Here is a 72,089-nt window from a genome sequence, read left to right on the forward strand (position 1 = left end):
GCAATGATATGCATGTAAACGGTCTGATTTCACAGGCGCTCATCGTTCAATAGGATAACAACAAAGCTTGATTCCTATATCCATATGCACTAACAGCCCAACAACACAGTTATGATTGGCAGCGATGTGCATTTACACACAGCGTTATGGCATCCCTTCCCCACCTTATTCCATCCTGATTCAATCTGAAATGAAAGTTTGATTCATACATCATGTTGCGTCGGCATATCTCCCCCAAACTATCCTTCAGAGAACAGCAGCTGCCATCATTGGAGATACGGTGACTTAATATGACATACGACTTCAGAGACAACAGCCTGTTGTCATGACACTCCTACAAGCACTCAGAGGAAGAGTGAGGAACCTGACAGACCTACAGTATGAACACTAGGGATGGGACGATATGAAAATGTCATACCACGATTATTGTGACAAAAGAAATCGCGATTTACGATATTATCACGATAATCAAAATCCATTATCCTGGGGCGGAACATTTGCCAAAAAAATAGCAGATCTACATGCTCACAACGCATCACAACGAGACGCGCTGTGAGCTTGTAGATCGAATATGTTTTGGCAAAGACATTTGATAGAATGAAAAAAAGACTGTATCAAGTACGTAATACGTATATTATAAGTACCCTTTACCAATTATAGACTGTAAGTGGTACCGGATATGCAGCTCGGCAAATAAAAGGTGAATTGATCCCAGTGCATGATGGAGGACGATATCACGATAAATGTAATTTCCACGATACGATTATCGTGAGTGGTTTTTATCACGATAAACGATAATCGTATAAGCGTGTCGTCCCATCCCTAATGTACACAACCTGCAATGGTGCCATTTTTTTATGTTTCTATTTTCGATGAGGAAAAGTTAAGGAAAAGTGTAATTATTTCTGACTAGCTAAACGCAAGCAAGTGAAACCATAACTTGCATGATCCGATTCCATGTGCCGCAAGAAAGAGAAAAAAAAAAAACTGTCATGATAGGCATAACATCTCATCACCATTCCATCCCACTTTAAAAGCTGCACTTGATCATGTCTTTCACAAAACTGTCTTATGAAGTGCATGTGAATGATGTCCTTAAGGGATTTCTTTTTAGAATCAGGAGATTATAGTTTACATGGACATTAAACAGATTAAACCAGCCGGCTCTCTAAAGGCAGTTTATCTAATGGAGAAAATGTGGTATGCTAATTGAGAAATTCCGATGGTAAAATTATGCTTAAGCCACTTCCTCTCTCTCTCTCTCTCTCTCTCTCTCTCTCTCTCTCTCTCACTCTGTTTCTCTCTCTCTCTCTCTCTCTCTCTCTTTGCTGGAGGATTTCAGTTTGGTTTGATGAAATCAACTGGCTAATCACAGCCAAGCTGTGAGACATTGGCTGAGTGAAACAGTGTTTGCCATGCTAAAAGGTAATTGTCTCAGAAAACTTAATCGATGACAGATTCAATTCCATTTAGTAAATGTTTAATAAATGCTGTACAAACATGCTGGCCTATCTCGCTGTGCTCAGAAAACAAAGGGAAACTTTAATTGCTTTAATCATACCCAAGCTTTGACGTTGTTATTGGCCTTAAAAATAGCAGTTAACAGAAACTGTCCTGTAGAGGAAATTGAACCGCCTTTTGGAAAACGATCCGTAATTAAGATAGAGGCATCCCGAGTAGCCAGGTCCAGGCAAATTGTTGTGACTAGGAAAAACATTCCAGGCCATACAAAGCTATTCAATTAACAGAAGGACCCAAGGAAAACAACCTCCCTATTATGTATCACTTACTTTAATCAGATTGAAAGCGATTGTATCCCTTTTTGAAGATCCCTTAACACAAACACGTTAATTAACAGATAGGAGGGTGGAAAGATGTATTTTTTCATTAGTGGGTGAAATAATGTTCCCCTTTAACATCAAGGAAAATCAACTGCTTACTGCAGTTAAACCAGTCAGCGGTGTAAATTCCCTGCCAGCATTTTTATTTAAAACCTCATTAATGTGTTTCAGCCCAGCATAGCCTGTACCTTTAATCTGCACTAAAAGGAAATAATGCGTTTCCTGCTTTATTTACCAGCCTTACTTAACAAGTGTTCCTGTACAATTAGAATTGTTAATAGATCTGGAAACAAAAGGACTTTGAAGGTGGGAAAGTGCTGACATTATTTCACAAGGGAAAAACACTCTAGAGGGGGAAAAAAAAGAAAGATCTGCTGTAAATGTAGTTTCCTGGAATGGGGGCTTACTGCAATGTTGGTCGCTCTCATTAGAAATGCCATGCACAGGACGTAAATCAGAGCCCGTAAAACATTTCACTGCCACACAACACTAAATTATACACTCGCCAGTTCGCCACAGTGATTGTGTTTAAACATTGTAATTTTTACTTTATTCCCATTAACTGTATGCAGAGTTTTACAATCCATAAACATAGTATCCGTGATAAAAGTTAATAAATGTCAGAATTTGCATTTGAAAAAAAAAAAAAACATCTTGCTGCAGTTTTGCAAATATCAATCTATGAGCCTTTCAACATTTCATCAAACAAAATGCTAATTGTACCTTTAGGAATTTAGGAGACAAGTGACGAGAAATGAGATGCAATGTCCTTTGGAATCAGGCAATCGGCTCTGCTGGACTACACACTAGTGTAGGAGCATGGTTGTGGTGTTTGTGGCATTATTTCCATCCTATAAATGTGCCTGTTGTGCTGAGATGGAAGTGCAGATTCATGTAAAGCAATACATTAACCATATGAACCCTAGCATCCCTATTCTGGGCATGTCATCATAGGCCAACTTCCAGCAAAAACAGAAGAACATCTGTCTGTAAATAGCAGATCTACAAGCTCACAAACAAGCTTGTAGATCAGCTATTTTTTGGTGTAGAGGGAGAAAAAGTGAGGACCAAGTACAGACCCCTGGAGGATCCTGGTCAACAAAGTTTAAAGGATTTAAGTGGTTGAGCAGTTCTACATTATATCCATCAAAGGCACTGTGGCAGCTAGTATACACCCAATCATTTGAGCCAATTTACCTTTGAATAGTTAGCTTTTTGCAAACTGTTAATAAAGTATTCAAGCAATCTTTATTAGCTAGTCCATTCTGCAGACGGGTGTTAGAAAATATGTTTATTTGCACTTCTTCGGGGACAAATTCACAGGCAGTAGTAAAAAAAAACACTTGATGTACGGTACTACATAATGTTAGATATCACTGTTTTTCTGCCATGGGAACCTTTTTGGGGTCAGAAACTAAATTGTGTGAAGTACTAGGACACCCTGTCCGTTTATTTATATGAGTTTCACAGTCATTGTTAAAAAAAACTGCTTAACATTTTGTTCAGTTGTTTTCTTAGATTTGGCTAAACCCCATTACATTTGTACCAGGTCAGAAATGGTTGTACAATTTGCAAGGACTTTCTTATAGAGAGAACCCAAATATCCTATTACAAAGCTACGTTGTTTTTTATATTCATTTATAAATATATTGACATGACAAATAAATTATAAAGAAGATACCATTTCAACAGGCATTCATTCATTCATTCAGGCAAATATAATGCACTAATAGCATACACACAGTAAGATCCAGAGTTAAATGAACTCTCTAGACTTTACAGTGCAGTGAATGGCCATAGGCCATAGTAACTGAATCGGGGCGGCAGTGGCTCAGGGGTAGAGTGGCCGGTATAGCGGCCGGATGGCAACCGTGAGGTTCCCAGTTCGATCCCAGGCCGGGCTCCCACAGAGTTAGTGTCGATGTGTCCTTGAGCAAGACTCTGAACCACTGTGCAGGTTGGTGCCTAGGTTTCCTCCACCATCGGTGTATGAATGTGTGTGTGAATGGGTGAATGTAATGCAATATGACAAGCGCTTGGGATAAAAGCGCTATATAAATGCACCATTTACAGCAGTGAACGTGTCAGTTAGTTAGTGCACTGTACACTTTAAAATGTGTACATGATGATATTGTGATTTTTATATATACCGGTATATACTTTTAGGTTAAGTGATATTTTATGGGTCACAGGTAAATAATATGTAACTTTAAACAAATATTTCACATTGTCAGGAAAGAAATGTATTCAAAAAAAGTTCCATAAATGTACAAAACACTGTAGATAGGCTATTTCCCCTAATAAATAGGGGTTAATTGGATCATTCATATGTAGTTTTGTACGCTTGGGTCCCGGGGAGACACCAAATTTCTCCTTTGGGTATCGAGCTAAAAAGTTTGGGAACCACTGTGCTAGAGAACCTTTAGGCCAGGGTCAGTACACGGATGAAATGCACATCCAACAACAATAACAACTCATGTCATTCTTCATAAGTCCTTGAAAGGATTTGGATGCACTAGTTATTCCCACTCCCATATCAATTCAAGCTTGGTTAAGATTGTACCATCTGGGCCCTTGTACTGTACATAATTATGAGAGTTGATACATATGTGCTGCTAGAGTTCAATAAACAGGGATTTTATAGTTAAATGCCACAAACAAATGCTAGGGAGGAACTCATTTGGGATTTCTAATTTGTGTACTTGGGAATAAAGCCCACTCATAATTGCTTGCTGTAATCGCCTCCCAGATACATAAATATGAGGATTTTGTGATTAACATAATGTGCATCTTCAGGAGGGAAATTGATCTTACAACTGTAAGATGTCTTTGGACATATGTACATAATATTCTTTATTTGGAATATTAACTTGTAGCTGGTAGTGCAAGATTAACATTTGCAAATTAAAATAATTACTCTGCATCATTATATATATATATTATGGCATTTTCCTTTCAACAGGCTGTCAATGTTCGTAATAAAGTCTTTTAATGAAAAGCCTTGCAAAAGAAATATTAACTTTGTAATCCTTGTTTGGCTGACATTCAATGTCACAGCATTTTCTGGGACTAAGGCATCAAGTTGAGGGCTGCTGAAAAGGAATGCCTACTGTAGCACAGAGCTACCACACAACAGTGACCTCTGCAGGGAACAATGATAACATCAGGCTGAGACTTGGGGTTACACTTACTGTAAATACCAGAAAAAGAAGTATACACAGATGACTTGACTACACACCATTTTGGATGAAATGCAAGATGTTTTACAAGACTACAGCAGTAGTGGGTGAGATGTTCAAATACTGTAAAGAATTAATTCGGAAAACAACTATTTCTATCTCAAGCTAATTGTATTGTTGAGTCAAATATAGTTACATTAACCACATCGTTGACCGGTGTCTATACTTGGTTGCCTCCTTTTTTGCCTTGAACAGGGACGCTATGGGTCATGAGGTTAAAACTATGTAATTTGGCCAGAAACCTGCAATCCAAACTCTTTTGTAGCAGAATAGGATGCAGAAATATATCCTGGCATGTGTGAGATGCAAACACGTGAGGTGGCAAGGTATCAGGGAGCAGTGCCAGTATTCTTTCTCTCTCTCTCTCTCTCTCTACTTTTACCTCTGTCCCTCTATCTCTGTCTGTTTGCCTGTCTTTGGCTGTCTGTCACTCTCGCTCTCTTTCTCATTCTGTTCATAGCTGAGGAAGACAAAGAATGTGAACATTGGAGAGCACTGTCTTTCGTGGAGTTGAGGACGAATATGGGAGGGTGCCAAGCCATACTGGCCACAGCCAAGCATAGGATCAGGGAGGAGGAATGAATGATGCTCAGATAAGGGGCAAAGTAAAGAGGGCAGACCAAACAGGAAAACCAAGAACGGAGAATATGTGGGGCGGTGCCTGTCTTAGCATGGAAAATGTTTTGTGTTGTGTTGTGTTGTGTTGTGTTGTGTTGTGTTGTGTTGTGTTGTGTAAGTGTTGCGTAAGCGGTGCGTTGCATTGTAATAAAAAATAAATGTTTGATTTGTTGTTTAAATTTTAGTTTTGTTCATTCCAAAATTCACTTTTAAAAAGTTACATGGCTCAACACCAATGTACATGCACAATAAAAAGAAAACATTGTGGATAGACACAAACAAACTAGGACTTTTTTACATTTTGGTTGTGATTAGATGCTATGTGTGTGTGTGTGTGTGTGTGTGTGTGTGTGTGTGTGTGTGTGTGTGTGTGTGTGTGTGTGTGTGTGTGTGTGTGTGTGTGTGTGTGTGTGTGTGCAACTGTGTGCGCGCGACCGCGCGTGTATGTTTGTACATTTGCATGGCGACAATGAAGTATGACGTTTAGCAGCACATAAAAACGCCAAAAATATCAAATAAAATGAAAACATTCATTCACTTTGTGTTACGTACAGTACGCACACACAGTGCATTGCCACGCTGCCTCGCAACCATTGTAGGGATGTGAAAGGATTAGCTGTGTAAGAGATGAGGCACACATCCTTGAACCAAAGTGCTCTCTGGCACAAATATAGCCTTTATACCATCGGAAATTAGTTATTCAGAATAGGAAAAAACTGAGTAATTTCCGCTTTTTCATCCACACAGAGTGGATGAGGAGAACACAGGTTATGTTGTACCCTGTTTTCCTTTTTCTTGAGTTCTCCTTCACGTATTCAAATTCAGTTCAGCGGCATAAATTCCTCCCAAGAGGCTGTATTGTCCTCCTGTTTGTCCCCTGGGCTCCTCATCTCTCGGCAACATCTCGTCTCTACACACAATTTAGCCTAACACCCAGCAGACACACCGGAAAACCCTCAGTGTCAATTTAACTCTGAGCGCGCACAAATGGATCAATTACCACTGAGGATTTTACGGCGGGAGGCTCTCTCAAAACACAGCATTCTTTTTTAAATACTTTGATGTGATTCGAGGTGCATTAATTAAAATGCTTTTTAAAGCTTCTGCTGATTGTGTCGGTTCTTTAACGACTTTGTACAAATTATTCTACTTATCTTTTCTTCCTTTTCTCCCCCCCCCCCCCCCCCCCTTCCTCTGCAGCCGGGCAGCCTGGAAACAAATGGACTGAATAGCCTTTCACTGCTTTTACCCCCGGAATAATAATCTTCTTTGTGTTATTATTATGTGTGGGGGAAATAAAGGCATAAACACATTTCCTCCTCGCTCCCTCTGTCTCATTGCATTCAAGAGGAAACTCAGGAGGACGGCACATTTTACACCGATGGCTGAGCTGCAATTGCAGAGATACAAATGCATGAACGCCATATACTTTCATAATAACGTGGTTCCAGAATGCCTCAAAAGGCGCATAGGTTTGCTCTAGTGAACTTGAATGTGTGGTCCTTGGTGCATAAAGTAAGCATAAGGCCAACTCTATAGCAATGAGCCTTTACTGAATAAAAATGGAGGGCCTAAGGCACTGGAGCCAACACATTAACACGGGGCAGGAGCGAGTGACAAAAATAAATAAATAAGTGGAAGAGAATACTAGGCCTACATTAACAGCAATGTTTTTTTAGAACCAGAAGGTTGTTTCCTGTTGAGGTCATAATAAACAAATATTATTTAGGTTTTTATTACAAAACCAATGAATCTATAAGGTGTACCGGTATGTATGATGTGGGCTTATACTTGTACAAATATCTTGACAGGCCATCCCATAAGAACTCTGATCAATTCAGATATACACACTCTCATTACCCACTCATCCCCACACACACACACACACACGCGCACACGCACACACGCGCACACACACACACACACACACACACACACACACACACACACACACACACACACACACGCACACACACACCTTGTCATCATCACATAAAACACTTTTGTGGGAGTGATTCTGAAGTATCACAATATTATCATATCTATTCAAAGCTAGCATGATGCAAATAGCCTCAATGACATGCTTGCCTCTACAAAACTCTCCCACAGGGTTCTAATAAAACAGCACAATTTCCCACTCACCATTCTCCCTCGGAAACGTAGTGCCTCGAAAAATCCTCAGTGTCAAATCAACTCCGAAGAGAGTAGAAATGGAACCGTAGGGGTTCCATTTGGTTCCACTTCTCCTCTCTTCAGAGTTAAGTTGACACTGATGATTTTACTGCGTACCGATCTATAGCCCTGTGATCTGCGGCAGACAAAATGAGACGCAGCAGCTACAACTGAACTCAGAGGCACAGTGAGAGAATTCCCCGTTCCCCCTCCTTGAATAGATAATGCTTTTCCTTTTCTTCCCTTTATTCTTTCAAAAAGAATGCATCAGAGGCCAAATATTAATTCTTCCCGTCATACGGAGGAGCTATGCGAGTGGCATACTACGATGAGCTTTTGAATGATTAAGGGGGACAGATGAAGGGGCTTCTCGTGCCACTTTGAAACCTTCTGCGGATTTCTGAGCACTCTCAACTTATTCCCCACTCTGCAGGAGACTTGATTTTAAAAGACAACATTAATGAATGCTCTATAACAGGTAGAGACAGAGGGATTAATACACCCTAAACACAGCAAGCCTCTCAGACCCAGCTCTCACATGTCAGGTGAATAGGGGAACACTTTTCTCCCACTTTCCCTGCTTCCTCCCACCATGAATCTCCTTTAAAGAAATGCCAATAGATCTGATTGCCTGATACTCTGATGCACCCCCCCCCCCCACACACACACACACACACACACACACAATCCCCTATTGTGCCCCCACCCCCATGCCCGTGAAGATGCACGTGTGGAGGAATCACTTCAAGGAATGACATTGACAGAGGAAGTGCTGACTTGCACCACTGTTTGTCTTTTGATGTGAGAGATCAAATCAATGTGCGCAGCGTTCTCAGAGCAACGCAGGCAGATTAGCATTAGCCCGAAGGTGCCTGCTTGCCCTCGATCATTAACGTTTACAACTGACTCTCCAAATAACCAGGATTTGCCGGTTGCCACGGAACAACCCCTCACTGAGAGGCGTGAGGATGCCACGTTGTAGCGTTTGAGATGAAGGGTAATGTAAGGTTGTCATGATGAGACTAACACCTACATAAGCCTACTGCAGACACGGCCTGACACTGACATTTGTTAGTGACGGCGAGGGGCGTTATTTGTCACTAGCCCGGTGTGCAATGGTGCCTTCACATGGAAAATACCACGATGAGATCTCCTGAGTGCTTAAGGCAGATGGATTGAATCCTCTTGAACACTGATAAAGGTTGATTTCAGGTTGTGCTGACATTATTGTAGGCAGACTAATGCAGAATAATAACGCCATATTTTCTCTTGTCAGGCCAAGTCGTAAAATGTAATAGTTTATTTGCATTTTCTTGTTCTTTCTTTGAACAGGCGCCTGACCATGTAATGCATATGATAAACATGCATAGCTCACATATGCAATTTGCGGGACAATGATAGTTTAGGCTAAAGATATCAAGTGATGTGACTGTGGTTTTTAGAAGGTAAGGGGCGATCCAGGGAGGGATTTTCGGCCAGATTTGAATTCTTACTGTTTGTCTGTAACTCCATGCTAATGATCAAAGTTGAGGGGGGAAAATCTCCTGAGTGTAAGTTATGAAGATGAGAAGAGGAGAGAGAGAGAGGGGAGAGAGAAAGTGCTTTGCTACCCGGCTTTGAACACTTTTACACTTTCCAACAAGCTTTGTTTTTTAATTGGCTGAAATTAATCTTAGGGATGTAGATGCCTGATTTGCATTCATTAAAACCCAACCAAAAGAAGTCATGCTTAATTCCAATCAAATTTGCTTAATTATGCATGGCGAGAGATTCCCAAATGAGCTGTGGATTTTTGTTAGTCCCCTTTTTTTTGGTTTCCTATAGCAAATAAAATGTAATGAAGCTGTCTTTTTGTGTTTTACTGAATGTTGAAGAGCACATGAGGAGCACCTTGAGCATGGGCTGAAAACAATGTTACTGCTAAAGTAATTATAAGAATCTGCATTTTTCATTGTTAATTGTGGATGTCAGCATCATTAATTTTAATTTACGGCAGGCAATAAAATTAAGAATACTTTGTGCTGATGTTTTAAATCATGCCTGTGAAGGGGACGCATAATGCAACTTAAATCTCAAGTAGATATTGATTGGGGTGGATGGTCTTTTCTATGAATCTTAAACAGGCAGACGCTGGGAATCTGCTTGAGACTTCACTTTTACGAGTTAACTCCAGGACCAGATAGCTCAAGTGCAATACAATTAAAGAAGTGTCAGTTTATACACACACACACGCGTGCACGACAGACACACACACACACACACACACACACACACACACACACACACACACACACACACACACACACACACACACACACACACACACACACACACACACACACACACACACACACACACACACACACACACACACACACACGCGCGCACACTCATTTAATCAGCATATTGTATAACGACGCTGAGATGCTGAACCAGATAACAAGCACCATAAAGAGGACCTCTGTGCTGTTTATTCAAATGCAATGAAAGGTATATAAACACCAATACCCCATGTCTAACTTCTGTATGTTCTGCCTCATAATATTCTGAGTGGGGAGCAGTAAATGTTATGCAAGCAGTTAAAACGTCAACAGATGGAAAAATGTTTGTGAAGCCTTATCGTCACCGTCGGGTGGAAACCTTGTACGTCCGTCCTTTCAGGAAACGGGGAAAAATAACCTCATTTGATCCAAGTTATTACTTAGTCACACAAGCTCTTGTTAATCCACTGGTTCAAGGATATATAGTGGATTCAATACAACTGATTAAAGACTACACTTTCAAAATAAAAAAACACACACACATAACCACTTAAAAGGCGGTATAAGGGATTTTTGTTTGATTGTTCAAATAAGCATTAAATAGTTCTATATTCCCATAGCAATCACTGATATAGATTGTTTGTTCAGTAACGGGGGTCTGCAAGTCTCTGAATACATTTTCACGCCGGGATACGAATTGTGCCCAATCAGGAGAGAGAACTCCTACAGAATAAAGAATTTAAATTGGAATTGGAACACTGATAAAGTCTCATTGTGGAGTTCTCTCTCCTGATTGGACACAGTGATGGGGATACCCTACTATGGGGTGGGGTGCTACTCTATAGAGCAATGATTACTACTAGGCCTATATCAGAATATAGCTTTAACTTAAAATAAATACCACTTACATCTCCTCTAAGCCCTATTTCATACTTAATCATGTTGTGCCCTGAAAATTGCCGACTTTAAAGCACACAAATGCGACTTGCGAGATGATCTGCTACAGTATTTTCGAAAATGTTTGATTTGATTCAGTTGTCCGGCATTGTCAGTTCTGTTTGTACAGTGAGTGTGAGCGGAGAAGAGTTGGAGGTGCTATACTGTACTGTACTGTACTGTACGTGGTCTGTGGGGGATGACATTATGTGTTTCTGCTCCAACACTTGATTTATAGCTTCATTTGGACCGTGCTTGTACGAAACACATCCTGCTGCTGCAGGAGCCTCAGTGCATTGTAGTCTGAAAACAAAGGAAGAATAAAATTGATCTTTCTGGACACACACAAAATCAATGGATGGCTATTTCCTGTTCCATGGCATGTTAGTCCAACTGACTTGCTCAATCCTTGAACTTTCCTCGTCTCCTCATTGCTGGAATGGAAAGGTCTTCAGAGTTCACTGGAAACTTTGGATGATGTCATCTTGGATTCTTTGGCGCTGTGTGTTTTCACTCTTAGCCTCTGTGACTCCCAAAAGCAAATATTGAAAGGAACTCAAGTTCATGTCTAAGCTAATGTTTACTTACCTAAAACTGACACTGACTACATTAAACTGAGCTTATTCAAAAGTTTGTGGCGATTGTTTTGTTATGTCAGTAGAGATCAACATGCTTCTGTCTACCATTACTACACGAGGTATAACCCTAGGTAATCCATATCTGGGCTGTTAACCACTTTCAACCTGGTGTTAGGCCTAAACCAATGTAAATACACTTCAAAATGTTTCTAAAATGTTCAAACTGTGCTGAATTAGTTAAAATAGCATCACAATGCGCTGTCAACTTGTAGATATGCTACTTTCACTATTCAATCATCATACAATGAAGTATATATTCTCATTCTGTAGGGCTTGAGTTGTTAACGCAGCTTTCAACTGAATGATACTAAAATAATGCGCAGTTCCAAAAAGAGAAACCCTGCACTTAAACGCATTACCTTGTGTAATTTTTGGCCTGATTTACTGAAATCCCATGTGTTTGACAGTTACTCCAGAGGACGTGTCTGTACCTGTTGTGCAATGCATTGTACTCTCCCACAAGGTGATTGTGTTTCCAGCAGAAAAGGGCTCTACAGTGATGTTCAATTGTTCTCTTTGCGATTGGCCACGATCCAACAGTTCCTTCATGACACACAGAGCTGGTACACTATCAGCTCCGCTCTCCTCTTCCTGTCTGCTTTCCTGGCGGTGACTGAAGCAAGTCACTCTAATGCAACAATGATGGTGATTTCACTCTGCTTATCAGAGCGAGTAAGTACTTAAGCAGCTGCTTGTACTTTGATCCAATTTACTTCCTGAATGTGCGCTTCCTCACGCACAGTAAACAGGTCTGCCTATGCTGTCATTAGTTCAAAGCCAAAGCAAATAGTTCACAAGATTATGATTTGATCTATTTGTGTTTGTGTTATCTTTCTTATTTTGTTCTGAATTGTACAGTATAGCCCTGTTAACAGAAGTCAGTTAACCTGAGTGATGGGCCCTCTCGACAGAGGGCATTTTTCAGATACCAATTTGTACTTTATGGCAGTGGCTGTAATTCAATATTGCCAACGCAGCTAAGGAGGTTGAGAGAAAAAAGCCGTAAGTTGAACACCGCAACCTTTAACATCATTGTGTGCTTGACTCATCTCCAAGGACGGCACAGATAAAAGATGATCAGTAAGAAAATTGATAGCACTGATTTAATAAACATCCTCGAAATGATCCCCGTGACCTGCATGTAGCCGCGGCAGTCGCTCGCACTTCGCCTAGGTTAAAGAATCAAGTGGGATGATTCATTTGAGTGACTGTGGCGGTTGAGTTTGATGGATCATTCCTAAAAGCATCATTGCTAATCTTCAGCTCCTCTTTTTTAGGTTATTCACAGATCAGTGAGTTTTCCGGCTAATCCTGGACCTGACGCTGCTCTTGTCTGTGTACATGGTATTCATCATACGCTGACAGGCAGAGTCCTTCAGACGACAAATAACCTTCAGAGAGGGGGAAGCAGGCGAGCAGTAGGTGTGCAGTTATTTTGGATACATTTCACAGTGGAGTAGGAAAGCTGCATGGGGGAGATGTATGGTGTCCTTGTTGGGCGCGGAGAGATGGACCCTTCTCCGTTTCCTAGCATAATCATTCTGAGCCTCAGCCATGCCTTCGACAACTCAATCAGACAGCCCTCTACCTGTAAAGTGGCTGGGTTGATTTGATTGCCATTTTTATTGGATCCCGGCCACATAAATCAAACCAATGGGGACGGCTGTACAGACGTGACCACTCGTCATTCGCTAGTAGCCTTGGAAACATTGTTTCGGGGGCCGTGTGGCTGTCATAGGAGGTAAATCAGGGGTCTGAAGTTTCTCTCCTCCAACACAGGAGCATGGAGTTAAATCATCTTGAAAATTGATGTCACTGTGCCCAAGTGTTTTCACCTATCCCTCGAATAGAGTCCCATCAACTGGAGACAATGTCAGCACTTTTACCCTTCTCTTAAAAAAAAAGGATGTTGCTCGTCTTCATGCCCATAGGCTTGTTACGGCATTCATTACCGATTTTTGTTTTGTTTGTTTGTTTAATTTTTAATGGAATGTTTCCCTGCTGGTAATCTCGGGATTTAATGACTTCAAAGTGTTACAGTGCTAGATATGCAATTAACTTTCTTTCAGGAAATTACTTGTAAAAGCCTGACCTGTATTGCCTTGGACATAATTAGAACAACTGACTTTGGAAGGCTAAGCCTGTTTGTACTGCGAAAGCAAGGTATGCTGCAGAAAATTACTATATCGTCTGTGTTGGGCAGAAACCTTGTATCTCCGTATTTCGTCTTTTTGGAGCTGTGTGCAGCTCCCTATACGTGGCTGTGTGGGTCTGTCTGTGTGTGTGTCTGTGTGTGTGTGTGTATGTAGCCTGACTTCGGCGCGTAACTAGTGCCGCACCATTTACGCCACTCGCGCAATATATACATAAAAATGTGCGGCTCGGCCGGGAATGGTGTTCTATTACCTTTCGTTCCGATCCGCCTTACCATGCCGACGTAATCGGCAAAAAACGACGCTTAATTGTCCCCATTGACTTATAATGGGACAATGCAAGAAATCACTTTCAAGTATTTTTCTCTCGTAAACCATAGGAGCTACAGTTTCAAACCTCGGAGAGGAGATTCATAATGATTTTAAGAATGAATCGAAAAATAATTACATCACTCGGCCTCATGGTGGCGCTATAACGGCCCACTTTACGTTTTGCCCGGTAACTCTTGAACCGTGGATCGGAAAATTAAAATTATTTTTTCCCTGGATTCCTTGGGCCAAGACGCATCTCCCCATATAGGCCACGCCCATTTGCGCCAGGATAGATTTTCCGCCATCTTGAATTTTCTCCAAAACACACTTTTTGCTCCTTTTCCTACATATCTTCTTCAAATGTCACAAAAATCGGTACACATGATCTACACACACACACACACACACACACACACACACACACACACACACACACACACACACACACACACACACACACACACACACACACACACACACACACACACACACACACACACACACACACACACACACACACACACACAGCTCCACTTCACACGGGTGTGATTTTTTATTTGTTTTCATAAATGAGTAGCGTATTTTATACTTCATCATATGACTGTGTCGCTCAAAAGCAGCAAAGGTATTTCAAAATGTCACCTACATGCCCAAAATAGGGGCCCCAGGTTGAAAGTGGTTATCTGTCTGTAGGATGTTCGCTCATCTCCCGATTTAGGGAGTCTTACTGGTGTAACCGATAAAGTATTAACAAGCGCTTGTGACTAAATAATAACTACATTGAATCCATTTGAACACAGGTTCTTGTTTTCCATTTCCTAAATGTAACGGTATTGGACAAGCAAGGTTTCTGCCCGATAGCGATTATGTACAGAACAGTGTCACTGGCAGAGTAAACTAAAGGAGTCTGTCTGAAACTCCATGCGTTGTACACACAGCCAGGCACTGTCTGGTAAGCAATTTGATCCAATGTGAACTGATTAAGTCTATCATGTCCACCAGCGCTTACAGTGGGAACATATTAGATTAAATACAGGTAGCTAATTTCCTCCTCTGCATGGGTGAGTGGGAGTATGAATGAAAGTGATGTAAAATTAATTTAGGCCTCTAAAAATTTGATCACGCCGAGGCTATTTTGGTTCTCCCGATGACAAGTAATAGTAGGGTTGTTGCTTTTCCAACCTCACAGTATTAGCACTTTCGCCTATGGGGGTTTCAGGATCAATTTCATTCAGCATAAATATCACTTGATCTGTAAAACAAATTAGAAACAATAAAAGCCATAAAAATGCACCCCAGCTCTATTGAGATGTCCCTCCTAGCCATGTGTCAAGACGGGAGACATTAATGATACACCGAGGAGAGAAAATTACCATCTAGGCTACGTCCGAACCAGTAAACTGATAAACAAGCTGGCCGTTAGGAGTGGGGATGATTTGAATCAACAAGGGTGAACAGATATGGATACTCCACGCATTAGTGTTAATAGGAATAGATTATGGAGGGATTTCGTGGAGTGACCTTCAGTGCACTAATTGAAATAGTATTCCGAGTCAGCAGTGGAGTAATCAACTTAAACACAGAATCATAAATCATCATGAATAGCGCTGTCACAGCCAAGCCATTAGCCCCGTGTTTTTTCCACAGCAACCTCATGAAAATATCTGCCACACCGATCCGTAGGTTAATAGGAACAGAAATGGCATTTAGAGTCTATTTGGATCAAATGTACTGTGAGCTTGAAAGTAGAACTTCGCTAATTTGCAGGTAATGTGAATTGATGTAGTTAGGGGTTGAGGCTAGTTCACACTGCAACATGTAACTCTATGAAGGAATGTAAAAGGCAAGCCGCAAGTAATACATGCTGGCTCCTGTATATTAGAGCCTGATGGAGCTTTTATCATAACAGTGCTGCTTGACATGTCTATCCTTTGTGTGAGCATGGGGCCCAGAAGTGCCTCTGTGTGTTATCAGGCTAGGGTTAGGTAATAGTGTTGGCTTAGAGTGACCTTTGTCCCTTGCTATTAATTATGGTAGGCAATAAGGCAATAAATTGCAGGACCTTAAAGCTATGCTTACATGCCCCAAGACTACTGTAAGCAACAAGGGTGCCTGCAGTACTGTATTGTTCACAACAAGGCTGTATGGATGTACAGTGGCAATTTGCTCATAGTATACTTAAGATTGTACTCCACCTGTCTCCTTTCTAACCACTCTACAGTGGCAGTGGGTTGCAGTATTTAAGGACGGATAATCCACAAAATGCAGGTTTATTTTAGTCATTACCACTCCTCTTTAGTATGCCACAGTTCATTCAAGTAGTGAAACAGAGCGCTTTGTCAAAGTTTACAACATCTTTATTAATATCAACAAGTGCTCTGGCAGTAAATAGCTTTTTAATTGCAAGTAAAGTGAACGAATTAGATACTAAACAGTCGGTTAGCGTCAATGAAATGTCTTTCACACAACAATACCCAGCAAACTTGTCAGAAACGCTGATAAGAGGGCCGATCCTGAACGCTTACACGGCATTAATCAAATAGCAGGTCTAATTAAAAGCGCTTTAAACAAAGCTTTTTTTTTCTAAATGTTGCTCAGGTATGGCAATAATTTTTGATCAGCCAAGCCTGGAAGACAAATAATTAGAACTGCCACAGAGGCCTGATGAGTGATGTCAGCATCTCCGAGTGACCTTCCCCTGCTAATTAATTTTCATTCCAGGGAAAAAAGACCCCGTTGTTGCACATTATTAATTGAGTTCATGAAAAGATGCACCTGATTAATTTTTGTTGATAATACTTGTCATTCTGGCCACCGTTTGTAATCATTTTATGGGTTTTCTTCTTAGTGTTTTTCAAAGTTGATCCAAGTCATCTTTGCCGGAGATTAATTTGTCCAAAGGCTAGCTGCCCTGGCCGAACAGAAAGCACGTCTCCAGTTTATCACACTTAGATGTGTGACACACACATAGCTTCTCTTTATCAGTGGCTGGGTATCCGAGATTGGAAAGATGTTGACTCCTTTCATTTAGCTTAAAAGATATATGGCTGGCACAATTCTATATTCCAGCAAGTTAAATTGGAATATAGAAAATAATGTATTTATCTCACTCTGCTACACCAAGATGTTTCTATATGACAGGTGGGTTTTATAACTTGGGACTGAATATTTCTTTTATAATCTCCACTTAAATTAGCGGCAATTAAGTTTTGCTCGACCACATTTAAGTAAAATAAGATTTATCCCAGAGTTACCAATACTGGTAATGTATTTTGCCGTTAAGAAATATCCATATATGGTATGAAAGGGACAAATGGGAAGACAGAATACATTTCCCAGCAGATTTCTCGTGACTCGCGTCAGGGCAACCACACTTGCTAGATAATCAAATGCACTTGCACAAGCAGTACTCTTCCGAGCACAGGTCTCCGCCAGGGCAGGCGTCCTGGTGGCGCTATAATAGGCCAATGTGAAAAGCGTGGCATTTGTTCCTTGACCTAGCAGGAATATGTGTGGCAAGTTTCATGGTAAACGCAAGCTGCATTGATGATTTGAAAACAGAGCAATCCTGCAAACTTTGGAAGCCAATATTAGCCAATTAGGATGGAATATGAAATATCGGACAGATCAGTCGTGATCACACGACTATAGAGATACTGTGTACTGATTTGCATGATTGTTGGAGAAAATCTGATAGTAGCAAAGAATGTGTTTTACATAAGTCGGACTGCTGGTGGCGCTATAAAAGGCGAATGTGAAAAATGCAGGTCAAAGGTTTTTCCTTAGCCTGTAGGGAGTACCGAGTGTGCATACTGTACAAAGTTTTCCACTGATCAGTGGAGTTCAAGGTAAAAACACAAATTGGCCTGTTATAGCGCCACCATGAGGCTGATTTGAGACATTTTAAGTGGCATTTCTTCCTCTGCCTATCCTCTGCCTATACTAGTAGTTGGGTCGAATCTGATACTTCCGTGATCGTGGAGAGCATAGGTCCGTTTCTCAGTGGTTTTGTCAACTATGAAGGTTAAATAACAAATTGCTCGCGAAAATGCGGGCAAAATGTTTGACAGCCGCTGAAGGTTTGTGTCTCATTCACTTACTATACTATAAAGGAAAAAAAATACCCCCCAAAAAATCTGCTATAAGTAGCATGTGAGGGGTCAAAATAGTTTTTTTTTTAATTATTCTGAATCCATTGCAAGCATTTGTTTGCATGAAAAACATTCCTTGGTCTAAAAACGGACCAAAAAAAAAACTATGGTTTTCACAGCTGTTTGGTGTCCGCTCTGACATCTCTGTGATGTTTGGGGAACCACACTAATAGAATCCCTTTTATGCCCATATGGTGGAGGTTGTGGATTGGCAGGCAAGGAGTGTGTGTGCAAAGTTTGGCATGGATTGGGGTAACGGTGGCAGAGATATGAGTTGGGGAAAAGTGTGACATGACGGACAGACTGACTGACAGACTGACTGACTGACAGCCGGTGGAGGTTTTGGTAGTAACTGCGACCTGACGGTCGCAAATTAGAAATAAAACCCACCCACAAGCACGCACGAAGGTTTAGGCAATTACAGGCAAACAGTATGGAATATGGAGACCCTGTTTAATGCAAAATAGGCATAACATCTATTCCACAGCATTTGCTGTATAAAATAAGCCAAACTAATATTATGTTTCTTACAGACGTCTATTTAGTTTTCACGTCAACCACTTGAATGCTCAAAAGGTGAGTAGCAACTTCCCAGTTCTCACTTGGCAAGTTGGCATGAACGCACTATAACTGCAATGCTGTAATCACTCGGGTCTGAATTCTATCCACACATTGTCTTTGCACAGCACAACGAAACTGCTGTGATTTCTTTAGGCAAGTTGGATAGTATCGAGTATTAAATTATTGGAGCAACACTTAGCAGCAGCAATGTTGTTGTTTTTCAGAAAAAGATATGTTGAACAAATGCTATAAAATATTTATCAGTGCTTGTACCAGTTCTTCCTGCCTCACAAACCAACTGTGAACCAGGCTGCTTGCTGCTTATGCTGCTGTTTGTAATCACCAAGCATACTGTAGTTAGAATAATAGTGCACAAAAACATGACTCCAAATATTTTATGTCTCCAAAGTAGTCTAGGGGATGTGGGGAGCAACGTTACATAACACCTGAGGGAAAGGAGTCAAGATAATAAAAATGCAAAGAAATAAGTATTTATTTACAAACATAATACAGACAATTGTGCTCTGAAAATGGTAAATGGTAAATGGTGCATTTATATAGCGCTTTTATCCAAAGCTTTACATAGATTGTGCATTACATTCACCCATTCACACACACATTCATACACCGGTGGCGGAGGAAACCATGCAAGGCACCAACCTACTCACCGGGAGCAATTAGGGGTTAAGAGTCTTGCCCAAGGACTCTTCGACATTAACTCAGGGGGAGCCCGGATTCGAACTGGGAACGCTTCGTGCTCTAATAACGGTTTCTCTACCCCTGAGCTATGCCGCCCCCAAACAATTACGAAATTGAAAGAAATATGTTCTCTAAGTAATAGTTTCCTAAATCTATGAAATACTCTGGAAGTTGGTTAGTTAGATAACTAAAATACACTCTGGATAAACTACAACTGTTAAGTGCTATTAATAAAGATCTGAAATCAATTTCAGATTTAATCCAGAGCCAGATTACACAAAATATAAACACACTTTTGTCAAAAGTGATTCAAAAAGGTACAATATCTGGTACACCACAACAACTCAAGTTATGAGCGCGCGGCTGTGTGCACGCACGTCACACGCTAGTCTACCAAGTGACCAAATGCAGTGATCCTTCCTTAAGTAAATGTTTTGCAACAGTTGTTGAGGACACCATTAAATGCACTGAGAAGCAGGTGTTTCTTATTTAAAAGGGAGTATTGATGCGAAGGTGGGTTCACTTAAAGTGTTGCCAACCTAGAGGATTTGTCGCTAGATTTAGCTACTTTCCAGACCCCCCTAGAGACTTAATTTGTGAAAAGCTTCTAGAGACAAATCTGGCTACTTTTTCTGCTGATTTGGAGACAGATATTGTTTACAGGAGCCATAGATAAAACCCTATTTTCCTTCCTTTTCCCTCTCTCAGCCTCCATTTGCTGCTTGCCTTCTCCTCAGTGACACACAAACGTGCACGCCGCATCTCTTTCTCTCTCTACTGGTACTGCTGGCGTGCAAAAAAATACAAAAACTCGAATTATTACCCTAGAAACGTGCACGCGCATCTGTTCACGTGCACGCGCTTTTGTGTGCACGTGCGCGCAGCGCGCGTGCACCCCACCCCTAGCGACTTCTAGCTACTTCTGGGAGAGCCACTAGCTACTTCCGTTACTGGGGAGTTGGCAACACTTCACTGTCTGGTGAGGCAGCAGAGAAGGCAGGTGAGGACCGGGGCATCGTTCACCTGATAGTTGTTTCGGTAGGTTGTCGACAGCGTGAGACAGAGCAAGCACAGGAGCATTTACTGTATATGGATTGTTGTTGCCTATGCAAATTTCCAGAGTTCAACAAATGTGGACTACTGTATGACCTTAGTGTCTGCATGCTGTTGATGAGAAATTGTTTGTCACCGACTCACCGGATATAATTGAATTCATTTGTCATTCGCATTGGTTTTCTACTCATGTATATGTAGCCGGGGACCCACAAGCCCAAAAGCTTTCTGCCGTACTTTTTATTTCTGTTTTATCTATTAGTTTGGTCATTAAGGTCCACAGAATGAGAGGCCTGCTCTGCCGGAAACATCGCGAAAAAAAGTTATGGCCATTTGGATATTCACTGTCCCATTGACTCCACTAGAAATACATGTGCTTTAAGTAGCATGTGAGGGGTCAAACTAGGGGTTCTTCATGATTCTGAATCCATTTCAAGCATTTGTTTTGCATGAAAAACATTCCTTGGGTTAACTTTCAGCAGCCCAAAACTGTGAAAAGTGGAAAAAGGTGATGACTCATTACTTTTCACAGTATTTGGGGGGCCGAAATCTAGCCCAAGGAATGTTTTTCATGCAAAACAAATGCTTGCAATGGATTCAGGATCATGAAACCCCCCAGTTTGACCCCTCACATGCTATTTAAAGCAGACTTTTTTTCCTTTTTTAAATATTTCTAGTGGAGTCAATCAGTCAATGGGACAGTGAATATACAAATGGCCATGACTTTTTTTCGCGATGTTTCCAGCAGAGCAGGCCTCTCATTCTGTGGACCTTAATGACCAAACTAATAGTTACAACAGAAATAAAAAGTACGGCATAAAATCACATGTCCCCTCCCATTTTGGTGACTGGGTCCCCGGCTAATGGTGAGTGCATACTGTATTAACATCACATTTTGTGAATCAATAGCTATAGCTAGCTATGTTTTTATATATTTATTAAAGTTGTTGGTACATTTCAATGGTGTTTTGCTATCGTTAGAGTCTATCAAACCTTAAACAACAAGTGGGAGGGGGTGACAAACTGACAGTTCAATTAAAATAACAAAGATTAAGAACCACATCAAAAGGCCAACAGACTACTGTCATTTTCTAACATATAGCCAACTTCAGGCAACTGATAAATTCTCTTGTTTTGCCGTCTTTCTTTTTTCATTACTTTTATTGCGACCAAAGGTCGCAGTATACCATGAGAAATGTCGTAGCTTGTCCGTCCGTCTTTCAGTACAGGAAGTGATGTCACGTGACATCACTTCATCAAAAATCTAACCCTGGATATTCATACTGTCACTGGCCAGATGGCAAAGGCATGGCCCATATCTGTGTGGCTGGTTCAGATAGGGATCTCCATGTATGGGCATAACATATATTGTATGTATATGGATACATATTATTATTAATAAAGAATCAAATAAAATAGAAAGTCCATACATGGTCATTCCCAGAAACAAAATCTCTTTTATGCCCATATATGGAGATTTCTGATGTGATCAATCCCAGGCCAAAAATGTTAATATTAAGTCCATATACAGTATGTATATGGATATATATTAATAAAGGATAAAATAAATAAAATGTCCATATACAGTATGGGCATTCCCAGATGATGCCTGTTAGGGTACCCCCTTATGCCCATATATGGAGATCCCCAGGCATCAAACCCAGGCCCTAACTCGCCAAGGACATATTAATATATATATATATATATATATAATATATATATTATTAAAGGACCACCTCACCTCTGGGACAACCAGATCTTATTTTATTGTTGTTTGGGACACGATCAACACAATCCTGAGTAATTTTTTGTGTTCAATCTGTGTTTTTAGATATTTTAGTATTTCAGCATGCAACAACTGGTCATATGATGCTTTGTAGCATGATGTTGCTTCATCTATTGCATCATATGATGCAATCATATGACCAGTTGTTGCATGCTGAAATACTATATATATATTATTAAAGGACCACCTCACCTCTGGGACAACCAGATCTTATTTTATTGTTGTTTGGGACACGATCAACACAATCCTGAGTAATTTTTTGTGTTCAATCTGTGTTTTTAGATATTTTAGTATTTCAGCATGCAACAACTGGTCATATGATGCTTTGTAGCATGATGTTGCTTCATCTATTGCATCATATGATGCAATCATATGACCAGTTGTTGCATGCTGAAATACTAAAATATCTAAAAACACAGATTGAACACAAAACATAACTCAGGATTGTGTTGATCGTGTCCCAAACAACAATAAAATAAGATCTGGTTGTCCCAGAGGTGAAGTGGTCCTTTAATGACATATCTGGGAATGCCCATATTTGGTAATGCCCATATATGGGCATGTTTTGACATAACATTGTTGGCTATCGTGCAGGGTAGGGATGGCCAAATGGAGATTTTTTCTTAACCGATAACAGAAAGGCCTTATCAGTTAATTAACCGTTAACCGTTAAGGAAATGTGTTCAAAAATGCGCTATTTTAGTGATTTAAAAAAGGAAAATACACCCGTTTTTCCCCATAATAAAGTGCCATATTTACACATTAAAAACAATAAAACTAGGAGAAACAAGAATACAAATGTTTTCTAAAAGAAATGTGTTTTTGCAAAGAAATGGTGGGATTTAAATTATCAGTCTGTAATGTGATGCACTGTTGCCAGGCACGTGCGCACATACAGCAAAGAGGGCTGGAGCCCTTAACTTTTATCCCTTCTACTAATTCAGAGCGATTATTTTTCGATTATTCCGCGATAGAATCACATTTACACTGCTTCTAAAGACTCCACCTTTTGCACAAAACTCGCGCATTTTTACCCAAATGTTCTTAGCTGCTTCTCCTGAAGCTATGGTATTTGCACGATGTACACTTTGTACAAAAGCAATGTGTAAGTTTACTGAGCATATCTTTCCCGGAAGTTCTCCTACGCAATTTTCGTCACGAAAGTATCAGGTTACAGTTTGCTTCAAGCCTCAAGCAGCGACGCAGCGAGACTGCCCCCCCCCCCTTCCTCCGAGAGAGAGGGAGAGGGAGAGGGAGGGAGGGAGACAGTGAGCTGGAATATAGGCTACCCCTCTCCCACTACTTACATTGCGCGTGGAATGGATCCAAGTACAACATTAACCTCTATGCTGGATGTGTGAATCACCTAAAAACAGCGATGTTTGACGAGACACACGTGTGTTTGTGTAGTCCGTTAATAACAAGCATGGTACGTTGGTAGCGATACTTTTGTACTTTTACTTGAGACCTGAAGTTGGGAAGTGTTACCGAATATGTGTCGTGTTTCTATGCGAGTCTAGAACGTAACTCGACAAGTGTTATCCTTATGCATAGATTAAAAGCTGCCATTTCATTTGCCTTGATGTTGAAAGTGAACACGTAACGTGTGAAATCAGTGGTGGACATTTTAGACTGAGGTAAAAGTATCAATGAGCAGAGTGAGACCAGCACAACAGAACAGAGTAGCTCAAACGGGACCAATAGTTTGTCAATAGACAGTGTCCACTCTTGCTGTAGCCTCGCGTAACCCATGAGTCCCTGCATGGGCTATAGTGCGCGCACACATGACAGATTTGGTGAGAGGCTGATAGCCTATTCATTCACTTCACCTATATACCCAGACAGTACAGCGACATAACGCCGATACCTACTCAACCTCTGTAACAAAGGAGGTTTGCTCATTGGGATGATGCATTTGCAACGTCGCTTGCCACACGACACGGATATTTTTAAATTTTCAACATGTTACACCCATAGAGTTATAATAAGTAGGTTACACCACGGACAACCGATTTTCGCTTGCGTCGCGTGTGTGAGTGAGTGAATGAGTGAGTGTGCGTTCATGCCTCGGAGATAGAGAGAGCACAGATACAGACAGCGTCTATAAAGCTGCGTGAGTATGATGTTTTAAGCATTGTTTCCCAAGTACTGTGTGGGTCTCGACCTCTTATTATAACTCTATGGTCTCGACCCACGGGTGGCTCGCGAAATGGGACTGCGTGTGTGCCAATGTTGTGTATTGTAACTGCGTCTTCTATTGCAAACAGTGCTAAACTCTTCAATCAATCAATCAGTCTAGATACAACAACCTCGCAAATTTGCCTACAGCCCCCCCCACCCCCACACCACTCAAAAGTCCTCAATTCAACATACTAGCCCTTACCCGTTCAAAGATATGAGCTCCGAAATGATGTGCAGTGTGTGGATTATGGGATGTGCACTGTGCACACAGTATATGAGGGATGGAAAGTAACTTTAACTGGTGCTTGCATGCTAATATGTAGGAGCATCAATGTAAGAAATACCCGTTCCATTTAACGGCTACAGAGATACTGTGTACCGATCTGCATGATTTTGGACAACATCTGTAACAGGGCCAGAACCCCCCCCCCCCCCGCCCCGCCCGCCTGTGTGTGTGTGTGTGTGTGTGTGTGGGTTTGTGTGTGATTGTGCATGGCCTGAACAACAGCGCCCCTCCCTTAACATGTGTGGTCACAAAAGGTACTGTAGGCTAAATAGATATAGATACACCATGAAAATGCTATTATACAGCATACGATTTGTGAAAGTGACAAACGGGCTTCACAGTTATGTCAGGTGTGTTCATATGCTGATGGTGATGCGATTTCAGATCAATTGCTCCAGCCACCGAGGAGAAACGCTGTTTCATACAGACAGACACTCACTCACTCAGACAGACATTCGCAAAATTATAGTATAGATAGGCTACGTCAGTAAAAGTACAAAAGTATTGACTGTCAGCCCAGACTACACTGGACACCTTACACAATTGTTCCTGTTTCCTGAGTTATTGGTGTCCGACCAAGTGTGCCTTTTTGTTCATGATAGATATTGACAATAAGGTATTGAAAACATTTTAATCTGAATTAAAACCTAAACCCTTATGTTGATCAAATACAGAGCAGTCCTGCCTGAGCGCCCCTAAACCCCTTATGTTGATCAAATATAGAGCAGTCCTGCCTGAGCGCCCCTAAACCCCTTATGTTGATCAAATATAGAGCAGTCCTGCCTGAGCGCCCACAGGGCGCGAAGCCTTTCTAGTCAACAGAATTGTCCACCAAAAGGCCCTTCAGCCCATGCCTCTCTAAGATTCTGTGCACTCCCTGGCTATCGCCTAACAAAACAGCACCAGCGAGATGCTCGCATGTAGAGCAATAATTTCCAATCGTATGACTTTTGGAATGGTTGAATCGGCTAAACGTGAAGTCCATTTCATTCATTTTCTTCTCTCTCGCCCGTGTTTTGTGTGCTGATGCAGCGATCATTGAATTTGCGACTCTGAACTTTGTTATTTTTGCATATCCTACTCTGTAAAAGACGACTTTAGCGTTCCTCACGTCATCAACATGTAACATTAGAAAGTTGTGTTTTAAGCTCTTCTTAAACGGGATTCAATGTGACGGGGGTCTGTTTTGTAAAATCCAATCGACGACGGAGCATTTGTTGAACAAGTCAGCGTGTAAGACTCCAAAATCAAGCAGCGTCGCAGACTCGCAGTTACGTGAATGCATGTATGTTACACAGACATTGGTGTCCAGAAATGTGTGACCACAGCGCGTATAGTTGCATGGTTGATGACTTGATGTTGCGTAGATAGTGGTGTACGGGGCTTTTGGTGTGACACATGAGTTGATTTCCTTTTTCTTTTTTTTATCGGTCAAAATTGACCGTTAGTGCTTACCGGTAACCAATTTCTTATCGGTTTAACGGTAACGGTTAACCGTTGGCCATCCCTAGTGCAGGGGTCTCCATATATGAGTAACTGGTCCTATATACATCACTGGCCAGATGGCCAAGAATTAAAGGGCGAGGTCGCATGCCACCCTGAGGTGTCTTACTAGTTATACCGGTAATGACCTATATGCTGGTACATTGTCTGAAGGAAGCAAAAAAAAAAGGGTAACAGTAAGGTACAACCTTGAACCTTGAACTTATTTGTCAGTGGCCCATTGCAGTATTGATTTTTGGTATGCTTTAAACAGGTCTACTTATGAATATAATCAGAGAAAATGTGCTTGATTCCATTTGGCAAAATACATTTGGATGAGCACAACAGCGGGATCTCCCCATAATTTATGATTGACAGCACCCCTGTGCCCTTAAAAGCTCAATGATACGATGTACGTGCCCACTACCTTAAAGGAGTAGTTCACCCCCAAAATGACCCAAATACAAGGCCCTTATTTGTGTCCCCATCCAGGGCCATGCATTTGGGTCCCCATCCAGAATCAATCTTTTATTTTTGTCTTAGGAATGCGAGGAATACAAAAAGAAATCACACCCGTGTGAACTGAGCGGTGGTTTCCCCCCCCCCCCCCTTCCCCCCTGTGTGTGTGTGTGTGTGTGTGTGTGTGTGTGTGTGTGTGTGTGTGTGTGTGCGTGTGTGTGTGTGTGCCTGGTCTGGCCTGGCCTGAACAACAGCGCCCCTCCCTTAACATGTGTGGTCAGAAAAGGTTACTGCAGGCTACAGACAGACAGACAGACACGCAGACAGACAATTAAAAATAATTTATACATATTTTAGCATATTTTAGCTAATGCTTACAACGTTTTTGCCAATTTAGTTTGTTTACAGTTAGGGTCCTATATTAACTCAAGAACCTCAAATTAAAGAGGTCTTTTTATAATGGAAAATGCCTTTACAACAACCAAAGCCTGTTATAGCATGATAAGCTACAAAAATGTAGGCATGACTGGCGTCTCAAAATTCATTTAGAATTAATAATGTTAAGACCATTCTTGCTAATGAAAAAACGTGCAATTTACAGTCATCTTTGAAATGCAAGATGGCATTGAGCTGGTATAAATGCATGCTTTAATGAACACATCGACAATTCCCGAGTATTGTCCTTGACAGTAGAAAATGATGTGAATAGCTTTGCTTGTCACTGTTGTGAAACTCTTAATAGATCTATAATTATACTGGGCAAATTGTTGATTTTTTTCCTCAGTGGTATTTGATATGCTCAGCACAATGAGATGAATTAGGACTAATAAACAGGTCTCATAATTCTGTCTCTAATTGGAGGATCATTATATCTCTTCCAGAGAGATGCCCACAGCTAAAGGCTTTAACAGCACTATTTCAAACAGGACACAAGGCTTTAATGAATACTCTTGTGACTTCACACCATCTTGAACAAAAGAGAGGCACATATACTGTATGTTAATCATAGTTTCAGCTAATTGTCGGTTTGAGCTTTAGGATCAACCATGATTTCCTACACAATAAAAATCCTTGGTTGATTTAACTCAGCATAGTGTACCAATGGAACACTCTACTTACTGTAAATACACTACTTAAATTAACACTGGGGTCTGTTGGATTCCATTTGTATTCCAAGTTAAATAAAGACTGGAATTTGACGGTGTGAGAGTAGTTTGCTGGGAATCACAATAATTGTGCTAAGGTTGCAGGGAGATAATGTTAGAGAGGCAGGGGCTGACATTTCTAAAAGGGTCTTTTGGTGAAAATATCGAAAATAGCAGACCTCCAAGCTCACAACGCGTCGCAGAGCTTGGAGGTCAGCTATTTTTGGTACTTGATAGAACACTAAACTAAGTATAATCAAGTGAATACTGGAGATGTGGCGTAACGGCATGTATCTCCACAGAGAGGGCAATTCCTTCAACATAAGATGCTAAATTCAAGTTCAGGAGAGTTTGGACAACGCAATTCTTTTGAATGCTACCTTCAGGAATGGCATGGAAATGAGGCATTTCTTTCACCATAGTAAAAACTGCATTCATGGTCTGGAGAGTGCACATTTTTACAGACGGATAAAAGGGCAAGGGCTCAAGCCCCCTTCCATGTCTATGTGTGCACGTGCCTGCAGATCGAAATGAGAAATGCACCTCAAATTCAAAAGTTCCTCAGTGTTGGGGAGTAGCTGAAGGTAGGCACGCGACTCACATTCCGCTTATGGGCACAGTTATGGCAGGGCTGCTGCTGATGACATCGATATATAATATCAGACGGTGTTACACATTTTGCAAATGTTTTACATGGTCCTTACATGCACACTTACGCGTCTCCATTAGAGCGAAATAACAGGAATAAGGGGAGAGCAAATGTAATGCATGCTCAGGGAACGCGCTGAAATCTCTGGGTGCCATTTGGTCCCATCAGCGTGTCTGATGGAGTCATTAGAGAGCTGCAGCAGCATGGCTCTGGGGTCTCTCTGCTGTAAATGGCCCCGTTGGATGGGTGAGCAACCTTCACACGGCTCCATTGGCTCCGAGCACTTCACTAAAGCTAATAGGTTATAGTTGTAGAGATGGGTGACAAAAGAATTGTGTGTTAACAATGGATAATGTGAGAACAGTTCACAGTTATCAGGCGCTTCCTTAATCACACACCTTTCAAAGTGTCTGACTTTGCACCGAGTGAGTTTTAAGTGTAGGTCACATTGTTTGTCATGCTGCAATAACAAAATGGGGGGAAAAAATTGTGTTAAGTGTATGACTTCTCCCTCTCTCTCTCTCTCTCGCTCTCTCTCTCTCTCTCTCTCTCTCTCTCACTCTGACATTCTCTTTTCTATCTGCATGTATTAGTGACTAACATGATCACTCTTGGAAAAGAAAAAGTGCTGAAATCGTCTAAATGATGAACCAAAGGATCTGTGGGTTTTTGCATATCACGTCTCCTCTCTGGCTTTATGAAAAAAGGTGAGAGAGGTCAGTTCAATATGCATATAATTTGGGGTTACATTCAAAGTTTGGGTTTTAAGCCTCTTGATGAAAGACAGCCCTGAATAAATGTAATCTTTTCTTTCTCTCAGTTTTGGTCATTTGCTGAGGGCTATATAGAAAGTCTTTGTGTGCACTCCTATTACTATCCCATGCTATTACTCTGCCATTGTCCTTCTAAAACGCCCCAATAGGAAATGATGACTTGATTTAAGTGATTTCAGAGATTTTGTTCATTGAAATAATTATGATCAATGTGTATAACCTCAATGCATAATTGCCAATCAGTTGTATCCAATCAACAAAAATCATCAAATCAACCTTTCACAAAAGCAGGTTTAGAAATTATGTTGGGAGTCATAATTGATTTGATAACAGATGTTCTCTGTTGTGCTCGGTTGGAGTACATAAAGTTGAGGCCACGTTGGAGAGAAACTTTATTTGTCGAGCTTGCAATAATACACTGAGACGAGGGCAGACTGTCAAAGGAGCGAATGCCATTCATCTGCTAACCTGTGCAAGGTGGGTATGGTTGATGTCCTCTTCCTTTGGTGGGTAACATATGTGCACAGCAGCTGTGCCACCGTGAATAGGCAGTGATTGTATGCTAGCTAACTGCATTCCTGGGAGCCAGGCCAAGTCTGAGCGGAGTGAGCTGTCCCTCTTCTTTTTTCTTTATTTTTTTTGATACAAGCATTTCCCACATTCCACCTGATTTACATGTCGCTTTTTTCACAGAGCCAGTGTCCACTCCGCTCTGGCCAAGATAACATCAAATGTTTTGTGGACTGAGATCCTGGAGATCATACTTCAACTAAGTCCCATTTGGCCTTTAACTTGAACAGCTTTGTTACCTTCCCAGAGAGCAGGATTTCGAAAGTGATACGTTGAAGTGGAATGACTCTGGCCTGGTGGTAGATCATTGCAGTTTACATTCCTGGAATAGACTGCAGGTATGGTGCCATAGTATACAGGCCATTTGTACAGCCAATGTATTTATACATTCACACAAATTTCATTATGTTTTATCAAAATTAATAATATGCCTCTGATTTTGAACATACTGTAGGTTTCTTTCTGCAACCCTGGTGATCTCTGGTGTGGGCAGGGTCAGAGAGAGAAAAACTTCTAGATCTAGTCTACTTTAATAGGGGTGCCTGCTGGCCTACTGGTCCAGGCGCATACCACTTAGGCATTGCCACACAGGCATGGATGCCTGGTGGCGTCGCCGGTTCGATTCCCGATCTGGACGACCTTTGCCGCGTGTCACTCCCCATCTCTCCACCCATTTCCTGTCAGTCTACTGTCCTATCAATAAAGGCATAAAAGCCCTATTAAAGTAGTGACTACTTTAATAAATAATTGTTTTCCAAACCATTTTGTCAATCAAAAAAACCTTGGCTCGGAACCAACCAACCTTTTGTGAGAACAACAATTTTGGTGACATTACATGTTTTGACCTTAGTTGCATTCACTCTTTCCCAAGATGCCACTTATCCCATTTCCAAAATATCCAAACACCTGTTATTGTTATCAGGCATGTGCATAGGAAAACAAGTGTCTGCAAAGGCCATATAGACATAAACATGAAAAGGCAGCGGCAAAATGGAAATCTCATTTCTGAGGGCGGGGGCTGATGTCTGATCATAAACAAACAATGGACATCTGCAATATTTCTCTGCCCTATCACTGACCTCCATCCCACAGGGGAACAAGGTTAAGAGAAGAGCTCAGAATGGGATGGCGTTCCCAAAATAACAAATCACAAGCACCCCCCCCCCCCCCCCCCCCTACACACCCTCTTCTAAACAACACAATCACACAATCAAAGCCTCACCGCGTTTCCCTCATTGTTTAATTTTCTGGTGGCTATCTTAGATATCTCTGCTCACGCTCTTATCTTTGACCTTCAGCTTGTTGCTTTGTCGCTCCCCCCCCCCCCAAACCCAGCCACCTCCCCCCTCCTCCCACACAACCCCGACGTGCAGCGACCTTCAGAGGGGTGTCATTACTCCCTGACCCATTTGACGATCCCCTCATGTGGAATGTGCATATGCCGAATCGCTGCGGATCTGCACAGTATGGGGTGAGGTGAAGTACTTACAGAAATATGACTTGACACGCTTTATCAAATGGGGAAAGATGAAGACGAAACAGCTGCTGGTGCTGTCGTAAGCAATCTGGCCGTGATTGAATAAAAGTGTCAGGAAAAGGGCCGCTTGATGGTCTTTTGTTCTCCCCCATCCAGCTTGATGTTAGTTTGAGCTGTCAGGAGGGAATCACAGCTGGGTGATTTATCAATACTTGGAGTGACCTTGCAGCCACACTGCCGTTCTGTGTGTGTGTGTGTGTGTGTGTGTGTGTGTGTGTGTGTGTGTGTGTGTGTGTGTGTGTGTGTGTGTGTGTGTGTGTGTGTGTGTGTGTGTGAGAGAGAGCGTGTGAGAGAGTGAGTGTGTGCGACTGTGCGTGTGCGTGCATGCACACCCACACATATGCGTATGTGCAAATGTGTGGCTCCCATGGATTAGAAAGACACAAAATGGACTGTTTTCTAAAAAAAAAAGAGAATTGGCACACATGTACTGTAAACAAAGACTTGGCTTAACTTGGAACAGAATTCTTTCTTCTCTGAGACACAGTAAGTGGATTGTCCTGCCAACATGATAAGGGCATTTTTCTCAACATCACAGCACTCAAAATACCACTGGCAAATATTTGTGAGAGGACATCTCTTTGTAACCATCTTTGCTTTGCTTTTGAACAGATGTTTTTCTCCGTCACAGTACTCTCCCCTAAAGCCTGATTTATACTACGTTGTTTGGTGGTGTCGCTTGCCGGAGTCGCTTGCTGGAAATACAAGTTCATGTGTCACATTGCAACGCATTATGAGCTTGTAGATTAGATATTTTTGGCACACAACACAGACATATGACAGAGTATAAATTAGGGTGCAATAATAACAACATTCAGCCACTAGATGTCACACTCCCAACACCTCTGTCGCATAAGGTTCCTCATTTCCCCGACTCACACCTGTAAGGCAGCAATTACGCAGTATGCAACATTGCAACGTAGTGGCTGCTTCCAGGAGTTTCTTTAGGGCAAAAAGTACCTTTCCCAACACAAACGGAAGCACATGGTTAATGGCAGCAGTCAGCTTACACAAAAAGGTTCAACAACCCAACTCAGTTATTAGTGGGTCCAGGTGTTGGGAGGAAGGAGTAGGACAGAGGGCAGGCCCTACGGTCCCATCCTACTGTCGCGACAGTTGTCGCGACAGTTACCAGCGATGCCGGTCCTACCTACAGTTCCGTGCGGCGGCCGCCGGTCCTATCGCCGGCGATGCAGCACGACTGATGGTCAAACTGCCGGTCGGCAGGTGCCGGTGCCACAGAATGTGTTCGCTCTTTCTGCTATTCTGTCTTTGTTTCGGTCTAATAAAACATATATAAGTTCTAATTACCAACACATTATTTCTTATTCTGTCTTTATTATGTCTTATTCTGTCTTAAAGTGTACTGTAAATTAGGATGGGACCGGCCCTACGTCCTCCAGCTGGGGGCTGCTAGCTCACTGGCAGGTGAGTCAGTGGAATACAGCAGAAGTGATAACACCCAGTCATGTCATAAAGTCGGGAGAAAATGGGCTAAAAAGCTAAAACCTCTGTGGATGCATTATTTTCTTTTTATTATTTGTCTAGAAATGTTGATGTTAATTCATATTATCTTTAAGTATAGACTGTCCATGCACGTTGCCTAACCTCCGTACTTTCTTTGAGAGGTACTTGTCTTGGACAGCCTGTTTTCACAGCAGCCATTGACTGTCTCTGTTGTGATTAAGCAGATGTTTTATTGCAGTCTGTTACAGTCATTACTGCCATAAACCCATCTGTGGAATTGCTTTTTATGCAAATTTACCAAGCATCTACATAAATAAGGTTCTAATTAATACCTTTCTGCAAACCTCTGCGCTCTTTGATTCTAAAGTGTCATTAATTGTGCTCAAGTAGGTAGAAAGTACAAATCAATGGTGATCACATAACACAAGACGGTAGTGTTCCCCATATAGAACCATTTTGATTATTATATAAATAAACTAAAGGGTTAATAAATATTTATTTGGACAGTCAAACATGGCTTGTTATTGATACAAGTGGGAGCGAAACACATTTCAGTCAAATAATGATCAATTTGAGAAATTTGAATGGTATCACGCACTGAAAATAGATGATCTATAAGCAAGCGTTGTGAGCTTAAAGATTGGCTATTTTTGGCATGCAACACCGTTGTACAACAAAGTATAAATCAGGCTTAAGTTATTTATGTAAACTTGTGTGCGAGTTACAATATTTACTGCCCATTGTAGGTTACAGGGAAAATAAAATAAAATCGGCTGTTGCTGGGTGATTGAGAACTACTGGAGAGTAAAGTTTCCCTGAGAACACTGGGCTGCTTTATAGATCCCTTTGTTGTACGGGTGCCAATGGAAGCTCATTAATTTCCCCAGGTTTTAATGGGGATTGTTGAACATGTGGCTACAGTTGTCTTCAGAGGACCCTTATGATTTGCGCCTCTGCTGTTAAAAGGATGCTATGCTCTTTAATTGTGAAGGTGTTCCTTTGGAAAGCCTTCATCTAAGTGCAACAGACAACCCCTTTTCAAGAGATTCATACAATTTTGAAAATTGGATATGACATGAAGCTTTGTTCATAAAGCAAATCTTTAAAGAGCCTCTGACACGGCCCAAAATGATCAGGTATGATACAGTAAGTCACGTGATCTCTCTGAAAACAGTTTGATACGGCACGCGATGTTACGTGCTGTATGTAGTATTGTACATCTCCTCCTCCAGCTCCCCGAGCCCTGCTGACCCCCCCACCCCCCCCACCCCACCCCCACCCCCACAGCACACACACACACACACACACACACACACACACACACACACACACACACACACACACACACACACACACACACACACACACACACACACACACACACACACACACACAGTTTCTAGTTTCAGAAACACTGCACAATCTGCATTTCTCCCCGGCCAGGAAGAGCCACTCTGTCTTCAATCTGTCCCCGGTCTGAGAGCGCTGGTACCCGGGGAGAGTTACAGTCTCTAGCCCACCGGACACCCAAAGAGCACTAATTTTAGCGTTTTCGCCATTTCAATAAATAAGCATAAAACAAACATATTCATGTAAATATTTTGATGTAACAGAGATTTGTGTCTGGAAATATAATTTTGATATACACAGATGTATATGTCACGGCCTGGGCAAGCCCACGATAAACGCCCTGTCCAAGTGACTACAATGGAGCTAATGGCTAATGGCTAATGGCTAATGGCTAAACACTGCCGAGCTAGGCTAGTAAATAAAGAAAGAGAGTCGCAAACGAGTGACGTCAGCGCCTTCACTAGTGAATGGCTGTCGTCGCCATCTGGTGGTGATTGGTGTGTGGTGAACGACAAAACAAGCGCTCTTACAATGAACGTCCTGAGTTACCCAAACATACTGTAACATATATAAAATACATTTTCATGTAGAGTCACTTCCTAGTTTAGGACTAAACTAGGAATTACAGAAGATGACAGTACCGATATACGTATCTTCTGGTGAAGCCGAACAACTCTACAAACTTATCCTGTTAACTGTCTAGCAGATATTTAAAGACTTGAATGACAAATAATTTAATTCAGTTGAACTCCAACAAAGCTGAAATACTTAAAATTGGTCCAGATTACTTACATACTGTACATTCCCAGATTCAGTCATAATTTTTTATCTGAACGTCAGTTCACAGCCTAAACTTGGAGAGCCACATAAACTTGTTTTCTATGCCAGGCCGGTGGCAAGAGGGGAGATTATATTTCCACCTCACTCTGTCTGTTTGTCCTGAGCCAATCTTTCGCGCTGATCCCGAGGCAAACTAAGCGAGTACATTTCATCACTATCACCAGCCTTGACCCAACTAGTCTCGGACACGCAGAGAAAGTAAGGGAACTACAACTAGAAATAGACTACACACTACAGGAAGATCGGCTTCAAGCTCTATGCAAAGAAAACTAAAATAATGGCACTTGCTACTGCCACGGAGCTTGAGGTAGTCAAGGACTTCAAATATCTCTGTGCCTGGACATCTGAAAAGCCTGGAATGTCTTGAATGGGGTGAGGAGAGTGGGAGAATCTGACACGGGAGACCAGATGACCTCAAACATGAGTGGCTGAGAAGGTCATGTGAAAATCAGATGTTGGAAACAAGGAATTGACCTGTTCGTGGCTACAGTGGAATCAGTACTGCTGTACGGGGCAGAGACATGGACACACAGTACAGCAAGGAAAAGGCCCTGGATGGCGTCTACACAAGAATGCTACGAATAGCATTTGATGTAACATGGGTGGACCACATCAGAAACATGGACTTCTATGGAGGCCTCCCGTGGGTCACGGACACAGTCAGAGAGAGAAAGATGAGGCTGGCAGGGCACAGGTCCGTAGCATTGTGCCGACACGCATTACTCAGACATGTTCGTCCGACTCTCCCCATCTCCTCTAACCCTAAAGGGGAACACACACTGGACGCGGAAGCGGCGCGTCAAAACGAACGGCCCCATTATTTTCAATGAACTAACCCACACCGGCGCCGTCAGACGCGCGCAGCCACGGGTCTGCCGCCTCGCCTGCCGCGCCGATACGCCACTGTTCTATTTTTCCAGCGTTGCCGCGCGGTGAACATGTTCTCCCATGGTTCTCCCCACCGGGGGAAATGGATGTGCTGTGTGGCAGCGCGACGCATCCAGTTGGGGTTACCACGGGGCACTTAACGTGCGTCAATACCCGCGTCCAGTGTGTGCTCCCCTTAACCCTACCCGCACACCTAGCCACATAGTCGGAGTAATGAGACGTCGGACTGATGAGTTCCCTCCGCAGGGCACCAAGTCGGGCACCAAGTCAGGAACCCAGAACTGGTAGAGAGCAAGCTGACACGGTGGGAGCCAACCCAAGCGGCAGCAACAGTAGGAGGGGAAAGAGGCGTACCAGCTGCAGCCGCCCCACCTACGTAGACACGACAGTGCTGCATGACAGCGGTGCTAGCAACAACTGCAGAGCTCAAGACTCTGATGCTAGACAGGAGGGAGTGGACCAGTGGATGCAGCGATTCAGGAGCCCTGAGTTGGTGTTGGCTAGTCTCCAAGGGTTCCCAAACCATTCAGGCCGCGACCCCACAAAATTATAATATTTGAACCGGGGACCCCCCACCCTGACAAGCACTTGGGGTTGTGCTCCAAGTGCTCCAAGTGTTGTGGAATAGGAGTTGAAGCATTCAATTCAGTTTGACTCGGTTCCACAAATAAAGATTGTCCAATATCTACAAGCCCATAATGCCTTGCTGCAAGGCGCTGTGAGCTTGTAGATCAGCTATTTCCACAATGTTTGCCTCTTTCTTATGTAATATTGGACAATTTGGTATTAAAAAGGTCTTAAGTCATTACATTGTCACTTTAAAATTGTGCAGATACGCTGTATACACTGTATACCCCCTCAAAATAATTTGAGGTCCCCCTGGGGGTCCCGTCCCCCAGTTTGGGAACAAGTGGGCTAGTCCACACTCATATCGCATTGCACACTGGTTGCCTGGCTGTCAGATTTGAATGATTACTGTTATGGACTGTTATTCCTTATTACATTTTAAACGTATTATTAACCCCTTTCGAGTGTGCTCATGCAGGCATGAACCTGTTGTTCCAAAAGTCAAGGCTAAAGACAAAGGGTGACCATGGCTCCTCAACTCTGGAACGACCAAGCCTGTCTTCTTCAGGCCTTTCCATAATTAAGAAAAAATAAAGGTTATTGTTAATCTCTTAATGCTTTATTTCTCACTGCACTTTATATTGTATAGTGTTGTTCGTTTATTCTATTGCTGATTTTATTTCTTCAGTTTTATCAATTGTGTTATTGTTATTCAAAAGCAGATACCATAAAGCATTTCTCCCTTGTTTGCACAATGTGTCTTTTAGCTAAACACAGGAGTAGGCTGGCATTCCAAGAACCTGTGAGCACTTCACTATATTCATAATAAATGTTCTACTGTGCATTAATATCAGTGTTTATGGTGTATAAATATGTTCTAAAAAGAAAGCAGAATAAAATAAAGATATGTATTCATGTTAAACCTCCGTAGCTAACAGAGAAAGCAGGTGGAGCAAAGTTATTTCGTGAAAAAGACACTTGACACTTCCAGACTGTGAAACAGGACTGAGTCAAGATCAAACATGAGGGGCTGCAGGTGAAAATCAGATGCTGTAAACAAGGAATTGAGCACTACATGAACAGGAGCTTAGACTTTTCATCAACTAGTTGCATTATATGGAAATGCTAAAAAACAAACGTAAAAGTCCTGATAAATGGGATATTAAATCCAACCTTAGCAATAAGACTTGTAATTAGGGCTGTCACGATTATGACATTTTACATGACGATTAATTTTCTCTCAAATAATTGCGATTAACGCTTTAATTGTGTTTTTGTAGTTGACAATTACATTTCTTATTTGGCTTGAAGGCATTGAAGTTGCACATGGCAGATATGACACATAACCTTAAATATACAATGAAATTACTGACATATTTGACAACTTTATACTTTGTACATTGATAGTGGAAATAGCCGATCTACAAGCTCACAACGCGTCGCGATGCGACGCGTTGTGAGCTTGTAGATCTGCTATTTCCGCTATTTTTGACTTTCTTAAAAATATATAAACATTTTTCAACATGGAAACGATTATGACGATTATGAAAAATAATGACGATAATGTCAAATAATCACGATTAGACGATTATGTAATAATTGTGACAGCCCTACTTGTACTAAAGAAATTCAGAAAGTTAAGATGTTTCACTAGGTGGCAGTGTCACTTTTAAAACCACCAGTGAACAACATTAACACTGCTTACCAACTGTTGCAGTGTTACATCTGACCACAGCTGTGGTATGTGGACTGGACTATACATGAATTATGGCTCTCTCCTGTGCTAAAAGAAACCATAACGTGTGTGTACTACAATGGTTATAAATTCCTTTCCATTCAGTATCTTAATGCTATGTGGCTGTATGGATAAAAATGCTGTCAGTTGCATAGATAAGGTGGGGAGGGGAAACAAATCCAAAAAGCTCTTACAAAAGACACTCAGATTACAGAACACAATGCTTGTACAGTATAATCATTTCAGTGCAGAGCCAGGATTTCTCACACAACACAAAAACCCCCACAAAACACAGGTTATGCTGCTCAGTCTCGCTCTCATCAGCCAGTGAGATCTAGCAACTTTTAGCATAATGAATTTAGCAGAGATGCCTTCTCTACAGAGTCCATCAGGGCTGCCATCTAGGAGATTAAATTACGTCTGTCTGCATTAAAGCTTTGATGCTGTATTTGGGCGGCATGCATGCATCCATTTGCAAAATTCTATATAACAAAATTAAAAACATGGACACCTATGGAAAATGGCTTGGCACTAGCACTTAAACCCGACCACTCCAAACAGGCTGCTGACTAATGCATTTCTAATCATTTCTGTGATCAATGCTGGCTACTGTGCAATAAGATTAATCAACAATATGCAAAGCTCAGATCACCTTGAACAAGGCAGGGAAGAATAAGAGGAAACTAGAAGGGAGGAGGCAAAAGGGACAGGAATAAAATGTCTGCACATTGTGTCCAGTAAGTACAGAGAAAGGCACACCTGCATTATTCACGGTGTTTGGTCACTTGTTTTGTGTGCGATTCAGCGGCACTGCATCGGCGTGCGCCCCTCAGCTGTGCTTTGGCATCTGTGCCTGGCCATCTCACTGCTGAATAGCTGCCTGATTATTCCAAATCTAAGGGAATATTCAAACAAGGCCGATAATGCATTCTTCCATATGATTCTCCAGAGCTAGGACAGCTGTTCAGCAGCTTTCAATGCCATGTTTAGAGAGGAACAGATTTCTCTGCTCAATTAATAGGCCCCATGAAAGTAAGAGAGAAGTTTGACAAATGAGGTGGAGATTCAGTTAGTCTTAGACAAGAGGCCACAGTATAACTACGTCCCATAGCTGATAAATAGCTACACTTTAACTGAAATGATTAGGAAATAAATGTTTAACTTAATAATCAATGCACACAGATGATCTCATTGTTCATAAGGGCAAACTGAGCTCATATACTGTAATTCCATACCTGAATCACAAAGCTTCAGAAATTAGTCTTTCAACAACGTAGCACAATAACTGTCAGTAACTTTTATTGCCATAAATGTCCGATTACGGCCAGAGCGATTTAAAAAAACGTGTCAAACAAAACGATAAAGAATTATTAACAGGAATTCATCAGCTCTAACAGACAGGGGGAATTACTGAGAACCAGTGTCTCTTTGTTCAGCTCAATTTGGCTACAAGATGATTTGAGAATCCAGTGTCGTGCTGTTCATTCCAGTGCCTAGTAAAGTTTCAACTGTCAGATAAATTCTTTCAGTGTGGCTTTCCCCCCTCTTTCCCTAGAACAACGAACAGGTTGTCTGTCCAAGGGCGCACCTGTAAGGTGCAGAGCCTCCACAGGCTTACCTCAGTGGCCTCTCCCGCTCTACTCAAAAGGCAATTATTTCCCAAGAAGATAGAGCACTGTCAACTTCAAACAGAGGACATTCTTCAGGCAGATTAGACTGAAATTATGTTTTATTATTTGGGCCCCGAAGAATGAATTGGACTCTATTTGGTAGTCTTTGTGGTGAAATCCAAGACAGTTTAAATGGCAGAGGTATGTTTGGAGTCGGGGTAATGCTCTGGTGTCTTTATGAAAGGGCAACAGCCAGGATCAGATTAGAAGCTGAACAGCGAGAGCCTTTCAGTGCGGCTGTGCTATCATCCCTGTCCTCTTGTCCATGCCTGTAGAGAGGTTAAATTAAATGGCTGTAATAAATGTTTTGGTCTCTGTGATGTGCTATGGCTGGATATCAAACGAAACACTGCGGAGAAATGCTACGGTAGAAGATCAGAGGGAGGACTATGTCAGCACATTACCAACATTAGAAACCGAGTTGTTTTCACTTAAACCTCAATTATAACAGTGGCACCAGAAACAATTATATTGATGAATGCTTTCTAAGTTACTGTAATTAAATTATTCCATTTAATTAACAAATTATATTGAATTTCTCCCTAGAGAACAGCATTAGCCTCATCTGCTGCTTTACAAACATGAGTACACAAACGTTCAGTTCTGCGCTATGGAAGTGATTACTAATGCCAAATGAAACAGTGTCAGATCAGATAAATTCAGCACATAGTCAACAAGCCAGGTTTGTAACACAGCCAAACCTCTAAAGAAATAATAAAGTCAAAGAAGAAATTATTGATTGTTAGCATTTCTTTTCCAAGGGCAGCCTTGCTATAGCTGACTTCACATAAATTAATTATAATTCAGAATGCCTTAAAGGAAAATATAGAATGTAAAAGAAAATTAACCTTGTGGAATCTGTATTAGGCAGAGGTTTTTTTGGTTTTGTTTGTTTTTTCATGGATTCCGTTTTATATCCCACAAATTGTTACAGGTTTCAAATTCAATGTGTTTAGCCTATGTGTCAGCCAAGATCTTATGCAAATAAACACAACTAGCATTCCTCAGCCAAAATGTAGATTAATTTAGTTATTTTTCCCTTCCAGTTTCTACACATTGGGTATTTGAGGGTAATAATTCTTCTCATATATCACCGGAATGCACTCACACTGTTACTTACAATGCTCTGCAGTTGTTGCCACAAAAATGCACAAATGCAGCTCAACTATAGCTGACCATTGCCCTCTGGTGGGCATGCCAAGCACCTGCTGCAAGATTGACTATATATAGAGCATAACTGAGATTTGTTTGCATTTCTTATGTTACACTGGTAGTTGAAAACAAGTCATTTCATAACCGCACACGAATACGGACACTGTCACATATATTAGATTTATCAAAATCATTAACAAATGAACACCACAAGTTAACGTCTTTGCACGATTTCAAATCGTTCATGAGAAAATTACCATCGCCGTATAGCCTAATTCTCCTATCCACACTTGGCTTGGCTATATTAGTCCATGTGAGCCTCTCACATGGACTAATATACACGGAGGAGATGTGATGCTGTAAGCACATACCACGCATTCTCGCTCATCTGCTGTGCAGTTGTTGTGCATATTGTGAGGTTTTTAATACGAGGGGGATATGGCGAAAGGCTCAGCTCACATTCACCGTACAGGAAGAGCCAGGGCCAAGAATGACAGTTGCTCCACTTGGAGCTGAGACGCACAAGGATTTAAATTGCAGTTTGAAAGGTCATCTCCTGACAGCCAATCAGTTAGCCCCTAATTAGTTGGTTACCATCCGCTTGAATGTCCTTCAAATTTAATTTATGTCACGGTAAATATGTTGAACATATGAGAGCTACAGTATGTCAGTCTAACTCGCTTCCATGATCTAAAACTGGCCTCAGTTTATGAGTGCCTTCTTTTACTAACATAAGAAGACGTATGTATGTGGATAATGATAATAATAATACCAAATAATGGCTTACACATGTTAGAACAGGAAAGGTGCGTGACTAATATGTTTGGTTTAGATTTGATGAAAAGGCTAAAATGCACACACCACATCTCACTCTGAAGATTACATAGCAGCCAGGGATTTCATGCAGCTTGCACGAAAACATTTTTCACGGCCTGCACATAGTTTGAGGTTCAGCCGAGGACAAAGCGATTGACACAACTTGTTATTAATGCTTGTAAACTGTGCACTACGTCAACATTTGAATAGAAGAAAGAACAAAAACTGCCTCAAGATAAACACGGTTGGGAGTGGCATTAACTGTCACGTATTGAAACCTCAAACACCAACAGTCCTTTTCCGAGTAAATTCTGCAATGAAACACTCCTTAAACATACGCATGAATTATGTATTCACGCGTGCCAGTATGTGTGGTGTGTGTGTGTGTGTGTGTGTGTGTGTGTGTGTGTGTGTGTGTGTGTGTGTGTGTGTGTGTGTGTGTGTGTGTGTGTGTGTGCGTGTGTGTGCGTGTGGCCCTGCCCGTGTGCTTTTTGCCAATGGTGATGTATGTGTTTTGGGTGATTAACCCTGCCTTTTCCACATCATTTTTTGTTTTGTTTGCCGTGCCAACATGTGGGCGTAGGTTGTACCTGTGTTTCCTGTTCCAACACGTTCCACCAGAACAATCACTGAACATGTGGCAATACTGCCATGCACCTGTGTGGGAAAACAAAAAAATCTAAGTCAATTTAGTTGTCATAACCAAAGGTGATGTATAAAGCCACTGTCTCACTGTGATCGTCAGAGTGCAATAGGTAGGATTACTCATTCTTTTTCATTGCTGGGCCACGTGTTCACACGGGATTGAAAGAAAAAGAATAAGAATGGATAAACCACATGAACCCTTGTGTCTCTATTGTGGGCATGTCATAAAATACGAACATTCAGATAAAATGGCTAAACATTCAGTGAAAACAGACAATCTGCAATCTCACATGACGTGTTGTGAGAAGGTAGATTGCCTATTTTCGGTAAGAGATTTTCTGTAGAGGAAGGGGGGGGGGGGGGGGGGGGGCCAAGAATAGACCCCTGGGGGAACCCTGGTCAATGAAATATAATAGGAAGTATAAGTGGTTAAGTAAGCACAGGCACCAAATCCTCAGGTTTCAAAGTTGTGACAACAGGTAAATAAAAATAAGTCCAAACTAGATAAAGGTTTCGTCTCTGAACTAAATACAGTTATGTACCCCAGAGACACTCCCAACAAGCATTAATTCCAGGCCTCAGTCCTGCACACTACCGTAAATGTCAGCTCGTCGTGTAAGTATATCACACAATGTGTTTGAGTGAAATGCTGAGCTATTTTGATTGAAACGTCTCCTGCCAGTATCACTGCAGACTTCACTGCTGCCCCTGGAATGTTGGCATCAAGTATGCAATCCTGACAGACAGCTGCACTGCAATGGCCTTTTTAACATGCCAAACAAGCACAGCCCCCAAAGACCACGCATCCTAAAATACCATAAATAATGCGAATAAGAACTATGTCACATTAGAGCAGTGGTTCTCAAAAGTGGATTTCAGGGTCTCTCTAGGTTCCTTTATTGGGGTCTAAATTGACCCTAACAAGTCTGTAAGTTTGACAGTGTACAAATGGAACCAAATAGACCCGTTCCATTTGTAGTACACCATCAACGTTAAGGGGAGACCTTCAAAATTCTAAGTTTGAGAACCACTGCATTAGAGTTGTACTAAATTAGCTAATATCATCCATTGGAAATGTTTATACATGGCTCAGTCATACCCAGTGATTAAAACAGTAAAAATTGAAAATAAACATTCAAAAACGAATAAACATGTTTTGAGAATAATTAGACAGAAAATGTGCATTTGACTTGTGTTTTAGTTAGAAACTGTTTGAATTACAAAGACCAGAGGTTGTTACCAGTGATAGAGTCAATGACACAATAATTCTCCTGAGATTGTGGATAAACCAGTGATTTATGGACAACCCTCAGTCGACAACTTAATCTTCCATAATGGCTGCTTCGTTATCTCATGTTCCTTGTTCATTTCACCCCAAACCCATCTTCACTCCATGTAAAAACCAAGGTAGGCTAGTCATTAACTCTAGGTGTTTCCCTATCACAGTGCACATGCCATGTTTATTTTCCAGTGGTGTAATGTAACTAAGTACATTTACTCAATTTTGAGGTACTTTTACTTTACTAACATTTCAAATGTTCAGTACTTTTACTTCTACTCCACATGACCACATCTTTGAGGAAAATGTTGTACTTTTACTCCATTACAATTATTTGAAACATTTAGCCCACTAGTTATGCATGGTATAGCCTAATACAGGGGTCTTCAACAGGGGGTCCGCGACCCCTAGGGGGTCCGCGGAGGTACTGCAGGGGGTCCGCGAAATTATTGCTTAAAAAAAAAAAAAAAAAAGGATTTCAAAAAATGTTTTTTTTTTGCCTTTTTCCACATTTATGTTAAAAATAAATCATGATTCTATCCATTTTGAATAGCTTGAATACATGATTACTATGCAATTGACAGATTGTTGATATTATTGACATTTGTTCTCAGTTAATAAGTAGTATGTTTAGAAATGGTAGTGGTACGGCCCACCCTGCTCGCTGTAACTTGTACTTGTTTAAAATAAAAAATATGTCGTAGCCCCGACCCCCCCGCCCTACGAGGTGGTAGGGGGTCCCTGCTCCATCTCCCCATCAGTTTGGGGGTCCCCGGCCTGAAAACGTTGAAGACCCCTGGCCTAATATAAATGATTATATTATAAAACAAACATTAACCACTTCAGCCCTATTTGATACATAAACTATTTGAAAATAACCGATCTACAAGCTCACAGTTGCATCGCGACGCATTGTGCGCTTGTAGATCTGCTATTTTCAAACATTTTAGTAGCCTACTTTTACTTTTGGTACTTCAAGTAGGCCTATTATTATTTATTTTTTTACTTTTGTAATTTACTCAAGTGCATTGTGAATTCCGGACTTTTACTTGTAACAGAGTATTTTTTATATTGTGGTATTGCTACTTTTACTTGAGTAAAACATTTGAGTACTTTTTCCACCACTGTTATTTTCTACATGTTCAGCCCCGCCCTACAGACGCACTGATATCACGCAGTTGCGTAATTTGACAAGGCAGCGCAAAATAGAGAGAATGAAAGCTTGACAGCTGCCGCCTAGGCTTTATACAATTGGATTCAATTAGAAAACACTTGCGCCGTATTAATTTTTCGGGGGGGAAATCGTACAGTTGGGGAATACGCTTGCTTTTATGGCCACTGTGTTAACGAACAATGTTTGGGTTGCTCCGGGGCAGCAGGACGCGCCGTCTCTCCGTAAAGCCGCGCTATCAATAGATGACGGTCTGAAAGGTGAAGATCATCATGGACAAGTGCTGTACAACACGAGGGATGCGATCGAGGCAACTTCTTCCTTTCACGATTACAATTTGGTGGTAGGGTATATTTATTGCATTCTTTTATGTTGTGTTATGCGACAACAACCAGTTAATGCCGACACAACATGCAGGTTTAATTAGTCCTACTCACTCACGTTAAAATACGGATCGTTGATCAGTCAGATTGGATTGCGCTACTAAAAAGACAGTTCAATAAAAGATAGAAATTGGCTTTTTGACAGTAGTACGGATGGAGGCCTCCATATAGACCTATATATATATATATATATATATATATATATATATTTATATATAATTTATGTATTTATGTATGTATGGATACACACACGCACTGCACACATAGTCTATTTTTATCGTTTTAAAAAGGCCATGTCACTTATTTTTTAACTGAAACCAACTGTGATTGTTCAATGGCTGATCTGATAATGACCTTTAATTAACTGGAAAAGCTTACAGTAGCCTATGCTAGAGCGAGCATGCCCAGGCAATAATGTGAATAGGCGCTAAATCATATTCGGTTGGGACATGAAACTTGGGAAGAAGATGGATAGCGCTGCGGAGCAACTGGATGTTCTAATTTCAGCCATGGATTTCATATAGCTTAGAGAAGGAGTACTTCAGAAGGGCGGCTGCTTCAGAAGCGAGAGAGACAGAAGTTCTTTCATGTGGCTGACATTCACGGAACAGAAGAGAGGGTTATAGGCCTGTGTTTCTCAAACTTTTAAATTTCAAGGTCTCCCCTTTACTCTGACAGTGTACAAATGGAACCAAATGGACCTAACGGGTCAATTTGGTCCCATTTGTACACTGTCAGAGTTACAGACTTGTATGGGTCCATTTAGACCCCCTTAAAGGAACCCACAGAGTCCCTGGAATCCCTATTCAAAAAGATGGACTCCGAGTAGATATTGTGCAAAAGTAGCTTTGGTACTTCGGCTTAAGTTGAGAACGCAGTTCAGTTCTGGCCATGGATTATAGCATTAGTCTGCTGGTCTTTTTTGGGGGGCCATGGAATGAATGGTTTTACGGGAGAGGTGGGAATGTAACATAAGGCCATTGGGGAGATCATGATAAATGTTTTGGTGCTGACTATGAACCTATAGTCGTGATGAACATTTTTGAATGATTCAATATAATGAAGTAGACCTGATTTTCACATTAACTCCCCTAGGATCAGTTGTAGATGATTAACAGGTACCATAGTCTGGTTGCCCTGTAAGGGCCATGCACCTGTGTGAGAAAACAAAAAAATATAAGTCAATTTAGTTGTCATAACCAAAGGTGATGTATAGGGCTACACTAATTAGCTTACAGAACTGACTCTGATCTGTTTTACCTTTCAGGTCAAATCTGAGATGGACAACTACATGTCTTCCCTCCCACAGGGTCTAGACACCAAGAGGTTTTGCAAAAACAGTTCTATAATCACAGAGCCCTCTTTTACAGAGGACCTGGGCTCTCCTTACAGCGTTAACATGAGTCTACTCCTGCCCGATGTTACTTACATGCACCCTGGTCTCTGTAGGCCAATGAGACCCATCAAGACGGAACCTCTCTCTAATCCACCCTCTCTGTTCCCCACTGCAGTCCGTCAGGGCAGTGGTGGAGTACCACCAACCATATCAGACCACCCCAGTGTTTTTACAACTGCAGACACAACTAGCAGCAACTTTGTAATCAAACAGGAAATGCCATCTCTGGACTTTCAGGATGTTCCCTTGTTCCAACTTTTGAACTCGGACTTGGAGCATTTTATTCATGGAACACAGGTGAACTCTGAGCTACACGGAGGCGTCTCCATGTCCCCGTTATGTCTTCCTCTTAGCAATGTCCATTTAGGCCCTGCTCGGAATTCTGTTAAACCCATAGGAAGTCCACAGCAGGATGAAAGTTATCCATTTACCCCACAATTATGCCATCCGCAGAGACCAACCTATCTGCCACCTTCTCCACCCAACTCTGAGCCCGGGAGTCCAGACAGAGGGAAGGCGATGCTTCACAATCTCTCTCCGCCTCCCTCCTATGAGGCCAGCATTGCCTCCAAATTGACTTTTCACGACCGCAATGGCGGATCAGGCCAGATTTCCACTTCCAGTTTAACGCCGGTTCAAAGTCAAGATCTGCCTTCTGTACAGAATTCCAGTGTTGGATTAAACCCAAGCTCAGGTCTTGGGTCAATTCAGGGTGCAAGCCTAGCACCGGTCCAGACAGCTCAGACAACACCGGGTGTTGGTCCGCTGTCGCCAGTGCTGGCCCAGTCTGCACCGTATAACCGGAGGAACAATCCTGACCTGGAGAGAAGGCGGATTCACCACTGTGAAATCCCAGGTGAATTGTGAAATCTATGCAACACGTGGTATCCTACTAAACTGTGGAAGCTACAGTATATTTCCCTCACATTAAATGGCTGTAAGGAGTTTAACCACTGTACTAAACCCTATACTTCGCTGACTGAGTCCCCAGGGCCAACTTGGTCTGCTCCTTTTTTGCCAATAGTCCAAATCTCTTCGCCAAAAATAACCGATCTACAATCTCACAAAACGCTGCAATACACATTGAAGTTGTAGATTGACTATTTTCGGCAAATGTACACATATTATGACATAATGTCCCCAGAATAGGGACAATAGAGTTTATGTGGTTAAAAGGCATGATCATTTTAAGACACTCCAACTACATGTAATGCAGTTTCATAATGTTCATATATCATTCATAATATTATATAATTCTTTGCTTTTTCCATTAGGGTGCAAGAAAGTGTACACCAAGTCTTCTCATTTGAAAGCCCATCTACGTACACACACAGGTAAAGGTTTTGTTAATAATGCTGTGAAAGAGTCACACTGTTTCCCAGCTTTCATTTTGGGTCTAGTTAGGCATGTTACAAAATGAAGGAAAGGCTGCAAGAATTACAAAATTAAGGAAGGAGCGCAAACCCTTGGTGTTTGTTTAATAAACCCGCATTGCATCGTGGCTACCAGGCACGCATAGACATGAAAGGGGGCTTGAGCCCCTGCCCTTTTATCTGTGCCGTCTCCAGACCATGAATGCAGTTTTTACTTTGGTGAAAGAAATGCCCTCCTTTCCATGCCATACCTAAAGGCAGCGTTCAAGTGAATTTTGCCTTGTCCAAACTCTCCTGAACTTGAATGCAGCATCTTATGTTGAAATAATTGCCCTCTGTGTAGAAATATGTTACAGCACATCTCCAGTATTGACTTGATTATGCTATTAGTTCAGTGTGGTATCAAGAACTGAAAATAGGGGCGCCTGGTGGCCTAGTGGACCAGGCGCATACCATATAGGCATTGCCATTTCGGCATCAATGCCTGTCGGCGTCGCCAGTTCGATTCCCGATCCGAGCGACCTTTGCCACATGTCACTCCCTGTCTCTCCCCCATTTTCCTGTCAGTCTACTGTCCTATCCAATAAAGGCAAAAAAGGCAAAAAAAAAGAACTGAAAATAGCCGACCTGCGACGCGTTGTGAGCTTGGAGGTCTGCTATTTTCGATATTTTCACCAAAAGGCCCTTTTAGAAATTTCAGCCCCTGCCTCTCAGACATTCTCTGCACGTCCTTGGTAGCTACGAGTTGTGTGACTGCTTTTTCCTTTTAAACTTAGTTTGTCATGTTACCAGGCAGAAACATTCTGTTGGCATGCAGATGCATTCTGTCTGCTGACAGACCTGGCCCAGTCCGCTCTGCTGTCAAATCACATAACCCCCATGGTTCTCAGAAAGCGGGCAGGGGTCAGAGAGGAAACGGCATGATTTATAGCTCATAATCAAACTAAACGTGCAACACAAGTCACAACACATACTTTCTCACTAACATCAGTTGAATGTTTAAGTCAGAGGAGTCGAAAATACCCAATAGGGCCTAATAATGTAATTTACCATTGCTATACAGTAGGTCAGTGGTTCTCAACCTGTGGGTCGGGAGTCCCCAAATTATTTTGAGGGGTCCCCAGATGATTATGTGCAACATTATTTTCTCCTCACTCAACAGTAAACAAACGACCACTGTTCAAGTGTATAGACAATAGGGTATTATGCACATGTATAAAGTAACACTTTAAGGACTTTTTAATTTTTCTAAAATGACAAATTAAACATTAGTCAAGTTGTCAAATATTGGAGGCAGAAATTGGGAAAATCTGCTATTTTCACAATAAAACCGTGTTATACAAAATGTAATGCCTCAACTCTTAGTGCTCATCATGTGAAATATCAGTTGAAATATGATTATTTTAGGGGTCACGGCCTGAAAAGGTTGAGAACCACTGCTATAGGTATGGAAAAATCGTTGCCATCCTATTGCCCATAGTTTAATATACTTTCTTTATGCTCTGTTGTTGTAGGAGAAAAACCATACCAGTGCTCCTGGGAGGGCTGTGAGTGGCGTTTCGCTCGCTCTGATGAGTTGACTCGCCATTTCAGGAAACACACCGGGGCCAAGCCTTTTCAGTGCAGCGTGTGCAGCCGATGTTTTTCCCGCTCTGATCACCTGGCCCTGCACATGAAGAGGCACCAGAGTTAGAAATGCCTCCATGATCCAATTTTAACTTCGATATCAGTTACCACAATCTTTCGGTGTGATATAACAAATCTTTTTTTTTTTTATAAAGAACTGACATTCAAAAGTTGAAAAGAGGGGGTGGGGGGAGGGGCGTGAACTGACTCGCTTTAAGGATTAGACCACTTTCTTTGAACTATTGAACTATTCTATTCTTAGTGCTGGCACAGATGATTGTCGTGTTTTATTTTAAGAAGATCACTTGTTTTTTCTTGTATGTTATCAAAGTAAACCCCACTACTGGGGGAAGAATGCAGAAACCCTGCCAAGGAGTCATATCACAATATTTCATATCAACGGTCACATTCTAATGATTAAACCTTTTTCCTTTTTCTAAGGGTATATTTTCATGATAATTTCAATTTCACTTCCACAGAAAGGGATTTAAATATAAAATGAATGCAATATTTACTGTAAGGTCATAAATAACTGTAAAAAAAAAAGAAAGAAATCTAAAACATTTCAAGAGTCCATTATTAATGCATCATGAAGGGCATTTGGAACAATTTCAACTGGCCATTAGTAAATTAATATGGACAGTTGGACACATCATCATAGTATGCTGTAGGTGTTTTGACTTGTATAATACTGTTGTACACTGATAGACATTTTTAGATTTTAAACCTACCACAAATGTTTGTATAACAAAATAATTGCAAATGATTTGTTGTTGCCTCAACAGCCAAACTTGTACAGTACTGTACCCTGTAAAAATGTGTTAATTTAACTCTAGAGAGTTACAAATGCACTTGATGATTTTACTGTATAGCAATGTTAAACATGGCCAACTCATTGCCACGGTATCACAGACGTCATGTGATCACGTGAAGTCATAATCATGTGTAAGAATTGTTTGCGGTATATAGATGTACAGGTAGGGCTGTGCCAAGGAAATGGATGAAAATGTATACAGTACAGTGTCATACAGTATTTTACTATATATACTATATGTGTATACATACACAGTTGACACACACACACACACACACACACACACACACACACACACACACACACACACACACACACACACACACACACACACACACACACACACACACACACACACACACACACACACACACACACACACACACACACACACACACACACACACACACACACACACAGTACTGGCTGTTTGATTTACATTTACATTTTTAAACGCTTTTCTTTTTTTGTGTGTCAAGAACATTAGATTAGATTTTTCTATTTAGATTTTGGTCAGTCATGCACATCCCTATTGTCCAGACACCATGGCGCGCCAGACATAAATCACTCTAACTCACTCTCTGCTGCTATGACAGCTCTAGACATATGCCATAATTATGTTCATTTTGACTACATAATAGTGAAACCGTTAAAACAACAGAATGTACGGTATGTTGCAATACAGTGAGTTTAAAGTAAATGTCAAATATGTAGATTAATTCCCCTCCAGGACATGCAGATTCAAAACAATAAATCAAGTATTATTTAGGTGTTGTGGCTCGGTTTAGCTCAAACAGCATAATACAACTTCTATCCACATAGTAAAATTCATTAAAAAAAGTGTTAATTAAGCTCTGGGTGCAAAAAATAACCGTTAAGCATTTTCATGCTATCAGTACAATTAATACTGAGGATTTTAATGTGCTGGGGAACATATTTGATGTCCACTGAGGGAAACCATAATACCAATTTCTTTAGGCCTATTAATCGTGCTGTAAAAGGGTAAGTCAACTGATATAAGGCATATGTAAGTGAGACTGATGTGTTTCTAAAAAGGATTTTACAGTATGGCATACAGTACAAGTCAATATAGGCCTACTGTAAGTGCCTTTGATGCAACATAGATATGGTCATCACAATGTGAACTTTTTCATATTTTTTATGTGCAGATAAATGTAATGGTGCTTAATTACATGCCTGAATTCCTTACAATGGATATGCCTTTTTGGGGTGTTTGTAATGTTTAAATTGTACGTTGAAAATAGACGATCTATAAGCTCACAAGCAAAGCATTCTGAACTTGTAGATTGTCTATTTTTGGTATAAAGTATAAATCAGGCTTAACTGAAGTTTCAGAGTAGCCTAGTTCCAGACCCTGAATCGCTAGCCACACCCCTTTAAATTTTCTGAAGTGAAACGAAATGTCAATTCAGGCTGAGTGTCAGGCTAGTTTCAGAGCCCATAGACATACTGTACAAGATATGCATGGTTTTAGATCAATGAAAGGTTACATTTATCTTCAACTTGGAGTAACTCGACCTTAATTTCTCCTTGGAATAACAGAAATATCACTGACAGTCAGGGTCACATTGTCACCTATAGTTTTCTTGTCTAAACTAGACTGGAGTTTGTAGCTCCTTGGCATAGGGGCACAAGAGGAGGAAGCAATAGATTTTACACATACTTCTACAAGGCACAATTGTACAACATTTTGTTCTGAATATAGATTTCAACATTCTTCTCTGTTATGAAAGCTAGGAATTATGATCAACAGTGTAACAGAATGTTGTGCGTACATTATGAACCCCTCCAGCTATACTTTTATCTGTCCCTCTGTGCTGTAGGTCTAAGCACTACTACTACTGAGTTCCTTTCCTTCATATTGTACAAGAATAATATTTGTTTATTCTTAAACCTTTTCAAAGTGCCTTTTAATATTGTCTCTATGTATACAAAAAAGTTGCCATTTTGGCTGTTATTTTGTAGACGAAAATGTGTAATTGTATGCTTACTGCCCTTTTTGACATTTAAGATGATAAATAAAATACACTAATTATTGGGTGTTGTCAAATTAAATATTGAACTATTTATGACCAAATGAATTTGTAATGTGAATATGAGAATAATTAACATGCTGAGATATCCATATTGTTTGTCGTCATGCATTCTATTAGCTTGTGTACAATTTTTTAATAATTATTTGAAACATGCCCTTTTAATTATTCTACTGTACAAGTTGTATCATATTTCAACGCTACTGCAGTCTCCTCTACGGTATCACCAAGTACTCTATGGTTGAGATGTGTGTTGAATGAATGTTATTGAATGTTATTGCAGTACCTTTTTTATTTAAATTGACATTGTATCTGACACTCATGTAAAGTGCTACACAAGATTGTATAGTAGCTCAATTTGGATCCTAATTCAATGTGCTAATGCAACAACCTGACTGACAGTGAATTTCAAAATACATGATTTGTGTTACTTTTTTCTATCTTTCTTTCAATCAGTGAGTTGTCTCAACACCAGTGAAAAATCACTGTTAATGAAAGAACTTACTAGTCTATTCTAAATCAAATCATATTATAGGCTATCATAGGCTATATACTAAGCCTAGCTCTGGTCCAGTTGTCCACCTGTACTTCATGCTCTGTCTGTACCAGAGATAAGGCCAGCCCTACCAGTGATCTGCCAGACATTGGAACCCATTTAAGCTGTTTTCAAGTGCTAACATAAAGGGGAGATGTTTTTGAAAATGAACTGTATATTATGTTTTAATGTTAATATGTTTATTTGGCTAAACTCAACAGGAAAACAAATAGCAAAATTGCTTGAAATAGCCTCAATCCAGAGCCATGCTAGATGAGATACAAACCGTGCCTTGCTCGGTCGTGTAGGTAAAGGAAATTAAAACGTTACCCATTGTATCAGGTTAGCTTTTGAATTCACACGACCGGGATGGTTTACCAGGCTAGTAGCAAGTAAACAGAACACCAAAAATGATATATGCCTACAAATTAAAGTACTAATATAGAGCCAAATCGATTGACTTTATACATTATCCTGACTTTATATACAGTACACACACCTGCACTATAACACATCGCTGTCCCGCTGCGAACACGAACACTCAATGCATAACAATCACTCTAGGCCAGTTGTTACAGTATGCATGCGTTTCAATAACAGGGAGGGCGCGACGTTGGTGTAGTGGTTAGTGCATATGCCCTTCATACGGAAGGTGAGTGGTTCAAACCCTGCCTAAGCCGACGTCAGCAAGGGGAGAAGACGACAGCCAGCCCCATGGCCTCCCCTAAGTAACAAGAAATCTTGTGAAATAAAATGTTGTCAACCAATCATCAAGGATGATGATACACGAAAGAAGAAATAACAGGGAACTCAGACATGCATGTAAGAGACACCAACAATACCACCCCAGGGTGGAAACATATACGTTAATTAAATAATTACTAATAGATTCTGAGTAATAAGCCTAAATAATAGTTGGGGATGCTGATCAGATTCTATACGCATACGTGTGCAGACTCTGTAGACAGCAGAACATAGTGATCTGGTCCAACTTAATTTAAAGCTATAATCAGTTTTATGTCTCTCTCCTAATGGAGAGAGGCAACTGTAACGATGTCCGATCTACTGTATAATTGCGACCGTTAGGCCGCAGTTACTATGAAAAGCTCCACCGGCTGTCCCTCCGTCAGTCAGTCACGTCACACTTTTCCCCCTACACGTTTACTTGGCCCTATCGATGCCAAACTTCGCACACACACTCCTTGGATGGCAAATCACAACCTCCGCCCCTGATTTCTCACATGGCCCTCTTCTAGCGCCACCATCAGGCCGATTTTTGCTAAATACCTTTTTGGACACTGCTCCTAGAGATTTGGGCCTAAAATCAAGTATCTCTAAAGTCATGTCATCAAAATGGATCAGTCCCATTTCCCATATTCCCTCCTGATTGGCTATGATTGCCTTCTAAAGTTTGTGTATGCGAGGTGACGGTCGCTTATCTCCCGATTAGGGAGTCTTACTGGTAAAGATGGTGGCGCATCTAGTAATAAGGTACACTATCCACTTCAAATAACTTTATTGACATTTGTAAACCAGTATGAGTATGCCCTACCGGATTGGAGTAAAGAGACCACAGATGTTTGCTAGTTATACTCTACCATACAGATTGATTAAAATGTAATTGTATTCATTCAAATAAGCCTGGTCTTGTAATGTCCAGAGCGAAATGTGTTCCGATATGAAAACATTTAATTCAGAGAGAGAGAGAGAGAGAGAGAGAGAGAGAGAGAGAGAGAGAGAGAGAGAGAGAGAGAGAGAGAGAGAGAGAGAGAAATGGCAACGTATCAAAACATCCCAGCAGTACCAAGAGGGAAATGTGTCTCAGCATGTCATAATGACAGGGAAAGCTGTGGAGATTTTAAAGGTTCATGATCACCTAACACTCTTAGGTCTCAATTATGTACAAAATATCCAGATAGAGGGACGACAGGTAATCATCATAGTCTTTTCACAGTTGATAGGAACATTCTAATTTCTGTCAAACTAACAGCCAGTCCAGTATGGATTACATGCCGAAAATAGAAAATATAAATCCTTCCACGACCCCCCCCCTCCCCCCTACTAAATTGTAAATATCATTTCATAAACTTAGCTGTGCCTTAATTAAAAAATGTATACCATGTATAACAAAAAACTATTATAGGCCTACAGTATTTGTGTGAGAGGTTTCTGACAAACATTTAGATACCTTCATTTATTAAAGGAGAGACTAAACATCCTGCAACCTACCAAATTATTGTTTTACCCTGCTGTGGTGATCAAATGTAACCTGAACATTGTGCATAACTGTTCCGTATGCAGCTATCATCTGAAATGTCTTTCCTAATACTAAGATTAGGTTACTGAATGCCTGCAAATGTGATCACAGTACGCACATGTCTGACAGACACCAAAACCACATGCCGTTCCCATCACACTCATACAGCATAAACAACTAGAGCCATGCCGCTGTTATGTATAAAGGCAATTTATAAACCTTCATTCATATTGATATATTACATGACTATGTTTGAACTTACTTTAATTTAAGGCTTCCTCCATATGAAAAAAATACAAAGAAAAGATCAAAACACTGACTGGATATTATTTAAAAAACTGTTGGGAGAAAAGCAGGGGGAAATTGACAAAATAAATTATTATAGGACTGAAGATTTATTTTTCGGATGTGGAATTCCATGAGCTGGATCTCTGTTGAGGCAGTGCTGAGCAATATCACAATTCCTTTTACGGTAAGAGTTACATTTTCTCAATATAATTCACACTCTCACTTTTCATACATGAACGAGTATGTTCCTGTACAGCACGTTACACATAAAAATGCCAATGTCAGGCCACAGTAAATTCAGGAGAAGACTCCTCGTCTTCAATGGAATTAGTCTTCTGTATCTGAAACATCTTTTAATATGGAGTGACTTAAGGTAGGGCAAGTGATATTTTTGGATTAAAACAAAAGTTTGTTTTGTTAAAAGGTTAAAGCACTATATTCTGATTGTGTTTGTTCAGTAGATAGATAGATACCTTTATTATCCCAAGGGGGAAATTCAGTTGTCCAGTTGTAGCACAGCAGTATACAGTTATTTACAAAGTTACAGAGAAGTAAGAAAAAATATAGATAAGAGGATAAAGAGAAGGTGCATCAATAGAGGGGGCGAATAATATATAAGTGTATATATACATAAAGTGTCTTACAAAAAGAGACCGTAGCAGTCAATGCTAGTTAGTGCAACAAGTATCTCACTGTCATTGTTAAACAAAGCAAAATACTCAGAAACTACCAACACAACCTAATAGTGCAATGTCAAAAATCAGTGCCAAAAAAAAAAAAAAAACAGCTCAGAAGAAGAAACTAGGAAGCGTGTCACCGCAAGACGCACATGAGCACTCTCCCTGGAAGGTCCTTAGGGGTCAAAGTCAATACAGCAATAGTTCCGTCAGTCTAAGTTAGGAAAGAAGTCCTTTTCAATCGTCCGTTATGTGTCTCGTTGTACAGCTTAAGGGCAGCCGGTACAAAAGATTTTCCTAGTCTCTCACATCTCCGTCCTGGGTAGGCAAAGCGGTTGTTTCCTCTCTTACTCCAGTAACTGGTGATCTCCAGATGGAGGGGGTGGGAGAAGTTCTCCAAGATGGAATCTAGCTTCCTCGCTGTTCGCACCCTGGTTACTTCCTCCACCCCCTGCAGAGAGGACCCAACGACAGAGCCTGCTTTCCTCACCAGTCTGTTTAGGTTAAACGTGTCACCCGCTCTGTTGTTGCCACCCCAGCATGTTATACCAAAAAAGAGGACACTTGCCATGACAGACTGGTAGAACATCTGTAAAATCCTATTGCACACACCAAACGATCTCAGTCTTCTCAGGAGGATCAGCCTGCTTTTCCCCTTGCTGTTAATCGCCTGCGCGTTGTCCGACCAGTCCAATGAACTATTCAGGTGTACTCAGAGGAATTTGTAGTTATACACAAGCTCAACCACCTCTCCGTTAATGGTGCTTGGCACCGGGGGGACTCTCTTGGAAGTACGGAAGTCCACCACCATCTCCTTGGTCTTGCTAGCGTTGAGCCTGAGATGGTTAGCCTCGCTCCACTGCACAAAGTCCCTAACCACACCATCATGCTCAGCCGTGTTGTCACCCGAGATCTTGCTGACCACCACGGTATCATCTGAGAACTTATGCAGATGACAGGTCTTGGAATTGAAGCGGAAGTCTGATGTATAGAGAGTGAACAGGAAGGGTGAGAGCACAGTTCCTTGAGGGGCCCCCGTGTTGCTCACCAGCACATCAGACCGACAGCTCTGCAGTCTCACAAACTGTAGTAACAACCGCCTCCCTGTCTCTCCAGTTCTTTCATAAAACAGTTCAGTTGACTAGAAAACCTTCAGTCAATCAGGAAAAGGTACCCATTTATCAGCTTCAATTTTATCACTATTCCAACCAATATTTGTCTACTCATTTCTTAGTGCCATCCCTTCCAATTTCAATTCTTTAGTGATAGTTCTCCTGGTTGGATAAACTAGGTATCCGGACCTAAAAAAGCATTTTCTGTTTACTAAAGAGCAGGAGAGTTGTTACTGAACCACAACTTTATAGAAAGGAGTAATATCAGAATGTAAACACTTAACAAAGTAATATCACTTACCCTACCTTTAATGCAAAAGTATTAATGGGTAGCATAAACGGCATGTGAAAATGTATTGGAGGATGCTGTGTTTGAAGCAATGGCATAACTTGATAAGGCTACATTGGCTTACATCAAACAGTGGAGGTCAGATTTGGTAATTGTGTCTGTGATTTTGGATGATAATAACTTTCATATAAAATATATTATATTTGATTTCTCAAGATTATTTGTAAAGATAATACCCATTTGTAATGAAGAGCCCCAAATTAACATTTTACACTATTACACTATGTACACTAAGTTATATTCTATTCAAATATGAAGCTCTGCATGTGTGTGTGTGTGTGTGTGTGTGTGTGTGTGTGTGTGTGTGTGTGTGTGTGTGTGTGTGTGTGTGTGTGTGCGCGCACGCGTGCATGTGTGCGCACGCGTGCATGTGTGCGTGCGTGCGCACGTTCCAAGGTACTATTATCAAATAGTTAAACATTATTATGTACTGGCTTAGGTCCAAAAGCTGCATTTAGCAGTACTGTATTATACGGGTTACTCTCTGTCTGGAACTCTCATTAGCAAAGTACAGGAAACACTTAATAGGGTCTCACACAATAACATTGATCATATAACAACATAACATGTTGCAAGTAAATAGGAAATGTAATGGCAAATGTGTCTGCAAAATAAACTATTCATAGGTGTGTGTGTGTGTGTGTGTGTGTGTGTGTGTGTGTGTGTGTGTGTGTGTGTGTGTGTGTGTGTGTGTGTGTGCGCGCGCGTGTGTGCGTGCGTGCATGTGCCCTCGCGTGTGTGTGTGTCCAGGTGAACGATGAGGAAAGGCAGGATTTTCACTGGAAAAGCTCTGAGAATGAACACAGATATCCAGCAGGAGAGGCGCATGTCTTCATGATTACTTTATTGACTCCGCAATTATGATATATATATATATATATATATATATATATATATATATATGCCAGGGGTCTTGAACAATTTTCAGACCAAGGACCCCTTAGCTGAGAGGGAGATGAAGCAGGGAACCCCCCTCAATATTTTGTCAACTTGACCAGACCCTAACCCTAACTCTGAGGACCCCCTGTTGAAGACTAAATGGAGGCCCAATTGAATTGGTTTTGAGCTTAAAGGATGATTTTGCCACTTTTTAAACATCTTCATATAATAGGTCCTCACTAATGTTCATAATAAAATAACAAAAAAAGATTTTTATTATTGTGAGAATGGCTTCTTTAACATTGCAACTTTTCAGGAATAGAAAGCCTGCATTTTCTATTAGCTTGGATTCCCTATCGATGACGTCACAAGACAATGGGTTTCTGACCTGCCCACAGCCCTCCTCTGAGACATAAATTATGCTATTTTATCATGAACATTAGTGAGGACCAATTATATGAAGATAGGTTGAAAAGTGGTGAAGTCCTCCTTTAAGTCCTCCCACAAGTTTTGCTTGGTTGACACAAAACTCACTACTACAGTGCATCTTTAGCCAATCAATTATGAAGTAATCAATATTTAAACATAAATTACAGACATCTCTATAGGCCAATGTCTAGAAGTACAAAATTATCTGAATTGTCTTGATAATCATATATTTTATATTTGTTTATTAGTTTTTGTTGTTTAAATTATGCAACTCTGGTAATTTCCTGATGTCTACTTTAGTGGTTCAACGTTCAAGACTTTATGGCTTGCCCTTAGGTTGTGAGTTTGAGGCCAGCATTGGAGATGCAGAATTAACATGCTAATGCAGCAGTAGCATGATCATTTGAGAGTGAATAATGTCAAGTGTGTCATCTTCTTTTTATTGTTTGACACAATTCTCAATGGAACAGAGCCTTAATTAGTATCAGTCATGGATAACACCTGTGAATGAAGTAAGAAGTAGGCTGGTCCAAATACGTCTTGCTATTATGGGTCCCAGCCAGGGACCATGCTAACTTCAGCTAAAACAGCTATATATATTATAATACACTGTTCCTACTTCCTACGGTAATTTGTACAAGTACAACACTAGTTGCATACAAATTGTACACTTCACTTTTGGCATTTGATTTGACACAGGTGCATCGTGTTGTGTAGCTAACCTCGGCTCGTTCTGGTGTTGTTGTTGCCCACTTGGTCCGAACCCGTGACATAGCTGCTCGTCTTCGATGCTTTATTGGTTTATACGGTCTGAGTCTGACTCTTATCGGATGGATTCGTTCGCTGGCCTTGCCTTGGAATGCAAGGCACAATTCCCCCTCCCTTTTTATATTCACCCCAAGTCAAATCACTGTCCCATCCTCAGGTGCCTCAGATCAAACTGCAGCCTGGGACTCATGTATGGGGAGATGATGCCCTCTGCTGGTTACAATGCTGGCCCACAAGGAGGCAGAATACAACATGCAGGCAGCACTGAATATTGTTTGTGAATTTGTTTGGTTTTGCAAAACCAAAACCAAACAATAACATAGTCTAGGTCTAGGCCTTTCCTGCCGCTCCACCATTTCTCCGACCGGGATCTGCTGCAGTTCAAACTGAGCATCAGAAATTGAGAAAGTGGAGATTTAAGGGTATTTTATGGTTGGTGATGCCAAACGGGCTCAGAAACTGCAGCAGTCCCAGTAGATGAGCCTGGGATTTTCTTGCAATGAGTCTACCTACCTACCATAGGCCTAGTTAAGTTCAATAGCCTTATATAGGGGCATGTCTGATAAAAATGAATATCACATATTGAATCAAGCAACTTGATCTGTCTGGGATGTACACGTTAAATGTCCACAGAACGGTCCAAGTGACCGTTTGTTTTGGTCTTGACATGTTATATTCATCTCTCCTATAGCTTTCTCACTGATAGGATTGGACTAAAAATGACAGAAACTGATATTTGCCAAACCAATCCATAAATTAACTTAAAAACAAATTATAACTAGTAACTAGGTTTTGATTATATAAAGGTTTTATTTCAAGACTTTTGTTTTGTTTAACAGTACTGTATAGCACAAAGCAAAGAAATGATTAAGCAACATAAACATAGGAAGCACCCCTTAGGCAGAACTGTAAATGCAGCACTGTACAGTATGGAGTTACAGTGCAGTCTTTCAACTCCTGGCTCTTCACACATTCACCTTCATTAGAAAGCCAATACTCACCTGAGAGCAATTAAGTAATTCAGGACACAAACAAAAAGAGTAATATTAATGAAAATGGATTTTGTCAAATACAATAAAATGCATTACAGATTATAATAACTGAACCATTTGCGCAATGAACAAATGCTTTAAATGTTTTGGAGGGTAAGACTTTTCAACAGAGAACCATTATAATGCATTTTGTTTTAATGCAGGAAATAGTAGACAATTGTGCAACATTTGCATGTACGGTACGTGCCAAAGCATTTGCAATTTGCTAGATGAATGAGAACTAGAGCTATCGACTGATATTCGATAGTCAAACCTATATTTCAATATAAAAAATAAACAAAATGTTTGAATGTGAAAATTAGTTTTTAATTTAAAAAATACAATAACCTACTAATCTCTCTTGTGTGGCCCTAGGCCCTCTGTAACCTTGCACAGCAGCTGGCCTCTGCAAACTGCAAGCTACACATAGTTACACCCATCTCAGGCTGTCCGCAGATCCCAGACAGAGTGATCTTGGAATTGTGTGCTAACAAAAGCATTAGTCAGTGCTTAGTTCAGGCTATATTAAGTCTGAGTGGTAAGTACTGAATAGATATATATTTTTAAATATAGGTTTCATGTCACAGTGAAGATCGTTGCATGTTCATCGCAGCACATCACTTGAAGTGATGCATTTCCCATCTCTGTAAAACTTTCAATAACAGCCTTTTATTTGTTTTTTATAACAAATATTTGAACGTCGGTCTTAGCCCCCATCCTCACATAGAATGTCAGGTCAACCTTTGTGTTTGACTGTGACATCTCTCTTAATTTGTCTATCCTTCCATCTGGCCCACATACAGTTGCTCAGGATGTCTTCTCCGCATGTGCTTGGTCAAGTGGTCAGACCTGGTGAAGCTGCGTTCACAGTCTGGGGCTTCACACTGGAAGGGCTTGACGCCTGTGTGTTTCCTGTAGTGCCGCTTCAGCTCATCAGAGCGCGTGAAGCTCCACGTGCAGCCGGCCCAGTTGCATTTGTATGGCTTGTAACCTAAAAGCATATAGACAGACAAGACGCGTAAGTCACATTATGATGGTCTTTGCTGAATGACAAGTTGCTGTGGATAAGAATGTCTGCTAAATGCCCAAAATGCTGCAGATTGGGCCTAGCAAAATAAATTGTTGGGTTCCGGTAGGCTGTCATTTTAGGGCTGAGTAGGTAGGGAATTTATTTTATTTTATTTTTTATTTTTATTTTTTTGTGGGCATGATGGGTAGCAAGGAATTTTATTTTATTTCCTCATGGGAAGGATGGGTAGGTAGTTTTCTTTTTTTTTTTTTTTTTTTACAGTTTTAATTATTCATTTAAAACAGCAATTTTGAATTACATTTTAATGTTTAATTTACAGTTTTAATGAATTATACAAATGAAAACATATTTCAATGTCTTCTCTTATTCTGAAGAGATTAAGAAGTCGACCACCGTCTGGAAGTATAATTGCATTACGAAATCGACCACCATCTGGAAGTCTTATTGCTGCTAGGCAACATATCTTATTCTGAAGAGATCGGCCACCGGAAGTGTTAGATTTTCCAGCTTAGATTTGACAAAGGAACACAGCTTGTCGAGCGAGCGAGCAGTGATAGTCGCAGACGCACCGTAACCCAGGCAGAGAGACACATGGGGGTCCGCAACACAAGCACTGTTGCCGCGCAGTCTTTCAGAGGAATGCCACGCTGTCATAAATGTTTAGTCTCCATATCACGTCTCTCTGTGGCTGTGCAGGGCTGAGCTGTACTGGTGTCTGAGCTGCTAATGTTGTTAGCATCGCTGCCACTTGTTGACTGAGCGCCACACAGTCTGTCCCCCGATTGTGTGTGCGCGTGTGTGTCTGTGTGTGTTTGGAGGAATACACGTTGTCACGTAAACTCACATTAGTTTAGCCTCGGGAACCGGGGACAGGTCCTGACTTCGCGAGTGTGGTCGCACCAAATATATTTTTTGTAAGACGTTTTTGATCGACTCGGTCGGATTTTGACTTAATTTTTTTTTTTTTTTTTTTTTCACTCCAAATGCCAATAAAATCATCTGGGTCGCACGTATTTAATAGGGTCGGTCGCCTACCGGAACCCAACTAATTATTTTGCTAGGCCTTGTAGACAATGTATTACTAGGCTGTTGTGTATACATAGGCACTGTACACAAAGTCAAAGCTGCAGACCTGAATGTCTCCTCAAGTGTATGTTTAGGTGGGTTTTTCTGGTGTACACTGCTTTGCATTCTTGAAAGGTACAGTGGAATTTCTGTCTGGTCTCCCGTAATCTGTCAGTTCTGGAACTGTAAATAGACACAAACCCACAGAGAAACGTTTGTTGTGACTTGTGAGCCATATCACAATATTCCAAATCAGTGACAATATGTGTCACCTCAAGACCTCAGGAGGGACCCACCCAATACCTCACCAGAGAAGCCTCTTGTTGGGAAAAAATAAATAGAGCAGGAGAGGGGAGTTTAGCCTTGGTCAGGAGGAGGAGATGGGCAGTGATTTGGCCACCACTGCCGACCCGGCCATCAGGAGGGTGTTGTGGTTTGCGGGTCGAAACACCACCTATGATCGATGGTTACCACCTGAAGACATCACATTTTCCTGGCCAAGGCTACATTCACCAAACGTGAATGGAGGAGAAGCATCGTTAGATGTAATTATAATCAGTATCATAATCACGATATCGATAAAATGTCAATATTTTGTCCATCCCTATTGCATAGCTCAGCACACTTATTATTGCGACCACTCTGTCTCGCCGCACTGCTGCAGTGAGGAAAGCAGCGGCTGCACCATAGTTTTTTTGGATTGAACCTTTTTTTTCTCACGACGTGCAAGTGGAATACCGCTGCTGGTGTGAATTGATTCAGTGTTAGCAACAACTAAGGAGGAAAGGACATAACGATAAGTCAATAAAGCTGCTAGTGTATCTATCCACCACATTTCTGACCAGTGATGGACATACCTCCTTCATCAATACCTTAGACGTTATTAGAGCCTGACTAATCCCAATTTTGGAGAGTCCGATTGCCAATGTTTTGACCAATATCTTTGTCAAGAAGTGCAAAATCTTGAAATCAATTTGAGAAACTTAAGATTTGATTAAAGTTTCTAATTAAGAACATTTTACTTGTAAGCAAACACATTAATACAAATAAAAACTAAAAACAAATACGTTTTACGTACATAAGAAAACACATAAACTGAACTTTATTTTATTTAACCACCACTTAGACCCGATCTGATCTACAAGCTCACAAGTATCAAGGGGTCACATGTGAGCTTGTAGATGATCTACAGAATAGATATTTTCTGATAAGGAGGGACACCACCTCCGTGAAGTTGGCACCCCATATGTTGAAAACATAATATATAAAAATGGTGTCATTGTTTAGTGCTGGATTTGTGCTGAATTGTGCCGTACATTTTATAATTTGTGCTGGTATCATTTTTGAGATATTCTAAGTTATAGTTTTGCAGAGGCTTGCACCCCCAATTTTTTGGCTCCAAATCGGGAAAAATTGTCTCATTCTTTAGTGCTGGATGTCCTCTAATTTGTGCAGTTGAAATCATCAATTGTGTTTTTATATATTATATATAAATATTGATATGGTTATGAATTAGCAGATTTAGCAGCACTATAGTGAATTAGTGATTGCCCTACAGAGGGCAGTATTTCATTGTAGAACATAGGAGCAGTACAGTGGTGTTGTGTGGAATATCTCAATAATGATACCAGCACAAATTATAAAATGTACGGCACAATTCAGCACAAATCCAGCACTAAAGAATGACACCATTTGTTTCCATCATATGGGGTGCCAAGTTAACTTCACAGAGGTAGGGACACCTGGTGAAAGACAAGTCACAAAACATTGGGACCTATGACTGCTATAGTGATGTTATCAAAGAAAGCCAAATAATGGCAGATAAATCTGCCATATAACTGTTAGTTATATGTTGGGCTCTAGAGAAAACCACACCAAACCCATTAAGTTAATGAGTTTGATGTGGTTATGGATTAATGACATTAACCCATGTCAAGCTTAACCACCTCAAACCAACGAGAGAACACATCTGGGCAGGGGGTAACAGGTCAGGTGAGATGGGCACTAGGGAAATCTGGGCACCTCGACCTACAAATTGGCAATTTTGTCCTAAATGTTAAAAAATGGTCTTACGTAAAACAAAGTATGTGTCTGCAATTCTATGTTATACGAGTTTAAAAAGTACCCCAATTGAAACAAGCCCAAAAGCTTTTTTTAGGTATCCTTTTAGTTCACCTTAGTGAACTGTCGTCATGAAACTGTACCTTTTCCCATGCAAACTTATAATAAAGACATCAATCAATCAATACATGCTTAAACATTAAACAATTAAGGTCTACAGACCTTTATTGTCGAATCTTTTACTTCAATTTTGGACAAAATAGGCAATTTTACGTGCCCAGAATCCCAGATGTCAGTGGTGCCCAGATGTCCTATAGTGCCCACCTGACCTGTTACATCTGGATGGGGGATACATTAGTAAACTTTACCACCGGGGGACAAATCAAATGCCTATAAACTTCTCCAGAATGGGGAGGGTTGTCTCTCTCTCTGATGACAGTTACCTTTTTTCGCCACTTTCTTCTCGCGTGTTATTCTTTGTTTTACTTTTGGAAAGCAAAGCGTTCTTGGACCTGGTAGATGAGGACGGAGCCGCGGAGAGATACAAAGCGTCGTTCTTCACCTGGCTGGATTCTTGTTTTCCTGATATCCAGCTATGGACTTTTTCTTCTTTGATGTCCATTATTGTTGTCACGTACGAATTTCTGATTGTAAAAAGAACGCTGCTTGCGTCTCTACATTCTACACGTCTGTTTGTTTTTCCGTGTTTGTAAGAGGATTTCCGTTTCCGGGTGTGCGCGGTTGTACAAGTGGTTCTCTCTCAAAGTGGAGTCTGACTGGGGACCCCCGGGGGTCCCCGAGGGGGTTCCAGCCCAGGGTGAAACCACTTTGAAATATATAATAATAATAAACGCGCTGTGAGCTTGTAGTAAACAAACTGCCAGCGTCACTGTTGCCACGGAAACGTACACTGCCCCATCAAGTCGGTCCACGCGAGAGTCGGCGAGACTACCGTGCACGAGACAAAATAAACAAACTGCCAGCGTCACTGTTGCCATGGAAACGGACGCTGCCCAATCAGAGGCTGGAAGGGGGTCACGACGCAACGCAGCCCGGCCCGGCGACCAATGAGCGGCGCGCGTTCCGCCCGCACGTGCGGGCCGTCAGCCAATTGGAGGCGGGGAGCGGTTATTTAAGCGTTTGCGTTTGAAACTGCGTGTCATTAAGTGTTGGAGCGTTGAGGACACAACATCAATCGATCATCACTGCCTCTCAACATCAGTTGCCTGCCTCTTATCATCAGTTGCTTTCACAATTCAACGGATTTATCGACTTCTGTGTAGTTAAGCATTATGATGGAGAACCCAACAATGTCTGCACTTGCAGAGCTTTCCTACAATGCCAACAACAAGGAAAAAACAGTGGATGATGTCGCAAAGCTACAAATGGCCATTGGCGATTGTGTGGACCAAATCAGAAGCGTGGACCTCTCCAGTGTCCTCCCGGGGGTTGGGGACAGGGTCAGAGAGAGAAGGATGAGGCTGGCAGCAATGAAACTGGTGGAGACCAAGCTGACACAGTGGGAGCCAGTCCAAGGCTCACCTAGGACCTACGTAGACACACACACCGGAGATGACAACACTGCAGAGCTCCTGGTGAATGACAGGAAGCCGCTGAGGGCTGCAATCCTGAAGTCCAGAACGACTGGAATGACCAATCCTTCCGCCAAGACGATTTTGAGCCAGAACCCCAAAGTATCCGTTGTTACCCTGTCACAGCCGGACAGAGTTGAGGCCCCTCCTCAAGTCGCTCCCTCCACTGTTCCAGAACAAGCTGCAGATGTCTCCATCCCTGAGCCACTCCTCACAATAGAGGACATTGATGCAGGGGACTCGGACATGCCTGAGCAATGTTCTGAATATGTCAAAGACATATATGCACATCTACTGGATCTAGAGGTACAGCAGGCTGTGCGGCCCGGGTATTTGAAGGGCAGCGACATAACGCCACACATGAGAGCTCTCCTAATCGGCTGGCTGATCCTGCTTCGTTCTACTAGATTCCAGCTGCTCCAGGAGACGCTGTATCTGACAGTTGCCATCCTCGACCGTTTTCTGCAAGTTCAGCCGGTTTCACGAAAGAAGCTCCAGCTGGTTGGTATCACTGCCATGCTGCTGGCCACAAAGTACGAGGAGAAGTTGTGGGGCGGAGACACACCAGGGGTCCGGGACTTTGCCAACATCACAGACAACTACACAGCCGATGAGATCAGGCAGATGGAGCGGGTGATGCTGAGGTCCCTCAACTTTGAGCTGGGGCGTCCGCTGCCCTTGGACTTCCTCAGGAGAGCTTCCAAGGCTGCAAGCTCTACTATGAAGATGCACACGCTGGCCAACTATCTGATGGAGCTGACACTCCTGGACTACGACATGGTTCACTACCGGCCGTCTGAGATCGCTGCTGCTTCCCTGTGCCTCTCCCAGCTGCTGCTGGATGGCCGGTCATGGACTCCTGCAGAGCAGCACTACACCACATATGACGAGGCTCACCTAAAGCCAATCATGCAACACATTGCCAAGAATGTAGTGGCCGTCAACCAGGGGAAAACAGAGTATCTGGTAGTCAAGAGAAAGTACTCCGGGAGCCAGCTGATGAACATCTCTCTCCTCCCTGAACTGCAGTCTCCTGCTGTGAACAACCTGGCTGCCTTCTAACTCACACACATAGGGAACCTATCATTGTAGGGAATGATGTAACAAACAATTTAGAACACTTTTTTAAAACCACATAAACTCTAGCCTGATTATCAAACTGAAGATGCGTGGGAAGGGTCTATGGTCTGGATCCAGGAACAAAGGTAATACACTAGGGCCTCTAATGTTTTCATTGTACTACTGTTATATTGTTGTTTTCCCTGTACCATCCATAACACGCACTCCTAATATGGTCTCATTATGTAAATATCTTGATTAAATGATGTAAATAATATATCCATGTAAATACTCATTCAATACGCATTCATTTAATAAAACTATTTTTGTGTGATTAACCAGCGTTTGTTATTGTATATTCAGCCTTTTAGTTTTTGTTGACCAAGGGTTTAAATTGTTACATTGTTTTTAGGTGTTGAAGGTCTGAAGTAGCATCTATCCAAACCCTTAGGGTCTGAGATTGATGACTGAATATGAGTCTTTTCACTCTTGCTTATTACAAAAAGATCCTCTGTGTCTTAGGCCGCGCTCACACATGTGCGTCACGCATCATCATCTTATCGTCTGAGAATGGCCACTGGGAGCGCCGTACTAATGCATTGTCAATGGAAGGTTGTTTGGTTTTTTGTCGTTGCCGTGTCTCTTCAAGAGCGTACAGGCTGCGGTTGAGCTAGAGACACGGCAACGACAAAACACCAAACAACCTTGCATTGAGAATGCATTAGTACGGCGCCCCCAGTGGCCATTCTCAGACGATAAGATGATGATGCGCGACGCAGATGTCTGTACGGCGCCTTACAGAGGATCACCCCGATGGTCAATAACAATACATGGAAGATTCTAGCAGGTGCAATCATTCAGCACCTCTATGACTATGGAGTCATAGAGGGGCCCACTTGCAGGCCCTGCGCTCTCTTGGTTGTCCCTGCTCTGAGCTGTGGTTCTCAAACGTTTTACATTTCCAGGACATCCGGCCCTAACTTTGAGAGCAGTAATAATGGAACCAAATGGATCCTCAATTTGTACACTCCGAGAGTTACAGACCTGTTAAGGAACCCTCCTCAAGTAACCCTGAGAATCCCTGTACCCCACTTTGGCTCAGCAATGTGCTATGCAGAGCCTAATATCACATTCAATACACCAGCATATATCATTAACGTTTTTAATAACATTTTACAACTGACTTATGACTGAACTATTTTTTACATGCTCTTTCTGGCTATTTGATCATAAAAGGATCCCTGGCTAATACGACAAATATGCCTTAATACATTACATTACAATTGTCCTCTATAACTACAAACACCTTAATTATTTTATTTCCTCTAGAAATAGCTAATCTTTCACTCAATAGGGGAAATGCCTGTCGCGTCATGTGTCATTTTTATGGCATGCATGTGCAAAAAAACAAAACACAAACACATTTGAAATATTGATTTGATGCTCATATTAACCATAGGAAGTATTATGTTTGTTTTTATTTGCACATGCATGCCATACATTCCATAGAGATAGATCACAAATTACATTTATGACATCATCGACTTGCGACGGGCATTTCCCCTATTGAGTGAAAGATTATCTATTTCTAGAAGAAATAAAAGAATAATTAATTAATTTTACATTGTATAGAGGACAATTATAATGTATATATTTGTCGTATTAGCCAGGGATCCCTTTAACCTTGAAATAGTGTGCTGTGCTTTGATATCTTGGCCAAGTCTTCCTCAATTCAATCTTAAGTTATTTCCAGGATTAATACATTTAAATTAAATTAAATTAAATACATGTGTGTATTTTCTTCTACACTTGTGGTGTTACCCTAAAAGCTATCTATCAAGTGCATAAATGTATGCATCATCTGATTTCTTTCCCCTATTAGGTTAATGCTTGTGAATGTGATCACAGTACACAGATGACATCAAAACCTCATACCATTCACATCAGTCATACATATACAACTAGCCCTGTGCCGCTGTTACATACAAAATGCAATTTTATTAACCTTCATGCCTCCATTCATATTAATATACATGTATATGTTTGAACTTACTTTAATTTCACAGCTCCATCCATATGAAAAATACAGAGAAAAGAGCAAAACACTGACTGGATATTTAAACAACTGTTGGAGAAAAGGGGGAAAAGGAGAAAAGAAATGAATAAAGGACACCTGTTCTTAAACCTTTTGAAAAATAGTAGGACTGAACATTTCTTTTTCAGATGCGGAACTCCATGAGCAGGATCTCCCTTTTGAAGCAATGCTGAGCAATATCACTTTTTACGGCAAGAGTGAAAGTTTCTGAATATATTTACAACACACTCACTTTACATAAATACAGTAACGATTACGGTATGTAATATCAGGAAATTGGAAACAAAGGCATTGGCTTCACTACTTACAAAACTTCAAAAGCAGAAAAAGAAACGCAGATGTTACACAAAAAAAAGTGTAGGATCAGTATTCATTCACTAGTCACTCTACGACTGGTAGCCAGGCCACAGTAAATTCAGCAGAAGACTCCTCATTGTCTTCAAAGGAATTACTCTTCTCTATCTGAAACATCTTGTAATAGGGAGTGACTTATTGCAAGTAAAGTAATGTGTGGCATAAACAGCATGTGAAAATGTTATTGGAGAATGCTGTGTTTGAAGCAATCGCATAAGGCTCAGTGCGAAAAGAACACAAAACATTGGAGGTCAGATTTGCATATTGGTCTGTGCTTTTCCAAAAGGGCAGCGACATAACGTGTGCTTTTCCAAAAAGTTACTCATATGCAATTTATTAATCTGAACACATATTGTACGTTGAAATTGAAATAAACTCTGCACAGAGTATTGATATTAACATATTGTGATATGAGGCACTATTAATTGTTATTGCATAACTTTGACCCTGGTTACCGTTACAAAATTATGCTTTCAAATGAGGAAAGAGACACTGGAGGGAAATACAATACAACTTGTCCTGTATACACGCTCATAGCCATCTTCAAGTCAAATTTAAAATTTAAAAAGTTGTTGGATTAAGGCATGCAAAAGTCATACTAAGAAAAATTGTATGAGTTGATATGTGCTTGACCACTATGATGTTTTGTTCAGGTTCATGGTAAAGTAGTAAAACAGGGATTTGAGTACCTTGAAATGGTTGATGTCTATAAAAGGTTGGTTACTGGATATTGGACACTGGTTCAGCCTTGAACAAGAATGATTTAAACATGACCTTGGTTAACCACAACCCAAAAGAAAATGAAACCGTTACACAACATCACATGGAAATTTACAGAATGATAAACTGCTTTAGCAATACCAATACCTCCACTTTGCTGTATATCAAATTAGATAAATTACAGTCTCTGAAAAAAAGACTTTACATGTATAAATGTATTTTCTGCACCTATTAATCAAGAGCCCTATTTTTCCAATGTATATACAGCCGAACTTGGTATTAAGTTTTATTTTCACTATCACATATATTACAACATTTGAAAAGATCATTTGTACAGAAAATAGTTATATGCAATGATGAAGTGCCCCTCAATCATAAAATGTTTTTTTACACAGTATATGGATGATAAAATAGAATGATGATTATTTGTGTATAAATTGACATCTGAAATAAAATAATTTGAAAATCATACTAATAAACAAACAAGGTGCTGATATGCTTTTTGCCGAAATGGTAATACAACTGGGCATAATCATGTGTGCACAAATAATATACATAAATATGACAACATACATTATAATTCTTCATTACATCAAAGGGGAGTCGCATACGTACATTGGGTTGATGTGTGTAACTGACTTCCTGGATTTGGCTACTTACTGAAAATGTGGATATTCAATTCAAATATGAAACTGTGTGTGTGTGTGTGTGTGTGTGTGTGTGTGTGTGTGTGTGTGTGTGTGTGTGTGTGTGTGTGTGTGTGTGTGTGTGTGCGCGCGCGCGTGCGCATTTGTGTATGTGTGGTTTCCAAAGTACTATTATTGAATAGCTTAACATTACTATGTACTGGCCTCAGTCCAAAAACTGCATTTAGCAGTACTATCGTATCATATGGTATGGAACTCTCATACAGCACAGCAAAGTATAGGAAACAAATCGATCAAAAACCTTCCGTGTTTGTACTTTTAAGTGAGGGGCCTCCCAAAACTAAGCACACGTTGCATGTAAATGGTGGAAATAATGTGTGTGTGCATGCGTGTGTGCGAGTGTGTTTGTGCGT

General features: G+C 41.1%; 4 protein-coding genes across 7 annotated transcripts in view; 2 read left to right on the forward strand and 2 right to left on the reverse strand.

Annotated features, from left to right (window-relative positions):
* Positions 1 to 36,276: 36,276 nt before the first annotated feature.
* On the forward strand, positions 36,277 to 49,927 carry LOC308308182 (Krueppel-like factor 5; the record flags this gene model as incomplete). The annotated part of the gene is made up of 4 exons (XM_080753546.1): positions 36,277 to 36,540; positions 46,733 to 47,717; positions 48,136 to 48,195; positions 49,749 to 49,927. 4 exons carry the CDS (start codon positions 36,277 to 36,279, stop codon positions 49,925 to 49,927), a joined length of 1,488 nt encoding a protein of 495 aa, XP_080609672.1.
* Positions 49,928 to 60,983: 11,056 nt separating this feature from the next.
* On the reverse strand, positions 60,984 to 65,888 carry LOC308308044 (uncharacterized protein). The gene is made up of 3 exons (XM_080753411.1): positions 65,653 to 65,888; positions 63,216 to 63,331; positions 60,984 to 62,044 (listed from the first exon to the last, which is right to left on the reverse strand). Exons 1-3 carry the CDS (start codon positions 65,829 to 65,831, stop codon positions 61,830 to 61,832), a joined length of 510 nt encoding a protein of 169 aa, XP_080609537.1. The 5' UTR covers positions 65,832 to 65,888; the 3' UTR covers positions 60,984 to 61,829.
* Positions 65,889 to 66,519: 631 nt separating this feature from the next.
* On the forward strand, positions 66,520 to 67,863 carry LOC308308183 (G2/mitotic-specific cyclin-B2-like; the record flags this gene model as incomplete). The annotated part of the gene is made up of 1 exon (XM_080753547.1): positions 66,520 to 67,863. The coding sequence occupies one exon, from the start codon at positions 66,520 to 66,522 to the stop codon at positions 67,861 to 67,863; it is 1,344 nt and encodes a 447-aa protein (XP_080609673.1).
* Positions 67,864 to 69,910: 2,047 nt separating this feature from the next.
* LOC308308036 (Krueppel-like factor 12) overlaps positions 69,911 to 72,089 on the reverse strand; it is a gene marked incomplete at its 5' end in the record, with an annotated part of 58,387 nt that continues 56,208 nt past the window's right edge. For all 4 annotated transcript variants that reach the window (XM_080753400.1, XM_080753402.1, XM_080753399.1 and 1 more), the window contains one exon: positions 69,911 to 72,089. This exon is cut by the window's right edge and continues 2,215 nt beyond it.

The sequence above is a fragment of the Nannobrachium achirus genome (genome assembly GCF_963921795.1).
Source record: "Nannobrachium achirus genome assembly, chromosome: 22".
Classification (NCBI taxonomy): domain Eukaryota; kingdom Metazoa; phylum Chordata; class Actinopteri; order Myctophiformes; family Myctophidae; genus Nannobrachium; species Nannobrachium achirus.

Coding starts and splice junctions, on each gene's coding strand:
- LOC308308044 (XM_080753411.1), bottom strand. CDS start 65,831: ATGGACATCAAAGAAGAAAAAGTCCATAGCTGGATATCAGGAAAACAA. Junction 63,332..65,652: donor GAAGAAAGTGGCGAAAAAAG/GTAACTGTCATC, acceptor GTCTATTTACAG/TTCCAGAACTGACAGATTAC. Junction 62,045..63,215: donor ACACTTGAGGAGACATTCAG/GTCTGCAGCTTT, acceptor ATATGCTTTTAG/GTTACAAGCCATACAAATGC.